The 72,089-nt window shown below is 40.5% G+C and overlaps 1 pseudogene; it reads left to right on the top strand.

Annotated features, from left to right (window-relative positions):
* Positions 1–55,720: 55,720 nt before the first annotated feature.
* LOC119800308 lies at positions 55,721–56,336 on the top strand (annotated as a pseudogene).
* The last annotated feature ends 15,753 nt before the right edge of the window (positions 56,337–72,089 follow it).

Genomic DNA, 72,089 nt, shown 5'->3' with positions numbered 1-72,089 from the left:
ATATGTTTTTTAGTAGTTGCACATAAATAATTTACATAAGTAGTTCATCATCACCAGGCAATTAAAGATCATTAGAATGCATGTAAACATCCAAAGTGTGGTGTGCTCTTACCAGAAACCTCGTTTGTATTTTCTCATCTTTGGGGCTTGAATCTACTTCTTAAATGACATCCTGACTGCCAGTTTTTCCTAATAGTATTGCTAACTTCATGAAGAGTCTTCCTAGAAACAGAATAGACTGTTGTGCATGTTGAAATTTTCTGAAGCCAGCAAACCCCAATGATGCATCACACAAGGGCCTCCATGGGTGTAGAATAAGAGCTTCTGCCCTCACTGTGTAGACTGTTACCTCCATACCCTGTTGTCTTGCATCTCTGCCAAGAGAGGTCAAGATATAGCTAAAGGCTCCATATCATACGTAGTATGATATAGTATCGTGGCTATATGCTAATCTGTCTCCCATGTGCACTGTCAAAAGCTGAGGGTGTCTATTCAAAGTCACAGTGGACAGTGGCTTCGCCTGTCCTTCCAGTCACATGCTCCAAACCCACAGCACTCTAAGCACACGGAGAAGAATATGAGCAGAGCTTCCCCGTGATACGTGGTACATGACAGGGACAGAATGAGTACATTTTAAAGTTCCCTCTATTTTGAAATGGTCTGATGATATGAGAGGTTAGCAGCAGGCGGGGTGGGAGATGAGGTGATGGGATGCAACGTTCTCAGATCTACCAAATGGAGTGAATTGAGGGACATTTGTTTGGCAGTTTCTGAATAAGGGTGGGCTAGGTTCAGAGGAAAAGGAAGCCCCTGAAAAGTACACCTATCTGGGCTAAAAAGCTAATATCTAGGTAAATACTTGCCAAGGTTATTGTCAGTTGGGTTTAACTAGCAAAAGCAGCAGTAAAATGGGGCAACGGAGCAGCCACTGAACAAGAGGCTGTTTGCAGATCTTTCTGACGTTCATAACATTGTACACAAACACGTTCCAGCCTCCCCCTACCTCTTGCCTCTGCAGCAGAAGGGAGGGGTCCTGGTTTGTATCACTTTTGTGGGATTGTGTTCTAACTTAGATGACTGCATCATGCTTAATTTAGTGTTTAGAAATTCTCTGACATGCCTCTGAAGTCAGATCTTGCTGTTAAAGATAATCCAGTTTTATCCTGTATGTGTCTTTCGTGGTGGTCTCCCCTGATGCTTGCTTAGTATGGCTGCTGATGGAGAGACCTTCCATTTTTGGAGAAACCACAGCCACTTTTTAGCTGGGCTCCAAGAGCAGTTTTTCTTTCCATTATCTGAAAACCCAGTCTAGGCTCACAAAAAGTTTTCTTTTTCCTGCTTGTTCTCACTGAGAAGCATTTAATCTATCCACAGAATTGGGAGGAAACAAAATAGGTCCCCATAATATGTCACCAGGAGTCAGTGAAAAAAAAAACCTGTTTTGGACGGTGGGAAGCAGTACTTTACTGAGGATTGAACCCAAGGTCTTACAAATGGCAAGCAAAGGTTCTGCTTTTGAGCTACAGCCTCAACCCTGAAAAAATCCTCTAAAACTCAGATCAGCAGAGACATAAAGGAGAAGTATACTCATGGGTAACTAAAAGTTATAGTAGTTGATCTATCTTCTCATTCTCCAGTGTAAAATTATTATTACCACCTTCAAAGTCCTGCTATAAAAACAAGAAAAGCACATTATAAAAAGCTAAAAATAATACAAATATTAATCTCTGTTCTGAAGAGATCCACCTCTCCCTGCCCCAGAACTAAAATATCCTATCCAACTAACAAAGGCTATGGGATCATAAAATATAAAATAAAATAAAATAAAATAAAAAAGGGCAGAATATACATTCTATGGGACATTCTGAAAAAAATTAGCAACCACTTCTTTTCAGCAAATATATGATGCCATCTGCAAGACAGGAGAGTGGAAAGAACTCTTAGAGGCCACAGGACACGTGAAGCCCAAGAGACTCCAGTCCTAGACCAAGAACTACAGGCAACTAAGGAATGTTGAGTGGGAGAAATAGTCTTCCCAAGGGAAGGTGACATCAATTGGCTATCCTATACGAAATGGTCAGCCCTGAAAACCTGTGTGCAAGTAACATTATACAGACTGAGAGGGCTATCTTTATATATTTAGGAACATATGTGTACATATACATACATGTATGTATGTAGCAACAATTACTGCAAATGAGGCTATGATTTTGAAAGAGAACAAGCAAAAGTATATGGGAGGATTTGGAGGGTGGAAAGGAAGGGAGAAGCAATGTGATTGTATTAATAACCTAAAAAAAAAAAGAAACAATGTAAGGAGACTACATGCCCCTGCACAGTTATTAGGAGTAGATACTCAGACCCTGTCCCACTCTCTGGCCCTTAACCCTGACTTCATCACAGAACTCTGCAATGATGGGACAGTTGCCTCAACATTCTTTAACTACTAACGGTGCCTATGTCTGCTTCTACTGATGCTTTTGATCATTTACTATGGGAAACATGCAGAAACACCTAAAAGAAAGCACTGCTCACGACAGCGGCATCGTTGCCATTGATCTTTGATCTTTGTTTGCTGAGAGTTTAAAGGAAACATTGTCCCACAATAAAGAAAAGTTGAATTTCTAGTCCTTGGTTCATTAAACAACACAGAAGAATAGGCTCTCTTTTTTTTTTCAATAGGGAAGACACAGTCAATCTCTTAGAATCTTACTTCAAACATCGTGTTGGGGATTGAAATGTTTTGAAACAAATTAGAATGTGCTTTTCTATGATTTATGTGTCATTTTGAAGGAGTCCCTGCAGTAGGAGTGAAAAAAAAAAAACATGCTGAGAAAGTCCACTCACGCTTATGGCAGACCCCAGTGGGTGGAACAGCTGAGTCTACCTGACTCCATCCCTGGTCTCTGAGGATGATGAGTTGGCTGTGGGCTTCTGTGTTGGCAATGCTCTCAGATGTTGTAGATGGAGCAGCAGGGTTGCGTCCAGCCACCTGGTTAGCTTTACCCAAAATAATTACACGGAAACTGTATTCATTTAAACACTGCCTGGCCCATTAGTTTTAGCCTCTTATTGTCTAACTTTTCACATCCTTTTTTAACCCATATTTAGTAATCTGTGTAGCACCACGAGGTGGTCGCTTACCAGGAGAGATCTTAACCTGCATCTGTCTTGGAGAGGAGAAGCATGGTGACTGCCTATGGCGACTGCCTGAAGCGTCTGCCTCACTCCCAGCATCCTGTTCTGTCTACTCCACCCACCTATGTTTTGACCTATTGGGCCAAGCAGTTTCTTTATTAATTAACCAATGAAAGTCCTCCATCAAGATGTAAAGACGGTTTCTGCTCAATTGTGCAGTCTGTAGCTTGAGGATCATTTCTCAGAATGTTGTACTGATACAGCAGACACTAGTTGCCCTGCAGTTGTGTACTTTATTTTGTCAGCACAACTCAGATTTTTTTCCAACTGAATGACAAGTCTCACTTTGTAGATCATTAGTGGTAATTCATGACTTGTGTCTCCTGTACATTGTTTTAAAATTATTTCCTATAGAAATATGTGTATTTTTTACTTAAAATTATTTCCTCTTTTTCCCCAGAAAAGTACAAACAAACTTCCCCTGTGCAGGTGTTTGGTTTTCCTCAAAAATATATTAGCCAGTGTTTGTCATAGCCGTATTTGTCATGTGAAAGAGACGGTAATGCCATAGGACTCTTAACTCAGTGACACCTTTTTGTTCATCTTTCTAGATAAGGTACAATATGGGTTTTAAATAAATAGAAGGTTTAATGCACAGAGCATCCTGGTATTCATAGGTTGAGATACTGGCACACAGCATTTGATAAGAAAAGAATTCTTAAGAGGACGTGTGTGTGTATGTGTGTATGTATCTGTGTGTATGTGTGTATATGTGTATGTTTGTGTGTATGTGTGTGTGTGTGTGCGTGTGCGTTGGTGCATCTAATCAAGCACCAGATCCATTCACATTTCCTTGAGATAATGTGCCATATTCCCCCTCGTCTATTCAAGGATCATCTTTTACCCAAAGTGACAGGGATAAGTTGCTTATAATTTTTCTCTGATCCAAGGAGAAGACAGAGAAGCTAGTATTATCCCTATCTTTATCAAAGAAACAGCATCATTTGAGCCTTTGCCAAAATAACTGCATTCATACTAAAGTGAAGAAAGAGCTCTGGGAATATTTTAAGTGTTTTGTGACTATAATGTCGATATATTTAAAACATATTCCATGTTTCTGTCTGATTCACAAATGCCTCCTAGCGACTAAATGTTCTAAGTTCATGTGGGTTTTTTTTTTTTTTTTTTTTTTTTGCTTGTTTGTTTTTTGAGTTTGGCTTCTTCATTCAGTAAGATTTGGATTTGAAAACTGTGCACATGCATACAGAATGTGTAAAGTAAAGATTTTTAAATTTGTTAAGGGAAATCTTAGTGAACATACAAATGATTGCTCTTGTAGAGAAAGATCTCTTCGCTGTTCTTAGACGTATTTTATTCTTCTGAACAAACAGTTTTTGTATAATAACCCACTTGGTCACTATGTCTGAATCAAAACTTCTTCTTCATAGGTATGCAGGCTGCAAATTTATAGTCAATAACAAAAATAAGAAGAAATTATTCTGTGTAATTTCCTTTTTATTAAACTACTGACACTGCTCAGTATCAAATTTTAATTTTTAGGAATTATTAATGAGACTTGTTAGAAGGGAAATCTGAATTATAGATAAGAACGATTGGACTTATATATGTATATACATGTTAATACATGAAAATGTATATGTAGTGTGAAATATGTATGCTGTTATATATATATAACAATACAGAGAGCCACAAGACACTTTTCTAAAGTTGATGATTTGAGATTCAACAATCATACAAGTTCACATTCTCTGAGTTACAAAGAACCATTGTGTTTCGTAGATTTGCGGTGCTACATTTAGAAATTTCAGTTGTATGTTGAGGACATTAAAACAGTTGCTTGCTAGTTTCAAAAATAAACTTTCAACAACGAGGGCCCTAAGAGAGACATACGTGGATCTAATCTACATGGGAAGTAGAAAAAGACAAGATCTCCTGAGTAAATTGGGAGCATGTGGATCTTGGGAGAGGGTTGAAGGGGAGGGGAGAGGCAGGGAGGGGAGCAGAGAAAAATGTAGAGCTTAATAAAATCAATAAAAAAAATAAACTTTCACAAACTGATGTGATTCATCAAAAATATGAACAAAAGAAATAAGTGAGAAAAATTAAAACTTAAGTCTTAATTTGACAGCATGTTTGCTTTGCACTGAAGGGAAGGTACAGCCCTGCTAACCACCTTTGCTTCCCAAACAGGGTGAATTCTTAGTACACTGTTGAGCCACTAGAATGCCTGTGGTTTTCTATTCTGAGAAGATCATCTTTTAAAGATGTGCCTGATGTTAAGGCACACAATCTATTCTCTTCTAGGCCCAGACATAATGTCTGGGGCAGGGTTTAGAGACTTGGTTGACCGAGACTTCTAATCTCTTTCATGGCTAGGAAAATTGTGGATGTTCTGTCTGGTGTTCTATGAGCCATGAGAATTAATAGTTTTATTTTATGTCATTTTAATTTCTGCCTGAGTATTGTCACCTGAGAACAGAGCCCTGTTTCTGTCGTTGCGATTCCTTTTAATGTCTTTCTTCCATTTGCTTAGAATACAATTCCCAGCCCCTTCACTCATTTGAGCATCACAGAGTACATTGTAACCCTTCTGATCCAAGGATTGAGCACTTATTTTGATAGTAAAAGACGGAACATTTTCTCTTGGTAAGAATCCACCCAGGGGTGTAGTAACAGCTATCCGATGAGTCGGGGCAGGCAGAATCCGCGCGACCTTCTACCTTTTTACAAGCACACTCCTGTGGGTAAGGCCTTGCTAAGGGTTAAGAAAACATCCTGGTGTGTCCGCTTGTACCTCACTGGTTTCCTGAGCTAAGATTAGGGATTAGGGTGGGGACATGTTTGAAATCTCTTCCTGAACATCGTGATACTGAGACTCAGAGAAGAATCAAGACCAAAGGTTCCCACAGCACAGCTGCAAAAAATTAAATAATAAACTAACCCTGCACCCCTGACATTTGGCCACTCCCCTTGGGTACTGTACCCTAGATCTGCTGAATTTTGTTTTCTAATCTAAGCTGTAACTGTTTAGAACATGGAGCACATATTTTGTGTTTGCTATCTACATGCACACTTTCTGAACTCTGAACAATGACCACACCCTGGTCCTCAGTGGTCCATCAGGATATGGAGCCTCTCCCTTTCGCTAGATAGCCTCAAGTGTGATTCTTTTTTAATATAAAATGTTTTAGTAAAGATAATAAAGTGATACGTCTGTAGATTTTATCTCAGGGGAATTTTGTCCTAAAACTTCATTTGACCACACTGTTTTAAGGTATCTGTAACAAGAAATTCCGGAAGACCTTAAAGTCAGTGAGCTCGCACACTCAATTCAACAACACAGAGTACGCGCTGTTGATGTAAAGCAGACTAGCAACCACTATGAGTTTTAGGACTTTATTCTAGTCCATCATTGATTTCAATATTTAAAATTGTAACTTATTTCAAATTAAAGTATCCACACCCTTCAGGAAAATAATAGGAACATGTAAATCAGACTGATCTCTCCTAGCTCCTGTGCTGATAGTCATATAGCCTTGAGCTCACTATTCAGTGAGGTCTGGGCTTCTCTGTAGGGTAGGATTACAAAAGAGTTGTGATATGTACAGGGAACAGGAAGGGCACAGAGGAAGCATCCGGCAGATAATAACTGATCTATGTTTAAGCATTAAGCAAAGTCAGATCATTCACAATGAGAGCAGCTGAAGTTCTCTGAACGTTTGGAATAGCAAGAGAAGTCATTCCTTCTTGTATATGTGACTGGTGCTCTAAGGAGAGCTGACTCCAGTGAAAATAAACATGAGCAGCAGTTACAATAGAAATTTCCACTTCATTACTTTGTAATCATTATACTGAAGGGCAGGGTCTTCCCAGACAAAACTGGAAACTGGACAGTTACTATTGTCTCTTTTGTTGTTTAAGTTCTTACTTCATATTCAGGAGCCTTTCAGCACCTGGACCCTGCCATAGGGAACTTCCTTTTCTGTCTGAAACTATCAACTAAGCAGGGAGCTGAGACTTTGAGGTGTTGGATGATCCTGCTCAAAGGCAATCAGCTCTCCAGCTGCGCTGCATTTGAACAGGGTCTTGAATACACAAGAATTTTCAAACCTCATAGTACACTATCTTGTGAGAAAGACTCATCTATAGATGATGTCCCCTTTAGAAACTTGGTTGTTCTTATACCTATTACCTTATGATTCTTAAAATATATTGGTTTAGGCTACTATTTCTTTCTCCCTTAGTCTATGAGTCCTGGTTCTGCATCTGCTTAAGGGACATTTCAGTTGACTCAAAAAGTACTTTTGAGGAATTGCTCATTGGCTGTCTTAGGATCAGTACTTGAAACACATGTAGAACAGGATGTCTCTCTGTGCCTCCCTAGAAGATCTCTGTGGTCCTTTTATGTTGTGGTTTTCCATTGCTATGGTTTGGGTGTAGTTCTAACTACAAAATTCTATGTGTTAAAAACTTGTTCTTAGTGTTAGGGTGCTGGACCTTAAGAGGCAGGACCTAAGGGATGGGAGCTAGTTTATGAGGACTTCACTCCAGTGTTGTAGGATAATCTTTTAGTACACTATAAAGATGTGTCTGTTTTATCTCATCTGCCTAAGACACCGCCTAATTGGTTTAATAAAGAGCTAAACGGCAAGAAAAGATAGGCAGAACTTCTGGGGAGAGAGAGGAACTCAGGAGAAGAACACGACTGGCAGGAGTTTCACCAGCCAGACACGGAGGAAGTCAGACATACTATAAAGAGGAGAGGTAATGAGCCACACGGCAGAAAGTAAATTAATATAAACGGGTTAATTTAAGTTTTAAGAGCTAATAGGGAACAAGCATAAGCTAAGACTAAGCTTTCATAATAAGAAATTTCCCTGTCATTATTTGGGAGTTGGTGATCCAAAGAAAATTCAGCTACACTCCTGCGGGTAGATAAATGCTTTCTAAATAGAGGGGGCTAGATCTCCCAGAACTGGGTTAATTCCCATAAGAATGAGTTGTCTTAAAGTGAGTTCATGTGTCTCATCTTGCCTTCCCATTTGCCTGCTCCTTCTCCACTTAGCTTTCTGCTTCTCATCTTGGGATAAAGCTGAGCCCCTCTCCATAATTCTAATACCATGCTGTTTGTACCTTCACACCACTAGAATCAGGAGCTAAATTAAACTTGTTTCTTGTCATTTCATTAGTTAAGAATCCGTAATCACCTTGCACTGAGGAGACACAGTAAGTAGCTACATGAGAAATGAGACCTTTGGAGCGCCAACATTGTCCACATGATGCATGCCTGCTGGCTTCATTTACTTTCACTTCCAACTTTGAAAATATTAGGTTCTTGGCTTAACCATTTCATAGCCCTATAGGCTTGATCAATTCATTCACCTCATTCTTAACTTAGTCATACCCAATATATACACGCAAACAACAATACTTTCTCTGACTTCTTTGCAGAGTTACTGTAATGATAAACTAAGATAGTACATAGAATTTTGGATTTCATGTAATATTTATATTACAGTGATATGAAAATTCATGTCATCTACCTCATTTTGACTTTGGACAGACAGACTTGAGTTCAAATCTTGAATCCCCCACTTCTCAGTTTGATGAGAAGTTTGATAATCAGATAATTTGATCTCTTTGAAACTTTGTTTACCTCATTGATAAAATCGAGACAGGAAAGTGTGTGTGTGTGTGTGTGTGTGTGTGTGTGTGTGTGTGTGTGTGTATATATATATATATATATATATATATTCTGTCTATATAGAGACTGTGTGGTTTTTAATTTGGAATAACTCTGTCAAGACATGTTGTAGGGAGTGGGGCCCAGACATTTCTATGTTGTGCAATAGTGGATGATGTCAAAGACAAAGCACATTCTTAACACAAATTCCTCTCTTCTCTTATTTTGATAACTTTCTGATAATTTCTCTCCCTACTTTGCCTTAGCTTTCAACTAGTTTTATTCTTCAACTTTGGACACTGAACACTTGGTTCATTCACTTTTCATTTCAATCATGAAAACATTTGCAATGGGGTGGAAGAATATATTCTTCATAAATCCTTGATTAAAGTGGTAATTTGCAATAGTTTTTATATTATCTTATATTATAATATTAATATTTGATATTAAAATAATACATGCAAAGGAAATGAAATTCACGTATCTGTGAGATATAGTTTTCTACCGGAGAGTGTATATTAGAATTATTGAGTGAAAAATGATAAGTACTCTACATCTGGGCACATAAGAAAGACCACAAGACCTTCCCAATACCGCCAGGGAGCGGAGAGTTCTACTTTCTGCACTCTGGAGACAGCAAAAGGGGAGATGAGGGCATGTGATTAACTATAGTCTCAAGGTCCGAGAATGCCAAAAAGGAGGGAGGCAGGTGTGCGGTAAACTCAGGTTTGAGTCTGAAAGTAATGAACCCTGAGGAGGGAGAGATGAGCATCTAAACCAGAAAGAGTTGATTTTTCCTTCCTCCAGCTCCTGTTCCATTTAGGCTTCAGTGGATTGGATGGCAGCCACTTTCACTGAAAAAGATCTTCTACCATACTCAGTTGAGCAACTCAAATGCCCTTCTCTTCAGGACGCACCCAGATACGATGTTTAGCATCTCATAGCTGAGTCAAGTTGACACATAAAATGAACCTTCATTTATATTTATTGTGAATAAATATTAAAAATAAAATAAAATTAATGCAAACCTTATATTGTTTAAATACTGAAGAGGACCCTTCTAAATCAACACGAGCAAATTCCTATGAACTCACGGAGATTGTGGCAGCGTGCACAGGGCCCACATGGATCTGGACCTTGTCCTCTGTGTATCTATTGTGGCTTCCAGTTTAGTGTTTTTATGGGATCTCTGATTTTGTGAGCAAGTAGGTCTCTGATTCTTGTGCCTTCTCTTGTACTGTTTTCCTTCTATTTGTTTGTCTTGTTCAATTCCAATGTGATAGATTTTATTTTATTTTATTAGTATCCTCTGAAAGTCTGTTTGTTTTCTAATGAGAGACAGAGAGGGAATGAACCTGGTTGAAGGGGAGGTGGGGAGGCACTAGAAGGCATAAAGGAAGGGAAAATTGTAATCAGGATATAGTATGTGAGGAAAAATTCCATTTTTAATGAGAGGAAAAAAGGTAAAACAAAAGACAACTGCCCCCTGTGTGTTTTCTGTGCACTTGACCTGGAAGACATTAAGCGGTGTGTGCTATTGTCCCTAAACTAACGTTCAAAATGATTCCTAGACCCCCCACTCCTCCCCAGAAGACAGGAATTAAAGTCTCAGTGATACATCAAGCATATCCAGGAAAGTCTGGGGCATTTTATCAAGGGACAAGATTTGAACACTGACTCTTTTATCCTTTAAAAGTCTTGCTTTATCTCAATTACATGTGAGATATAATGGTGAAGCCGTCCAAATAATATATGGTTTTGTCTCAGATGCCCCATAAAGGCTTTTTTATTTATCTCTATGGAGCCATGCCTAGCTAGGCTCACATCTGCCTAAAATTGTCATAGAGAATCACCCCCAAGTCATTAATTTGGGGATTTTTAAAAATAATTATCTTAAAGGAGAATGGTAAGAAAATAGACTGGACACCACAAGCTGAATAAATCAAGGATGGGCCAGGAAACAGAACTGAGGATATTATGTAGATCCGGCAGAACTGTTTAAGTACAACTATTTATAACTGGAAAAGCCATTCTTGGCCATCCATCAGTAGGAAATGAAGCAGATCTGCCCTGTTGCCTCAAGTTTGCAGACTCTTACTTTAAGCAAGCAAATTGGGCTGATGTTTGATTCCTAATGACTAACAGCCCATGGACCTACTGCTATTTCTTAAGGATCTCTCCTAGGTAGAGCAAGTCTTAAAAGTTAATTCAGTAGATTTCTAAATTATATACAGAACAGTGATAAAGACAATTTTTTATTTTCTAAGAAATAGAACATTTGCTATTCCCCAATTCCCTCAGTCCCATGAAGGAAAATTCTTTGTTTTGAATATGACTTTGATGATGATTGAGACAGAAACCCCCAAGAGGATGCCCCAAGAAACAACACAAGACTTTATTTTTTTAAGTAGCAAGGAACATTTGAGTTCTTTTTCTTTTCTCCTTAAAAAAAAAAGAAACTAAAAACTTCTTGGAGTTTTAAAGCTGAGTTTACGCTAAGTTGCTTGGGACAGTATAAGAAATTAGAGACATGGTGTGTGTGATGGACAGATGGGAAATAGAGTCAAGGAGAAGAGAAGTATGGATTTGAAAGGAGTCTTGATGAACATTCTAGTGGCTTTTCTTATCAAAGGCCAAATAGCTAACAAGAGCAACTTAAAAGAGGAAGCGTTGGTTCCTGCTTATGGTTTAGGTAATATAGTCCATCATAGCGAGCCAAGTGCAGCTACAGAACCCCATCTTGCTGATGGTGTTTGCTAATGGTATGAGGCTGCTTGCTCATCTCTCAGCAGATCAGAGAGTAGACAGACACACTGCAAGGAAGACTGGATGACAATCCTCAAAGTCCATCCTGTGGTCCTGAGATCACCAGCAAGGCTCCATTTCCAAATGGTTACACAACCTCCAAAATCACTATTTGCTGAGGTTGAGTGTCTGAACATTGGGCCTGCGAAGGGTATTAGATATTTGGATTTACACAGCAAGTTTAAGACTAATGTGACCTTAAAGTAAAAATGTGAAATGTACAGGAAAAAAGACTTCTCATTTTATCACAAATTTATTTTCTTGACTAACATTTTCTTGTGCTTGAACTCTTTTGGGATCTATGAAAAGTAAGAGGCGTCTCATTGTGGACATCGGGTAAATTCACGGCACTCACGGAAGACTGGTACCTGTTTGAGCTTCATGTAGTTTAGCTCGTTACTGAGACCAAAGGTGGGATCCAGGCAGGACTTGATATGATCAAAAGCTTCCTTTCTTTTCGGCTAGCAGTGTGAGCTGGTGAAACTAGTGGACTACAATCAATGTTAATAGTCATACTTCTGAAATGAATAAAATTCCCTGACTTTCTTCAGAAATAAGTGAAATAAATTCTAATAAACATTTAGAATAGAATCTGAAGTCTGCTCTGGGGCATGTATGCCTGCAAGTCCAATTATTATTGTTCCTATTAACAAGATGCACATGGAGGTACATTAGCCGGTTAGGACCTCAGAAACCAAGACAAGCACTTCCTCTGGGGACAAAGCCATTGGAGGAGAACAAAGTCTGGGGTGTGGAAGAGAAGTACCCAACAATCCTACACACAGTGTTTCGAAGGACAGGTCTCTTCCAGGCCAGCACAAGCTGCTTACTGAGGTCTAAGCATGTTCTATGTTTAGACTTGTCTGATCATTCTAGGTGTGCTGACAACTGCTTCTTTATGAGACACCTTATACAAGATGGTTCTTGGGAGGTAGGGTGTTCTGATCATTAAAGAATAGCTACCTACCATCTGCTATTGTCCCACAAGAGCTAGCAGTACCCCTTCCCCAGTTATCATGAAACCCCAAATGTTTCGTTTTTAACCTTACCAAATGGTTCCAGTCAGTATACAAAAGCATTATTAGTTGAGTACTATTGGTCTGTTTCTTGAAACCAAAGAAAATGATGGTTTCAAGTTTAGAAGTAACCTGCTTAGTGGGAAAGAATCATGTCATAAAGCTAAGCTAACAGCTACTGTTCCAAGTAAAAGATGCAGAAGTTTAGCTTGAATAGAATGTTCTTCTGGCCTGGAATTTTCCAAGAGTGCTGAGAAACTTTTGCATGCATTTTACTCCCTGTTATTTATTGTCTGCACTGTGGAATTTTTTTTCTTACAAGTCTATGTGCACTTGGTTTGCCCCAAGGAAAAGGAAGACACAGAACCCTCATCTATCTCTGCTACTGGGCGTTATTACTTGGGAAACGTCAAGGCAAATGTCATCTAAATAGATAAAATACTCCAGAAGCGGCAGCTCTCACCATTAGGAGGGAGGCAGAAAGAGCGAAGGTTTAAGCTTTAAGAGATAGAGCTAATAAAAAGCTGTCATTTTCTGAGAAGAGGAGACAAAGGACCTTCTCAAACACACATAACTTGGCATTGAGGATGAATGAAACGTCAGAGTCGTACTTTGTTATCTGTTTGTATCAGGGGTTGTTGGGTTTGTATCACACTGTAAAGGTTGTAGTTCTGGTGAGATTAGTGTACATATTCAGATACTGAGCAATAACGTTTATCTATCAGAGGAATGTAATCTTTATTAGATGAGAAAAGCAAAGCCAACTCACTCAGCATTGCTCCAGGGGATATTTTTTGGTTAATCTCCTTCCAGCTTCCCCAGTTATATGGTTTTCAATAAATCCCAGCTGGAGTGAGCTTGAACTGCCCGAGAGGAACACGTTCTCTTTTCACTAGATTTCAATTGTAGTGAATAGCCCTGTGACCCCACACTCCTAGATGTGGGTTTCCACCTGGCCAGGCTTTGTGCCAGTCCCTAACACCTCAATAAATGTTTATCATAGTTCATTTTACTTTATGGACAAGAGTGGTTCCTGGCACTCCTAAAAAATTATTTTTCTAATTAAGCTAAGTTCAAACACTAAGTTTTCCAGATACTAAGCATTATAAAATTTTAAGGAAAGATCTCTCATGCTACGATTTTCAAGATTCTCAGTGAGTAATTCAGAGTACACATTTGCTTAAAGTGTTTAAGAGATCATGGGAGAGCCACTCAAAATTTAATACATCTGGGACATGACTTTTGTTACTTACTAAATGTAGCGCCCGCACTATGGGCTGCTGGTACGGGAGCTGGGAACTAGGCTGGAGATTTAAAAACATACACACACAGATATAGACACGGACATGGGTCATCCTTGAAACAAGAATGCCAACTTTATTTTGCTCCAGGAAAGCTTAGATAGGGATCCTTAACTGATAGCCATGCCCCAGCTGTAAAAGCCACCAGATCCACTCCGCTACTATCAGGAACTCATGAGAGTCTCATGCTCAGAGCAGCTGCAGACACAGGAAAACAAGTTTTTTCACTCCAGCAGGCAAAGGGTCTGAGGCTGGCAAAGAAAGTCAAAGGGCCTGGGGCCTTCAGCCTCCAACAACTAAATATTCTATCAATCTATTTCTTTCCTTGTTTTTACTCATTCATTTATATTTTTAGAGCCATATTCCTTAATCTCAGTAGCAAGACAATCTGAGCATTTTGGCAAATGGATGGTACATGGGGTACTTACCTGGCGGTTATTATGTGTTTTTTGGTCTTTGCTTCAGTCATTAGCCACGCAGCAGTCATACAATCGTGAAAATTTTAAGAAATATGAGTATTGATTGGGTTTTTTTGTAATTTTCCTTTTTCATTTCTGCATGTAGTAGTTGGAATGTAATTGGGCCCCATAAGCTCATAGACAGAGACACTTTTAGGAGGTGTGTCTTTGTTGGAGTAGGTACGGCCTTGTTGAAGGAGGTGTGTCACTGTGCAGGATGGGCTTTGGGGTCTCATATATGCTTTAGCCCAGTGCCTCAGTTCACTTCCTGTGGCCTTCTGCTCAAGATGTAGCCACCATCACATCTGCCTGCATACTGTCATGCTCCCCACCATGGTGATAACTGACTGGACCTGAGAACTGTAAGCTGTCACCTCAATCAAATGTTTTCCTTTATAATAGTTGCCATGGTCATGGTGTCTTTTCCTAGCAATAGAAACCCTAAGATACTGCATTTTTTCAGATGATTATATTATCAATGCATCCCGGTCTGTTTCCACAATATTGGTAACCTGTAAATTATACATGAAGGAAAACATTATCTTTGAATTACAATTCAAAACAATTTGTATACATGCTGGAAAACAATCACATGATCTACAGTCCTGTCTCTCACTACTTTGAAGATTTCAATAGATATGTCAGTCGAAGTTTGCAATTTATTAAATTGTAATTGTGTACATTCTGGGAGTGCAAAGTCAAATGAATTCAGCAAGGGAAAAAAATAAATAAAGAAAGGAAGAGAAAGAAAGGAGAAAGACCAGTTACTTGCCACTGACAGAGGATTAGAGGATACAAATATTTTTCCCCAAGCAATGACCTCCTCAAACAATGGAAATGTGTGTGTATGAATGGGTTGTTAATTAGCTTTATATTTCATGCAAGAAAGCACTTTGGGGTAAGGCATGCACTCCAGAGTATGCTTAGCTTACGATGATAGTTCCAGAAGCAAAGGTGGCTCAAAGTTGTGGAAGTTGAAACAGCATGCAGGAACACTACACAGCATGCTTCATTTTCACCATAAAGTTTTAACAAAAAATGAGACATTATGAAAATATGTTAGCATAGGTGTTTGCCCCTAGATTTGTTTACTTGCTTAGTTGTTAAGAAAATTAACTGAATGGATTAGCTGTTCTTTTAGCCACAGTGACAAGTCATTACCTTCCACAGAGAGTCCATGAATCACATCTCGAATCAAGATGTGTAACATTACAGACCCTTCATTTTAGCTGAATAAATCATGGTCACAGCATTTGGTCTGAATTTAATTTGATTCAGATATTCACTGAGGCAAGTTGATGAGGGATTCCCCTCTGTATGTTATGAATACCATTGGTTAATAAAGAAGCTGCTTTGGGCCTATTGCAGCACAGAATAAGGCAAGGTGGGAATTTCAAGCAGATAGAGGAGGAGAGAGTAGGAGGAGTCAGGGAGAAGCCATGTAGCCTCCACAGGAGACAGAGAGCAAACTATGGATGGAACCTTACTAGTAGGTCACAACTACATGATGATACAGATTAATAAAAATAATAAAATAATATATAATAAATAAATATATAATAAATAAAATAATAAAAAAGTTTAATATAAGATGTAAGAACTAGCTAAAAATACGCTTAAGCTATTGGCCAAACATTATTGCAATTACTATAGTTTCTGTGTGATTATTTTGGGTCTGGGTGGCTGGTAAGTGAACAAACAGCCTCTGCCTCCAGCAAGTACTGATTCTTTCTGTAGCTAGCAAGGCAGTGAGCATCCATAGGGAAGAGATGGGAGTTAGACAGGGTCTGTAAGGACAGGCGGTAGTGTTGAGCATTGCTTCTGAAAATGTAAAACAGTTGTGAAATAGAGAAATGGAGACTGCTATTAAAATATGTTTTTAAACTTTGTCTATTTTCAAGTAATTATTGCTGTTTGTATCTTCATGGGTTTCTGTGCACTGAGGACTAGGCAGGTGATAATGTCTGAAGAGGGACATATCTATCCTGCGCAAGGTGAAAGATGTCAGCTCACTTGTGTTTAAGGCGTTGTAAGTCATTCTGTCCATGAAAGTCACAAAATCAGATAAAATCTGGAAGTGGAAGAAACTTTACTAATTGCATAATCATTATTAATTTTGCCATTAATATTAATATTTATTTCAATTCCACCTTACCAAATATCTCATTTCATTTAATATGTGAGAAATAATGAGTCTTCAAGATGAAATAATATTAAAGTTAATTGAAGCTGGTGACTAAACTGAGACTTTGTGAGGATATGACATTAATTCTTCCTCAGCTTTTTTAAAGATGTTATCAGAAAAGTATGCATACTTTATTTCTATATTTACTTAGATTTTAAATACCAAATACCTTTGAGTTTTAGAATTTTCTGTATTAGAGATTCATTGCATTATAATCAATACATTAATTCAATCTTCTGGTTGACAAACTTATCAATGTTTGATACTTTGATTTTAGCTGAAAAACATTTTCGAAAAATTATTGGAAATTAAATAATAGATAATAGTAGCTTTCTTGTAACCCTTACTTTATTGTTCAGTTATCTCTATCCATATATATGGGATATATATTTCATAATATGTATTCCATAATATATAACTACAGTCTGCTCTGTCTGAATAATGTTATTCATATGTATATGTTTTCAGGGATGATCATTTGGTATTGGATAATCAGTTAGTGTGTTTTTCCCTGGAGAAAAATATTTTCCATGTTCTCAGCATTCCTTAGTTACTGTAGTTACTTAGTTACTTTCTAGGGTTGAGGCTCTGTAAGATTTCACCCTTCTTTGTTAGCGTGTTATTTGGTGGTATTTGTGTTCAGAGCCTGTTTAGGCAGCCATGTTGGTGATACTTCATGAGTGTATTTTCTCTGATGTTTCTAGGAGACACAATCTCACAGAAGACTCCTTGATCTTCTGGATCTTACAATCTTCTGTTCCCTTGTCCATAATGATCTCTGAGCCTTAGTACAGGAGTTGTATCATTTAGGACTGGGCTTCACTACTTCATTTTGATTAGTTATGCTTTTTGGTAATGCTCTTCATATTTGACATTGTCTTAACAACTGTTAAAGGATTGGAAAATAGACCCCAAGTTCAAACATTAAATAAGTTTAAAAGGAGTCACATGAGCTTATTCAAATATCATATATACTAGCAATTTGGTAGCCATACTTTGAATACTTAGCTATGTGCCATCATTGTGCCAAATACATGAATTATTTTATTTAGTATGTATTTTAAGATTTATTTATTTGTGTGTGTATGATGTGTGCATGGATTACATATGTGCAGATGTCTGCAGATGCCATCACATTGCTTGGATCTTGAGTTACAGGCAGTTGAAAGCTGACTGAGGTGGCTTCTGGGAACTAAACTCACATCCTCTGGGAGAGCAACAGCTCTCTTATCCACTAAGGCTCCTCCCCAGCCCATCTCATTTAATGTTTTATTTAATATATTAGAGATACGTTACCACTCGATTTTAAAAATTATTTTATGTGTACGTTTAGCTGTTTTCCATGCATGTGCCTACATACCACATATGTGCTTGGCGCCCTAAGAGGACAGAAGAGGGTGTCAGATGCTCTTGAGCTGGAGTTGCAGATGGTTGCAGGTTGCTATATAGATGCTACCAGACAAACCCAGGGCCTTTGGAGGAGCAACAGTGCTCTTCGTCGCTGAGCCGTTTCTCCAGCTGTTGGGGTTTAGTGGTGAAGAGTACGTTGGTAGATCCTGGCCAAAGAATGCTGCATTCACACCATGCAACAGATCTCATATGAGAGATTTATTGGAGGGGGGCAAAAGGCTGCCTTTGAGCAGGGACTAGACAGAGACAGAGACAGGATGACAAAGAGTGGGCTGTGATGGTGGGCACTTTATAATGTATACATGGTCCATTTGGTGATGACGTGGCTGTTGGCACGGAATCACTGTGAAACACCCTACTCTTCCTGGAGTTGGCCAGCATCCCAGCTTTATTGGGTCCCCAAATATGTTGTTGCCCTCAGACAATAGGAAGCTGTCCGCAGAGCATGACACCTCAATTCTGACTCACTGGCCACCCTTTCAGTTCCTCACCTTTTATAATAAGAGGGAGAAATGCTACGAAAGGTCCACATTTCAGAACAGGTGCCCCACCCAGGATAGAACAGTGAAAAGAATTCCGTGCCACATTGACCAGAATACCTCTGGAACAATCTTTCAAAGCAATCATGTTAGTATGTATCCATTACAAATGGTTGCAAAAAAAAAAAAAAAAAACCAAAACAAAATACCATCATGGAGCAAACAAAGAACCATTTGTGAAAGGAGAGGCAGTGACTATGTGCCGCGCACCGCGCCTCCGTGTCTGCATTCGGTGCACTGGTACCCAGTTACCGAGCTTCGGGCAAGGGGGCTGGAGATTAAAATACACAGACACACACAGACCGAGAGACAGCGACACGGGTCATCCTTGAATTCCCCAAGAATGCCCCCTTTATTGTGTTCAGGGGCAGATTATATAGAGATAACCACGCCCCAGCCAAACCCACCAGAAACCACTCTCCTGCCATCAGGAACTCCTGAAGGTGTCATGCTCAGAACAGCTGTAGGCACTCAGATCAGGGGATTACAAGAAATTCAAGATCTGAATTATCCTTGAGAAAAGAACAAATGGTGGTACATTTAGAACCCTGAACAGAGAAGTTAAAGGGTACATAGACAGCTGGAGACTCATTCCAAAGCTGAGAAAGGGAAGATCTCTATGTGTCTTTCTAAGCTATGAACCTACTCAGTCTGCTGACTCAAAACAGCTTGACCACAGATGTTGAAGAGAAAACTAAACAGCAGATTTAGAAAACATGCTGCAACTATAGCCCTGTCTCGTCTCTCCTAGTTGCTATGCCATTCTTTCTCTTCTTCTTCCTCCTCTTGCTCTTCATCCTCTTCTTTTCCTTGATCTCCTTTTCAACTTTTTCTTTAAATGAAATGCATTTTAAATGAAATGGAATGCAAAATGAAGCTGCAATAGAAAACAGCTTCTGCAAAAAGCTTGAGGGAAACTTCATTGTCTTTCCTTGTTTCTTGGTCACAAAGTTGTTCATATACTGGTGTATCAAGTCCACTGCTGTTTATGAGAACGACGACGACTCTGTGGTATTTTGAATAAGCGATTGTTTTCCAGTTCAATTTGATTTTTTTCTCACTTTGGGGAGCACCCATCTTTGGAAAAAAGTATCAAAAAGGGGTTTGTCTTTTGACTTTTTGACTCTTCTTTGTCCATGGCCAGCCAGAATCATCCTCCTCCTGCCAGACACTGGGACCTGAATGTATAATTACAGCCATTGTCTGAAGAGTAATTACAGCCTAATTTGACTTGTGCACCAAGATGACAAAAGCCCTGGCTGTTGGGCAGGGTCAGAGATCAGCCATTGCCCCATGCACTGCAAGCAGCAGCCTCATCAAAATTCTGTGGAGGCTTTCTCAGCTTTGGGGCGAGTCTCCAGCTGTCTGTGTGTCTTGTCATGTGACTTTGGATGAAAATGTGGAGTGTTTTCAAGATACAAGATACCAGAATGCAATGTGGCTTCTTATTTTCTTATCAAATATATAGGATTCATTCTAAAGCGAATTGAGTTCTTTCTTATGCATATATATATATATATATATTCACACATTTATGTGTGTATATAAATATGTACACACACACACACACACACACACACACACACACACACACACACACATATATATATATATATGTTTTTGGCTTTTCAAGACAGTGTTTCTCTGTGCAACAACGCTGGCTTTTCTGGAATTTACTTTGTAGATCAGATGGTCTCAAACTCACCAAGTTCCGTCTGCCTCTGTTTCTTGAGTGTTGTGATTAAAGGTGTGAGCCACCAAGTAAGCTTTAAAATAAATTTTAATGGAAGATGTATATAAGTCAGCATCAAAACATTAAGCTAGTTTTCTTATGTATACAGGATTTTAAATAAGAATGAGAATATTAACATCTGCACGGTGCTGAAGAATAGAAACTGCTTGGTATTAAATAGAATAACTCTCATATGAAGAAATAAGCTGTCTTCACAGTTAGAAAATCCTTGCAGATTATATACTTTGTTAAATCACTAAGTAAAAATTATTTTTGGGCATTAACCTACTCCTAAAAGTAGTAAAAAAGGATGTTTCTTAAATAATTTGTCATGAGTTATCTAATCTAGATTTATGTTTCTGGTAGAATATAAAAGTTCAGGGAGAGTTATTCATTGTTATTTAAATGTTCCCACTCTCATTTTCCAAATATAAATTATTTATTGTAAGTTATCTCTAAAATGTTGGCAGATATAGTAATCCAATATATGTTAATTTGAATGAGTAAAAATACTAAAATGAGTAATAGAACAGTTTGTCAGGTTTGCAGAGACTACTAACCTAAGGAAGAGTGCTAATATCCTAATGCAGACTCTCTGTGTGATTTCTTTGGGACCTAAATGGCTGCGGGAACTGAGCAGGACAGAAACCCCAACAAGCAGGCCCTCATGTTACAGAGACAGACTGAGTAAAACAGAGAGACAGAGAGATAATAAAAATATTGTTCTAGGGCCTCTGGTAACCTACTTCCTCCAACTATGCCTTACCCCTTAAAATATGGTCAGCTCCCAATAATGCTATCAAACTGTCATGCCATCATTGGAGTAACCCATTGATGAATTCAGATTGTTGTGATCCATTGATAACCTCTGAATTTTGCTGCATTTGCAACTGAGCCTTGAACCTTTTGTGGGAAAACTTCATATCCTAATAATACTAATATCGTTAATAAATATAAAATAACAACAATAATAGTGACAATAATAATAATACTCTGAAGAAGTTGGTCATGTTCCACTGTGGTCACGTCCCACTTGCCAGCATCCTGTCAGGTTTACAGGTCGTCAGATCTTATTCAGCTGCTGTGTCCTTCTAGCCAGCTTCTCTCCAGGAGAGAGTAGTCACATCAAACTGAAGTCATGTTAGGGCTCATTCCCTTTAGCTTTTTTCTACCCAGCACAGAACCTCTCTTTTTAATCCCAAATGAACTAGAGACCCCTGACCTATGAGGCCACTCGCTTTCTGCATCCCAGTGATGGCTCCAAACATCTCTCCGTGACGCTCACTCACCTGGAGAGCTTTGGGTCCCTCAAACAAGCTGCGGTTCCAGGTCAGTTGTCTCAGAAGTCACTTCTGCCTGAAAACTTTTCCTCTTGTCTCTCCATCTCATTCTGATTTCATGATTTTTCTTTTCTTGGCACTGCCAAACAAAAGAAGCCATTCTGCCCTTGTGTGTGATCATTTCTTTGCTATTGTTTTTCTCCACTGACATTTAGGTAGCCAGATTGTTAATATGCTAGTTTTCACTTACCAAAATGTAAGACGGGAGAGGGTTCTTATTTCTCACAAGGTTTTATCCATTGTCCCTGGAACTCTTACTTGGACTGGAGAGATGGCTCAGTGGCTAAGAGCTGCTGTTCCAGAAGACCCAGGTTCAATTCCCAGCACCCATATGGCAGCTAACAACTATCTGTAACTTCTGTTCCAGGGGACCCAAAACTCTCACACAGACATACATGCAGGCAAAACACCAATGTACATAAGATAAATATAATAAATCAAAAAACTATTATTCAAGAAATACTAAAAAATTATTGGCTTAGATTAATGAATTCATTTACTAAAGGCCTAAGCTTCTGCTCTTGTCCTACACTGTGAGAACTCTGCTTCAGCAAGTCTGTGACTAGAAAAACATCATGAAGACTCCATCTCTCCTCTGTATGCACATGACATACCCCTATAGGCCAGCTCACCCTTTGTCAAATGAGCATCCTTCCAGGATGAGGCATCAAATGACATTTTAATCCCTTGTCTAAGAAATAGGGTCTATGCAATCTGTCTACACTGGTTCGTTCATTCATTCCAACCTGCAAAATGTTCCTGTTGCTCCTTAAGATACCTAAGATGGGGGAAAAAGAATATAAATGATTCCTATGTTTCTGCTTAAAGAAACTATGTTGATGTTATCACCAGTTCCTGAGAGCAGGTTTAGGATGTGTGAAATATGAAGAGTGAAAGATTATATGTGCATATATATTATATATATTATACATATCTAAGTGATTGTTTTTAAGAGGGCAATATAGTATTTAAAAACAGAGAGAGAATCATGGGATATATGTCTAGTGCACAATAGTACTTGACTGGGGTTCTGATTGGGACCACTAGAAGTTTATAGAAGAAGAGAAAATCTAGTTTTACAAACTCACATAGAATTCTGACCAATTAATCTTCAAGACTGAGCAGAAAGGTCAGCCTATCTAAGGATTTTCTATATCCACAAGTACAAATTAGAGAGGAAGATGTTAATTGAAAAGCAAAGAAGAAACACTTTCTGCATTAAACCACAGAAGGAAGAGAAGGCTGTAACACAGATAATTATAAGCAGAACAGCAAAATGACTCTCTTGTTTATGAGCGACATAACCCCCCAGAAACTTCTGTAGTGGGAAGAAGCAAGAACCCATCTCTACTTCCAGTGACTCCCACCATCTTTGACAGACGACTTTACTGTTTGTGATTAAATTATGTTGCAGAGCAGAAGAATTTTGCAGACAGAAGCACATTATGAAACTATTGACCCTAAAACAAGAAGGTTACAAATGGGCCCAACCTAGTCACATGTGCACTCTCAAGGCAGAGTTCTATTTTGGTGGCAGAAGAGGAAGTCAGAAGCCATCTAAGAGTCAAGAGGACTTGATGCGGCATTGCAGATTTGCAGATGGTGGGGGCCTCGTGGCAAGAAAGACGAGCTAGTCAGGAAATGCTGACACCAGTCCTCTAAACACAGAGAAGCTGCAACATCGCATGTGTATGATAGCGTGCCCTCCTACAAAGCCTTCAGAGAACAGGGTGCCCTGCCTGATGCCCGAATTTTGTGAATGTCTAAGCTAAAAGCTCAGCCACGCCTCCACGGACCTCTGACCTGCGGGCTTATGAAACGCAGTGTGCGCAATCTTCTAAGCCAGGGTAATACAAAAGAAGGCACGAGTGCTCATTTGTTTTTAGGAGAATGCATGGACCACAGGAAACAATAAAGGAGGGATGAAAGTTCTTTTTGCCCAGCAGGCATCTGCAGAGGAGGACACAGATCTATAGCCAGGGCTGCATTAAATGCTGGCGACCTCCAGCGCCATTGTGAAATTCCAAACCCATTAAGAACTGTTTATTACTAATTTTTTAAACATAATTTGGGAGATTAAATATTGTTGTCAAAGGGGTTTAAAAACCAGAAAATGTCAAGTGTGTAGCTGAGTGGGTTCAAAATTTTCAAAAATGAGTACTCATGATTGGGTTTTACACTCACTCACTTTACCTACAGGTTTATTTCCTGACTCATTTGGACCTCTGGAAGACATCTGTTTAATATGTTTTGATTTTGGTTTATCTAGGGTGATCTGGCTGATTTTTTTTCTTGCATTCCCCTTCACCCTTTTTTGCTCCTTCTTCAGTCTTAAATGGCAAGGCACTGTTCTAAGTCCTGGTATCCTCAGTATGAACAAATTGTATCAGATCCAGAGAGTAAAACAGACAAGTCAGGGCTCAGGGGGTAAGGACTGTGCAGCATGTGAGAGAGAATAAGAAAGAGTAAGCAGACACCTATGAGGTAAAAAGAAGCTAACTCCCACTGCGGAGGTCCAAAAGGTTCCTGAGAAGATTGTCACTCTGAAGTCCTACAGTCTGAACTATCCAGATACAGGTCAGTGAGCATTTCCCCAGGGAAGGTGAAGCAGGGACTGTAGGACATCAACGTTCAGATGTAAACCAAAGCCAGCCACATAGCTTTCTCGGTCGGGTAGACAATTTAGGATTTATCCGAAAGAAGTGGGAGGCCAATGGGTGATTTTAAACAGGATACAGATATGATTGTGGTATGATGACAGCTCTTCCACTAGAACAGAAGAGGGACAGAGGGGCCGTCTGACTACCAAATGAATTCAGTGACCTCAGAGAGAAAAGCTGGGAGTTGATGTTGGCTTGGTCCTTTCTATTCACATTCTCTAACACCTGGTGGGTTTCTGTATAAGTCTCGTGACCAGGCAGGCATTCTCATACTAGCCCTCATTTGATCTCAAGCTGAGGAGCTCAGTCCTATGTTTGATGCACATGCAAAGAAAAGTCACCAAAGTCTTACAAAGGATGCTATCTAGTTTCCCTTTAACTGGAGGAACCAGACAGCAACACGAATATGTATTTCAAGTAATTTGTTGTTGTGGGTGGTAGTTCAAATTCTTGTTGTGTGCAGGAATTTAGAAGTCACTCATACTTTGGGATAACGAACTTGAGGTGTCTACCTGATGGAGGTTTTACATATTTTTGTCCCTATCCCTTTCAACTAAGCTCTGTACTCTGCAAATCTCCATGGAAGAGCAAGTGCACTTAACCATAAAGAAAGTAAGGGAAACAGAACTATCAGTCATTGTTAAATGCTCTATAAATGGAGCCAGAGGACGGGTTTAGATCTCTGTGTAACAAGAAGAGAGGAAAAAGGTCATGACGTATCATGTGGTATAGCATTTCCCCTGAAGCATTCGTTGGCTAAGACTTGTTCACAGTGTACAAGCTTTTGTCTGGTGAGAGGCACAATCGGTAGACTGTTCCTCAATGTGAGGCTGCAGACGGTCCCTACACTGCACTGTATTAAAAAAAAGAAAAATGTATTGCAAGCAGATTTGGGGGAAATTAAGTTTTGCCATTCATGAAAACAAGTAACTAATATTAACAACTGTTTAACTTATGAAATATTAATTAGGTGACTTATAAATTATGCATGTGGGAAAAAAGAACTTGTCAATGGCTTGCTTGAGGACTCAGAAAGCACTGAAGTTGGTAACAAAAGGAATTCTGTGCGGCAGGTCATGTTGGGGTGGGTTTTTGTGCCCGATAACGGTGAATACAGAATTGTTTGTATGTAATTCCCCAGGCGTGAGGGAACCAGTCATTTCTATAGACCGTTTATCTCACATGCTTGTCTGCTATTTAGAAGCATAGAAGTCAGTAGGAAAAAAAATCAGTGGAAAATTAGGGAACTGAAAAGATGGTAGATCTCTGATATCCAAATACTGAGTGAACGTGCCGAGAAATGGTACAGGCTCCTCGGGAGCCATTCAGGATCTCACGAGAAAAGAGTAAGCACAGTAGCCTTGAGTGTCTAACCTGTGCCTGTGATGTAAGAAATGAACATTAGACTCAGTCCTAAGAAAATGTTAGATTTCTTACTTTTAAAGTCCTAGAGGGTAGTAAAAAAATTTCTTACCATGTATTACTTTTAAAAATAGACTTAATTTGTGCCCTTTTTTCTGGTTTATTTTATGCTTTTCATACTGTCCAATGCAGGCGGTGGCAGGATTCATGAATGGTTGCGCACTTCAGCACAATGCCGTAAAATGGTCAATCTCACTGCAAAAGACACATTGCAAATATGACTATCAATTCATATCTTCTAAAAAACATATAAATCCTGTGTGAAAAAATTTTTAAAATACAGTTTAAGCTCAAAATATATAAGTATATTATATTAGTTTAAGTTATAAATGAAAAGCAAAATGATTCAATAAATAGCCATTCTTAGTTATGATATATTTATCTTTTGTTCTAATATGAATATGGTTGGAAGCCTGGGTATAATTAAGTCATATTCTCCAATTTGTATGCCATGGATGACTAAACAGGATATGAAATAAAACAAATTTCTAATTCTATTCAATTTTCTATTGCCTTCTACCCTCCTTTTATTTACTTAGCCTCTTAAGAAAAGACCCTAAGAGAGGCATTCATGGATCTACATAAGAAGGTGAAAAAGACAAGATCTCTTGAGTAAACTGGGAGGGTAGGGGTCACAGGAGAAGGTAGAAGGGGAGAGAGGAAGACAGGAGGGGAGTAGAGAAAATAAAAACAATGTTTTAAAAGAGAAAAGATACAATGTTTTCTGTGTCTACTGAAGATACGTTGAGGGGCTGAGAATATGGCACAATTGGCCAAGTAGTGCTTAGACAGGGGTGAGGACAGAAGTTCAATCCCCAGCACTCACATAAAAGCCAGGCATGATGGTTCACACCAGGAATCTCAGGGCTGAGGGATCCCATACAGGAGGAGCCTGGGGACTTGCTGAGCCACCAATCTAGCTGAATCAACAAGATCCAGGTTCACTGACCTAACTGTTTAAAATATAAGGCAGAGCAAGATTTAAGAAGACCCTGGACATTCACACACACACACACACACACACACACACACACACACACACACACACACGAGAGAGAGAGAGAGAGAGAGAGAGAGAGAGAGAGAGAGAGAGAGAGAGAGAAACATACCTGTATAAACACACATGCACCAATAAGTTGTAGTGTCTCATTAAAATGAAAGAAAATGATGTATGTGGCTAAGTATCACAGAGTCTTCTAAGGTGGAAGTATATATACATCGGAAGAATAGTGTAAAATCCAAAAAATCCTGTTACCCCTAGGCAGCCTAGTGTGGTTGCTTTCATTACAGGGAAGACAGGACAGTGCCCTTATTGAAGTATGGATTCACTGCAATGTGATTCTGGTCTTCATGGGCATACTGAGATTTGTTTTAAACTTAGTATCACACAGAAGAAAAATGCATGAAAGTTAGCTGCAGCTTTGCAGTCAATTCTAAGGTCCTCTTTTAATTCAAAGACACCCAAATCATAAGTTAAAACTGAATGACGGAAATGCTACTATTTTCTATGCATTTGCAGCATCAAATCTATAGAGACAAGTGTACCTGGAGACAAATGTCCGGACTGTCATAAAACAGAAGTGTAATTATGTTCATTTGCGTGTTCATATTATTCCCAACAAATTACATTGGCAAGGTGACAATCCATCAAGCCACGGCTCCAATTTTATATTCATAATAATGTGCTCCTGTAAACTGCTCTAATAAGGTTTTAACTAAGTTTTCCCCCTGACCTCACCGAGTTGAAATATGGCAGGCTGTGTGTGCGTTGCAGCGTCCCCAATTAACTTCTGAACTTGGTGCTGCTTGGGCACAACGGGGCAAGCGAAGGGTGGAGGGCAGATTTAATTTTGCATTTCCTGACAGCTGCTGGTTTGTATCTCAACTTGAACAGTACTTAAACACGTTATTTTTGGTCGGTGACTTTCTTTCCAGCATGCTGGGCAAATGTAATTAGCTGGGCTCAGTTTTGTTCTCAGTTGTCCTCTACAGTCTTGTATGGGAACTCCTGAGTTTCCACAGGAAGCACCTGTAAGACAGCTGTATACCAAACCTTCCCACAGAATTAATAGATAACATTGTTCCCCAGCCTCATGGATTCTTCACCCAGTAGAAGGGCTCAGATCTATCTGAAGATTGTGTTTTTAATTATTATCGAAAATCCCAACTCTTGATTTACAAGTGAACTTGTTTGGGGGGGCCTGTTAGCCACATCCAGGATCAGCTACCTCTCTCCTATGTTCCATCATTCGATATTAGGCAGTTTAAAATCCACAGTTTAACAAATGTCAGCTCTGAGTGTAAGATTCCACTCTCTAGAGAGAGTAAAAGGAACATGAGAATCTAGGAAAGTACAGTAGCCAGGGACTTACTGTGTGTCTTCAGTGTAAAAACAGCAAATACAGTCTTGATCATGTGAAATCATCTTAAGTAAAGAGAGTTAGTTGCTACTTAGAGGCAAACAGCAGAAGAATACATAGGCCTTTGGCTCTGGGAATAATTAACTATTAGAACTTTTTGATTTTGCTTAGCAAAACACTGGGTTTTGTATACAATAAACTTCAAGAAAAACGTAGACTGAAAAACAAACGAACAGAAAACTCCACACTGGATTTCATAACTGATCTTCTGGTGAAGCTGGAAAATTCCAGTAACAAAAGTAAGTCTTGTAACTGCGCAGTGGTGGCACGTGCCTTTTAATCTCAGCACTCGGGAGGCAGAGGCAGGTGGATCTCTGTGAGTTCGAGGCCAGCCTGATCTACAAGAGCTAGTTTCTGAACAGGCTCCAAAGCTACAGAGAAACCCTGTCTCCCACCCCCCCACACACACACCAAAAAAAAAAAAAAAATAAGTCTTGTAACAAAAGTGAATATTCACACTGAACTTGAGCCTGCAGGTGTCTAGGTATAAAGACTGCAGTTTCAATAGCTTAATGACTTGCAGGTGAAGCAAGCAAGGCAGGACAGAAGAGAAATTTCTTTCTTTATACAACTGGAGCTTTTAAAACGTTGCATCTTTGGTGAAAGTGTGGAACCAAGAGGCTTATCCTCATTGAGAAATGACAAGGGTGTTTACCAGTCTCAGTTACCATTCAGCACAGGAAAAGGATCCCCCACCCAAGAACATGTAATTATCAAATTTCCCTCAGAGTTTGAACTTACTACAACCTAGAGGGTCAGGTAATAATGAGCTAAGAACATCAAGTCATCAGGGTCTTCCGGGGCTTCTGAGTGTAGCAGAACCAGATTCGGATAAAGTAAAGGCAGCTGGGCTTTGACAGAATGACAAGACTAAGCTGAAGTTCATGTTCATACAAAGATTTTCACGTGAATATTTGCTGCAGCAATATATATATATATATATATATATATATATATATTTTTGCCAAATGCCAGAACTCAGAATTATTTATCCATTTTACAAATGATTGAAACACACAAAGAATGAAGCCAATGTCAAGAAGATTCAACAATAACTACTAACAATAACTACTAAAGGAGAATTAGTGCTTTGGCAATGTTACATAATTGATATTGGCTATTGACAACAAAATTTGGTTTTGTGAGTTTGGAAAAATAAATTTTGAAATATGCAAATATAATAAAAGGGAAGACATAAAAAAGAAATATTTGAGAAATTAACCAAATAGATAGCCCAGAATACTGGTTATTGAAATGACTAACTTGTGAGAACATTAGACATAAGTATGCGATTTCCACTTACAGCTTAAATGCAGTTGAGTTGTGTAGGCTGGTTTTGAACTCCCTCTGTAGCACAGACTAGCCAACAGAATTTAGTGAATCTGTATCTCTCTGATAGGTACTTGGGTTGAAACCATAAAAGCCATTTAACTTGGCTTATAAGGTTCCAAATTGGCTTCCTCACTCAGGAATATGAATTTGAGTCTCTTCCAGGGTTGCTGGTAATTTGACAGTTTGCTTCTTTTTATCCCTGACTGGGCCACCCATTGCAGTTAAATAAGCATTTGTTTTTTGACCCACTGAGTAAATAAATACAGAGAACTAGAAAGGAGAGTTTCCAGTGCAGAAGTTCTGGAGATCCGCAGGAGCCCTGAACCACCCACATATTCAACAGTTAACATGTGTGGGTGGCACATGGGGCTGGGTTCCACAAGAACACAGATCTATCAGAAGCAACAGTGCCTTCTCTTCTGAGATGGCTGGTTGAGTGCTCATTCCCATCACCCACTAATCTGGGAAATTTTACCATCCTCGTGCTGTTGGAGCACAGAGAGAAAGGCCTCTCCGCTTGGCTAGTTACAGACTGAGCACTGCTCCTGCCCTACACAGGTAGTCTTTAAAGCTTGTCTAATATCCCATTGTAGTCAAAGAATTATTGGAACTTGGTACCAGAGAAACTGAGTATTTTTCAAGAAGGGCAATATTGCACTGAGGAAAAGAAAGATGCAGTGGCAAGGGTATCAAGCTTGTTAGTGAATCTTGGAACAGAGATGTCAAGGAACTGAGAGGCAAGAATGTTCTAGATAGTTCATGTAGACAACAAAATTACTAAGAATGGTGGCAGTCAAGGAGGAATTGAGTGAACAACCTTGATATACTCAAAGTAACCTTAAACATAGGACAAGAGGATCCCATTATTTAAAGAAATGTAAAATAAAGCCATACTGACAAGTCTAACAAGATCAAAACTCAAAAATGAAACTTCATGCAAAGTGAGGGCTAACAAACACGTCTTCGATGGCGTTACCAGCCTGAAGAACTTGTCAGCACAAGGTCCACAGACAAGGATGACCAAAGGATAACATCTCCACTTGAAAGGATTACTGGTGGCAAGCCTTGAAGCGATGTAGTTTTCCCTCAATGCAGAAAGATGAAGGAAACATTCAGGAGAAAGGGCGAGCATGTTTCAAGTGGCACCAGGCTGTGGGTTTCAAGAGATGTCGATAAAATTGTTTATCAAGAAATCCTGTTTGCTAGAGGAGCTATGAATAGATTTTGTTTTGCAAACTGTGTACTAAGCAGATGTTTATGTGTAGATAGTATCTGTGATTGCATCCCATTTTAACGAAAGCATTTTCTCCGGAGAGATACTTCATAAATACCAAAGATCTCTTTTATGGATACTAATACCTTTAACCTGGCAAACTTGACTCTGTTTAAGAGCCATACACGAGCAGCTAGCTAGGGAACAGAAGCTTTGTTATAAGCACAACATACTTAGCTTATCTCACCGACAGAGATCACCACTAACTATGAATAGCAAGGATGCCGATTTCCATTGTCTTCTGCTTGACAGACGAGTAAGGCCCCTGATGCTGAGATGTCTCAATACATAGAATAAAAATGCTCCACATGCTTGACTAACAGCTTTAATTCCTCCCCAGCGAAGCTCAGCTCCCCATCACCTCCTTTTGCACAACACAATGCGCATTGCAGGTGCAAAGGAAATGGAGGGGTGGAGTTAGGATCCAGTCTCCTTTGCCAAGACACTGCTTCCTTTGACGTTTCCTGAGATTTAAGGGGGGAAGAAGAAAGAGGTCAGCGCCAGGAGCTAGTTTCCATAACAACAGCCTCTCACTCAAACAGGTGGCCTGAAGGGAGAAAAGCTGAAGCTCAGCTGAAGCCACAGAATGGCAAACCCACTCTCAGGCAAGTCAGAAAAAGTAACGAGTGTCAATATTATCATTCTACCCAACTGAATTTACAGAGTGAGGGTTTTCTAGTCTTGAATCACAATTTTTGCCTTATACACCTTGAAAACACCTCTCTAAAAATCCTTGCACTATATACCCTAGGAAAAAAGTTCACTCTACTCTCGAGCTCTCTATTACTCTTCCTTTGTCCAGGTAAAAGACCTAAACCTTTCACCAATCTTACTGCCAAACCTTTAAGGTGACTAAATAAAACCAGCATATGAAATTTAAAGGTTTATTATTGCAAACATATGTTCTTCCATGAAAGTTTACAGGAGTTAGGATCTCAGAATGCATCCTTCTCTTCTGGAGATAGTTTCTGAATTTTACTGCTTTGCAGAGAGAACAGAACTTTGAAGCCTGATAATCAGGAGATGCCATAATTTTTGTGCTTTTAGAATAACTTTGTAGACTAGAAGTTGATAGTTTCCACCAAACCTAAACAGCGTTTTCTATGTAGCTTTGGCTGTCTTGGAACTCACTCTGTGAACTGGGCTGACCAGAAAATCAGAGATCCGCCTATCTCTGCCTCTGCTGGGATTGAAGGCGGGTGCCACCACTGCCAGGCTAGAAGTTGATACTATTCTACAATGATACATGTCAAATTTGTTCCTTCAGTTCTAAAGATCAACTAAGAAAGGAAAGGAAAGTACTATTCAGTACTTTTCTGTCATTCAACCAATATGATTTATTCTTGGTTCCCAATAAATTACAACTCTTGAATGAGTGATAGTGTTTAAAACCTGTATGTTACACAAAGTACCTATCAAGGCCTTTAAAATAAATATGTATGTAACTAATTTGTCATTTATACCATCACAGCTGCATATTAATATGGAGGCTCAAAGCGTCATTGAAAATCTTCCAAGGTTAAATCTTATCCTGTTAGCCATACTGATTATGGTAGCAAGTGTTCTGTCCAAATTAATACAAGCTTGTATAACATCAAAGTAATATAAAATGTGATATTGTTCATTATTTTTTCTCTTCATTGGTATGTGCTCCATTCAAGGGATAACATTTGATGGGTTTAACAGGATGATTTCCTTAACCCCCAAATTTCTTGGGATTATTAGGAAAAATACACTTGGTTAGTTGTTGAGAATGCTGCATTTGTGTTGCAAAAGGGGTTTTCTTTATTTTTATAGTAAATAAATATGGTTACTTTTGGTCCAAAACACTGTGTGGCTGGGAGCATTAAAATCTGTGATGATCCATCTTCCTTCTGATAACTCATCATGTGACCGCTAAATACTTGCTTCCTATACGTCAGTCGGTTCCCGTCTCACGCAGGGATGAAGAACCTCTTCTCACAGTGGTCATCGGGCCTTGCCTGCCCAAAGTCCATTCCAGTGCCTCTGGTTCCTACCACCTTCACAATCTCCTCTTTACCCAGTCACCCCACTCATCCTCTCAGGAGCTGCTGATTGCTTGGCTTTCCTTAAACAGGCAGAACAGCCAAGACCTTTGAAGTTAGTTGCTTGCCTTGTTTTGGGGAATGCTTTTCCTTCAGCTAGCCATGGCTGGCTCTTTCACTTTCTTCAAGCCTTTGTTTCAGAGAAGCCCCCAAAACCACTCTGGTACACAGTTTGTCTCAAAACCTTTTTTCTCCTCTTCCTTTTTATTGCATCCATTTACACCATTTACTGCGTGTGAATCTGTACGTTTTTTTTCTCTCTCACAGTACTAACATGCAATTCTCGTTAAGTCAATTTTCTGTCTAAATCCACTTCTGCCCCCAAACTGCTCAGAGTACTTGAATATTCTTTTTCTGTTACTGTGCCCCGGACACACGGAAGGAATATTTGGAGTTATAAATAATCTATGAAGGCATAATTACAAATACCCAAGGTTAAGTCAGTAAGGCGTAGGTTTGGCTTTGCTTAGTCTTTAATATGCCGTTTGCCTTTTTGAAAGCAATATGATGAATTTTTGAAAAATAAAAATCAGAATAAGCACATAATTACTAAATAAAACATGAAGATATTTATGCCATCATTAAGGAACTTCTCCTCATAAGTAACCCAGACTCAGTAGACAAATATATCATGTTCTTTCTCATATATAGGTGCTAGCTTTGAGTCTTTAAATGATTGTTTTTAAATTGAAATGCCCATAGAAGTCAGGAACTAGTTAAGGAACATGGGTTATGTGGAACTTAAGAAAAAAGAGTAGGAGTTAGTGGAGCAAGAAGGGTTGAGAATTGGGAGGGAAGAGTATGGGGGGGGAGGTGTATAAGGAGATATAACTAACACCAAAGACCTCAGAAAAAGCCTTATGCTGTTTGGGGGGGGGGATGTCTCTACAGGTATCACAGCTGGCAGGGAAACAAACCTTGAAGAGGTGGAAGGAAAACACAGTACAGCTGGATTTGAGCCGTCAGGCTGGATCAACATTTCTAGAGAGTCTGAGCCCATGGTTTAACTTTCTTTCACATTTAAACACAGAAAAACTTTTCTGCAGTGGGGGAACATCTCCATGTGAAAATTCCCTTAACAAGGATTTGGAGATGGCTACATCAAAATTCCCTTGAAAATATCCCACCATAGTAAAGTACCTGAGACCTTTATCCTAAGCATGAGTTCTGTTGACTGGCAAACCGTGTTCAGGGTAAAGACCTGGAGAGGAAGAATTCATAATAACCCTGGAGAGGATGTATTCTATTGATGGCGGATTGAGACCTCTTTCATAAGGATGACTTCTGTTCACTAAGAGACAAAGAAAGCCCAGGATTGGTACCTAAACAGTGCTCAGGATATTTTGGAACTTCAGGTGAAAGCTGGTTCCTAGTAGAAAAGCAAAGGACCACCAGGGTGGCTTTCCAGCATTCCAGGTGACCGGGCATCATTTTTCTTTCCTTTGGAAAAAGTATGTCTGTATGTTTAACAAGCCTGGCTCCTCCAATGATTTCTTTAGGCTGTGCTGCCTACATTATGGAAACCCAGTTTTGTAGAAGTTTCCTAAAATACACACACAGACACAATGTTGTTGCCTTATAATAGAGGAACAATATCCCTCAGAGATACCAATAGTCTCTTAAATAAAATGTCCAGTTTCAGGAATGGGTTACCTCTTTTATATTGTTTGTAAGTGGGATCCAACAGATCCCCAAACATCACAGGCCATATGACCCTCCAGAACTCCACAGTAACATGCTTGCTGAAGATATCACATGTGTGACAGAACATGTAGAAACCAGGCTGGTACTGACCTGGAAGCCTCGTCCCTGTCCGTTATCTTTCTCAATGGTGATGGTTCTCTGCATGCCGGTAATCAACAGTCTTCCCCACGTCTGAGCCCTGTGAGCCATAGGAATGAGCAGACTCACGAGTAAGCCATGTCCACTGGTACAGTTGATATACAAGAGTTTTCCTTTTGCCCTTGATGGCCCGCAGTTCCACCCCAGTGCATCCAGACACCACTGTGTCTACTTTATGCACTTGACATTTGATGGTTATAGTCTGACTCACCTTTCTTCAGATCTAAACTTTTACTTGATCGCGTGATGTTCTTCTGTGGTTGCCTCTGTTTTCTTTTTCTGAAGTGTTAGTTGCTGTGTGGTAAAGTCTCTCAAGATATTTTCTATCTCTATTAATGTCTTTATGGTTTTGCATTTTTAATCTCTTTACCTCTCTGCGATGTTTTCCCAGAGTGCAACCATATTTCCTTCTTGCTCACCAACTGTCTCTCTATTCCTGGAACCAATCCCGAAAGTTTCTGCCTTTGTTTTCATTTCAATTACTTTATTATTTGTAGTAGTTTATTTTTTATTTTTTTCTGTTCTCTTTGCCATTATCTTATTTATTCTCCTGTATCTCCAATGGTTTGTATCATATATTTTGTCAGTGACCCTTAATACATGTACTTGAAATCGACATTCATATTTCTCTATTATCTTTCATTTTATCTATACTAAGTTTATAATAAGGCAATTGTTTCTAAATTACCCCAGCTTATTATTTTCCCCTTCCAAACCATCCCATATACAATTTAATGCATTTCCTCTATTTATAACACAAAATAAAAAGGTCTGTGGTGTACATTGCATTCAATCAAAATACTTATGTCAAGCTTAATACTGACATATTTAATTTTATATGTTGAAAATATAGGCTTAATGCTTCCCTGCTTTCTAAGCACCAAATGTTCTTTGTATAATATTCCGGGAGACCAGAATATGCTTTAAGACATTATTACAAAAGATTAGCAATCTTTCAGAAAATGGATACTTTTCTTTCTTCAAATAGTCACATGACTGATAGCTTATCACTGTCTATTGTCTTTTACAAATGAGCACGTCAGAAAAGGAATTATAGATGTGAAGGAACCAGAGATAACCCTGGAACCATTTCCCATGCCCCACCCCTGGATAATATTCAGAATGTAGTTAGGAAGAAAAATACGTCATGACAATTGTGAATACTATCATCGTGGTTAGTCCTAGAATTCCTGAGATTTTAAATATTGTAAGATTTACTGGGCTTTATCTGGAATACATTTGGAGTGTGTGCAGCATGGAAGGTTTTCGTTACCCTTCTCACACTATGGAAATTGCAAGCCTGAAGACACTCATTTTCGAAATCTCAGGGAGCATGGGTGAAGAGCCTTCTGACAGGGCCCACAAAGTAGAATGTAGTAAGAGGCCTCTTGTTTGTTCCCGGCTGCTCAGCCCCAAAATAATCACACAGAAGCCATATTATTTGCAAAATTGTTTGGCCAATAGCGTAAGCAGATTTCTGGTTAACTCTTATCTTAAATTAACCCATCTCCATTAATCTGTGTATGACCACGAGGCTGTGGCTTACCAGGTAAAGTTCTGCCGTCTGTCTCCAGGGGGGCTACATGGCTTCTCACTGATTCTGCCTCCTTTCCTGCTGTCAGATGCCGACTTCTCCCACCAAAGCAGCTTCACATACACTGTCCTGAAGTGTCTTCTGTTTTCCTGAAGCTGACAGCTTATGTCTCACTCAGCATGTGAATCAACTTTTTCTCTAAACAAAGTTTCAAGTTGTTAAACAGATTTTTTTTTTTTAACCAACAAAACCATGGGAAAGAAATGGTTCATGGGATAAAATAGGAGAGAGACAAAATTCTCTACAACTGAGACTTGATCAAATTAGGAAATTTTCATTGCATTCAGTGAGCTCAAACTTGAAGTGTTCTTAGGAAAAAGCAAAGAGAACAGTCTCCAAATGTCCCAAGTTCTGGGCATGCAATGCTTACCAGGAAGACAGTTATGGAATTCATATTAAAGGAACCAGAAAAGAGGGAGCTTAGGATGCTAGGTATCCTAAATACAAGAGCTGCTTCACAGTTTTTCCGGGATAGAGGGTTACTCAAAGCTGTTTGTAAAATTAGCATAAGAAATACTGGATTTCATGACGGCACCCTCAAACATCCATGTCTCGTTGCTCCTCCCTCACTCTGCATCCCATCTTCCTGGGCCTTCACTGTGCCCTCCACTCTCAGCAGCTTTCGTCATCTTTCACGTCGCATGTGCTCTATTACCCTCTCTCCTTCCTCAAAACAGACCCCCACTCCTGTATTTCACTTAATATGAAATAATTTCCAGATCCGTCAGTTTCCCTATAAATTTCGTAAGTTCTTTTTCTTTATCTCTGGACACAATTTGTTTGCATGTCCTGCAGTTTTTCACTCTTCCTTTCCTGTTGTGAGCATTTACAAAAGCTTCATGCCCTTGCGCTTGCAACTCCATCAGTGATACACACAGCTGCACAAGAGCCTCTATAGGAGAACAGAGACTCCTTCGGTAATACGCTCAGGGGTACTATAGCTGGGTTTTATGATAATTATATTTTTAATTTTTTTTGAGCAGCATCTAGACTGATTTCAACACTGACTGAATCCGTTCACACTGCCTTTCAGCAATGAATAGTAATTTTCTGTTTTGTTTTTGTTTTTCCCTCCACTTTCTCACCAGCATTTGTTGTTATTTGTTTACTTGATAATAGGCATTTCCACGGGGACTAGATAAAATCTCAAAACAGCTTTAATTTTCAAAACTACTTCTGCATGGCATATAATAAATAAGTGCAACGATTTCCAAGGTAAAACGGTATGGGAAGCAAGGCAGTTAAAGATTATAAGCAAACTATTTCCCTTCTCTCATCCTCTACCTGGTTCCACCAAGGGTTACCGTCTAAGCACTACCTATACAGAAACAAAAGACTGTACACTTCTTGTTTGTATGGGCTTCTACTGTCTTAAGGAATGGGTGGTACAAGAATGCTAGGCCCTAGATGGAGATGTTTAAAGGTTCAAAAGCCGTTTAGGATAAAGATTCCAAAGTTGGGCCATCTAACACATGTTCTTGAGAAAGCAAAAGCAGAATTGGTCCAGCCAGAGTGTGTGGGAGCCACCACCAGTGGCTGCTGAGTGCAGGAAGGAAGGTGACCTATCCTTATATGACTGTAATTGCTAGAATTGACTTGGAAAGCAGGGGTCCATTTTTACAAGTATTCACATGTACCAACTGCAGTCAAAATGTGGAAGGAAAAGTAGATAAATGATTTATTTTGGGAGATAAAAAGATGAATAGGCTGATGAAATGTTCCCCTGACTGAGATAGTTTTAAGATAAATTTAACGGCTCAAAAATATTTTGATAGATGTAATCCTTAGATAAGTGGAACAAGTTTCTAGTGAATGCAGATTTAAAATATTATCTGCACTCTGGGCTACTTGGATGGAATCTTTGTCCTAAACGAACAACTACTTAGAAGGCACTCAAACAAAACATCCACAAATGTTCACTGGTATCTGCAATCAATGGATAATTGTGAAATTATTTCTGTGTTTTTGTCTATCTTCTTTTTATAACAAAATGCTAGTGATTGAGTAACTCCCAAGGAATAAGACTTCATCTGGCTTGTGGTTTTAAGGACTGAGAAGAACGGAGGCAGCATCTGCCAGATATCTGGCTAGGGCCTTTTGACTGGATGCTAGCCCAACAGGGACATCACATGGTGAGATAGAATACACACGTATCCTTTCAGACTGATTCTTTTTCATGGGAAGCTACCAGTCCACCATTAAGCTAAGGCTCAATAATTTTATCTCATCCCAGTTACTTCTCAAAGAATGCACTACAGAATGTCCTCCATTTACCAATTTGGAATTCAGTTTCTAAAACAAGAAACTGATGGGACTCACAGAAATCATATTGACCAAAAATAAGTATTATAATTGTTATAAAATTATTATTTTTAGACTCAATTAATTAGAAAGTTGATGATCTTATTTAAATAGTCAAGGATGGGAGACTGTCAAAGCAGAGTATTAAAGCCTTTCAGATAAGTGCATTTCACTATTTATAACTTGCCATGTTTAATTAATTAGTAATCTTTTGAAGGACCTACCCTGCCTAAGGCACCAAAGTCAGGGAGCACAGGAAAAAATGGACCGCATCTCCAGAGCACTGCTTGCATGGCACTGAGACTTCCTGTGTTTATTTTACTTGAAGCAAAGCTGAAAATGAATTTGCAGGGTGGGGATATAGCTCAGTGACAGAGCCATGGCCTAATGTGTAAAGCCCTGTGTTCCTACCCCAGAACACACACACACACACACACACACACACACACAGAGAGAGAGAGAGAGAGAGAGAGAGAGAGAGACAGAGACAGAGACAGAGACAGAGACAGAGACAGAGAGAAGAAAAAGACAGTATTACACTATGTACTTGCCCTATCTAGTCTACTGAACATTGTAGCTGAGCTACAAGCACACTGTAGAGGACAGATTCCTCCAATAATTGTGTAACTTAAGGGAAGTTGAGGTTCCCTACCCTACCAAGCATCATAGCACACATTATCAATCTGAGAAAAGTTCAGATTTTAAAATCTTCTGGAAGAGAAGTTAGGACTAAACATGTAATTTCATTTATAACTACTGAGAACACAGAAGAATAATAGTTGAGATGAGCAATAACTAAAGTCATTGTTTATGAATTTATCCTCTGATCAGGTAGAAACAGTTCTGAAAACAAACCAAAGCAAAGTACAAACATATTTATATTCAGAGAAAGGATTAAAAGTAGTTTCCCCTACACCACGTTCTCATTTTAGAAAACTCCCATGTCATACAAATTTTGTAAAATAGTAGCCAAGCATGGCAGCATATGGCTGGCAAATGTTGAAGAAATAATTTTGGATGATTGAATAAATGAATGTCATCTCAAGGAGAGTAGTTGATGTATCTGAGAGTAATTGATGTATCTTTTCTATTAGACAGCAACTTCTTTGGTCTTTTAGCATGTCAACACCACTGACTAACCCGGGGTTTTGTAGGCTTGTTTGTAGGCTTTGTTTGGCCTCACCGGCATAAGGTGTTTGACAAAACACTCAGGACTAATGAGTTCATTATACCCCAGACATGGGAAGATTGGTACATGCCCAGTACATGGTCCTGCGGCAGCAGTGTTTACTGCAGACAGTAACAAACATGGCAAGTAACGTGGCATCCTGACATTGTTACTACTATCCCCTGAAAAGGCTGGCTGAGCATCAGCCTCAAGGCCAATTCCCACAGATACACTGCCAAATTATTTAAATAAACCCAAGCAAGTTTATAATTCTTGTTGTGACTGAAAAATCTTTCTGTTTCTTGGCAGTCTTTGCCAACACTTTGGGGCATTTGAGGAGGGACTGTCACTTCTATGCCCCAAACTTACCTTTACTGAAATAGAATTTATTTAGTAGGCAATAAGTACACCCATTGCTATTAACATATTCAAAAGACTGTAAAGACATTGCTGCAGTTTGAAAACATGTTGTTGGGTGAGAATTTCCTGAGATTGAAACATTCCATTCTGCAGGGAAACTCTTTCAGTCGTGGAGGGAGGGGGCAACTCCAACAGTTTCTGGAGTTCCCTGAAACTAACCAGATTCACTAGACGCCTCTCTTCCAAACTAGGTAAAGCTGCTGAAAGTCAGTCTCAGAGAAGCCAAGCTACAAAGAAGACTCTCAGACCAGACCAGCTGCATGAAAGAAGGCAGCTGAGCAGCTAAGAAGAGGTTTAGACCAACTGAGCCACTTGAGAGGGACATTCTCCAACCTGTTGAGTGGCCTGCAGTGAGCTACAGGTTCCCAGCTTTTGTGAGCTGCCATTTATCCTGGGGTAGGCTTTGGTGATGCATTTGTCTGTAAGGCATGTCCGTGCCTATAAATAACCCTGTTCCTGGAAATAACCCCAGTAAAACTCACTGGTTCACCAAGTTAGACTTTGGTACTATCCATAGTTTGGTTTTTCATGGGGGGAGGGGAGGATAGACAACTGTGTAGCAGCTTCCCAGTAAACATTTTGTCATACAACACATGTGTATGACCACCTCCACCCTGCCAAAACGAAACAAAACAAAAACTTGTATAATATAGCCATTACTCCTGCTATTTATTCATCTTCCTTCCTTCCTTCATTCCTTTCTTTTCTTCTTTTTTCTTCCTTCCCTCCCTTCCTTCCTCCCTCCTCCCTCCCTTCTTTCTTTCTTTCTTTCTTTCTTTCTTTCTTCCTTCCTTCCTTCCTTCCTTCCTTCCTTCCTTCCTCTCTCTCTCTCTCTCTCTCTCTCTCTCTCTCTCTCTCTCTTTCTTTCTTTCTTAGTTTTCCTCCCTTCTGTCCTCCCCTCCCTCTTTTCCTTTCTTCCTCTCCCTTTTTGTCTGTCTTTCTCCATCTCTCTTCCCTTTCAGTGTAGGCCTATAAAGTGTTCACAAGAGGCCTAATTTGTGGTTGAGATGCCTGTGTTCCCTTATGAGTTGCATAGAAATTTTCTGAGGTGCAAAGCTGCTCCTTAACATGGGGGTCCCTGGTTTTTCACAGGCAGCAAGACACCGTGGGACTTCTGGGGCGAAATCCCTAGGAGCTGTGTGTCGACCTGCTGTAGGAGGCCGGTGGCCTGGAGAGTGGCTCCCAGAAGGTCCAGGTAGATCCAGGAAGAGTGGAGACCCTGGAAGCCTCATGCTTTTTGTGGTGTGGGCATAGAAAACCCTAAGCAGGGAAACCTGTCTCTTACTTGCTGCAGGAAACTGTGCAAGCTGGCACCTGAAGCAAAATTCCTGAGAGCTGTGATCTTGTCTGGTACATCACCTGGTAGCCAGTGCCTTTAGCCCTTACTGTTTTACAGATGGAGAAAATAACTACTTCAAGAATTCTGTGGATGAGCAAATAAACTAAATTGAAAAGGATAATTAGTCAAATTTCTGAACATGTTAACCCCAAGAACAATTAGCACTATTTTAATAATTCCAGGCTGTTTCACTCTTCATGAAAAAAAATAAATGTGATTCTGTGGACCAAGTATCAAATTCAGAGGGAAATAATTAAAACTCAGAAGCACAGCTGTCTGATGCCCCCTGTATCTATCTATCTATCTATCTATCTATCTATCTATCTATCTATCTATCTATCTATCTATTATCTATCTATCTATCTATCTATCTATCTATCTATCTATCTATCTATCTCAGATGGAAAATCCTAGAAAGGGTTACGCTATTATTAGCAGCTTGAAGAATCATGAAAACATAAATTGTAATACCTTTGCATGTAGAACAATTATGATTCCACTAAGCTTACATCTCAGAATACTGTAAAGGTTAAGTAAACTTCCCAAGTTAAGTTTCAACAACATAGAATTTTGCCCATAGGAGACAATCAATGATTGTTTGCTTTCTTTCAGTGTTTCTAAAGAGAGTCATGGAGACATTGCCTGAGAAATATTTCTTTATTAGTCTAAGGATGTTCTAAAACAAGGCACTGTGGCTAAACCTTTTAGCATTCTGCAGTGAACCTAAATCGAGGTTTGAGTCACTCTGATGAAGAAGGAGTGGGTACAAAATTCTGTCCCTCTTGAATCTGAATGAAAAATTCCACAGCGATATTGCTTTGAAAATATAACATAGCTTATGGTCCTTTCTCATTTACATATGTTGGGCCAAAATTATCTCAGGGCCTGTACCTGGAGGACTATACGACAGAAAAAAGCCTAGCTCAAGTTTGAGTGATGAAGAGACAGAAAAAATTAGGTAGATGCCGCTATAGGCAGAGGGTGGGTTTGGCTGTCTCTCATTGGCTGGAGGTACCCCCACATCACACCATGTCACTTCAGCTGTATAAGCTGATGCTCACAGTAATGAACTGAGTTCCTGCTTGACTCGACTCCTTGTCGAGTATGATTGTCCTGCTTCGTGTGGCTTCAGGAATGGATAACCCACTCACCTTTCCCTGGGGATTAAGAAGGCTCAAGAAGCCAGCAACATATAGTGTAAATTTACCATGATTCAGTTATATTGTTTTTAAATTTTAAGATTGCAATTTAGTTACAATATTTCTCCCTTCTTCCCTTTCTTCCCCCAAGTCCTCCCTTAAATCTCTCCCAAGTCTTTTTCCAAATTCATGTCCTATTTCTTCATGACTTTTTTATTGTATTCATACATGTATATACAGATATATTCCTGTCCATATAAAGTGACTTGTATATATGTCCTCAGGGCTGATGGTTTGATACTGTACAACCAATTATTGTGTTCTTACCTGAGGAAGGCCACCTCTCCCATGCCCAGCTTTTGTCAGTTGTCTATGTAGATGTTCTTAAAGTCCCTTGGCTTTAGGCTATTTGCATGGCTGTTCATCTGTTTGGTCACTATCCAACTAGCCAAAAACTAGAACATGCTAAGGGGTGACCTAATGTGAAGAAGACACAGCACTTCTTGCCATCCTACTGTTTTTACCAGTATTCTTCCAGGGATAGAACCCTAGGGACCAGATAATTTCCTCTGCTCCATACATTGTTTGTGTCCTCTGCGTTACTTCTGCATTTCCAACCCTTCTGCAATAGTGTAAGCTCTACCACAGCACTCACAGAAACTGCACTTATTTGTTTGTTTAATGCCTTATTCAAAGAGCGTTTGGATTGGTGACTCTGCTATCTGTATCTGTAGTTGTATCTACTGTTTGGGTTTTCAGAGCTAAGCTTTCTGTTCTCCTGCAATGACTCTTCTGGGTGTTCCTCCTCTTTTATAATCAAACTCAGCTAACACCGTCCCTGTCTATATCACCTCTGGATCAGAAGTGTGGGAGACATCCCAGAATCCCCTTTCTCCTGTCTGCAGTGTAACCGTCCCTGGGTCCCTGGGCTTGGTTTAGAAGCCCATTGCTGTATCTACTTGTTTCACTGTCTTCACAATGGCTGTAAGTCCTGCTCAGCTAATCCTATCAGTCTTCTGCGTGTCCACTCTAAGGGACTGTTTATTTTTCAGTAACTGTTTGAAATAGTGCTTATCAAACAATTTAGCCTTTTATAACACCATTTGAAACTGGATCAACAGAAACACACATCACTGGTGCAGTTTTTGTCTCTAGCTCCTAATCAACCAGTTTTCCTGAGTGAAACACTTTTATGTTATTTTCTAAAATTTCCTTCAAGAGCATGACATGGGGTAGAATGCATAGGTTTCCCTTTAAAATACAAATGGTTCTAGAGTTAATATCTAGGTGCAATTGTAGGGTTGCTTTCTTCTCCTAAGTTTCCTAGATACTATTTCATCTTAGAGTGATGTAAAATTGGGGATGAAACCCACATGAAAGGCAGCATGACCACATCATAAATAGAACTTTGACCCAAAAAAACTAGACCACAACCATGCCAGGAAGCTGAACAGCAGCCTCTGGGGCAGCTAGCCTCCTTCAGGTCTTGCTCAATAGCCATCAGCTTCCTTAATTTTTGCCTGTGCTTTTAACTCAAGATAAAGTGCAGAAACCAAATGTGATCTTCAAACTAATTATAGGGGTGTTCTGCTTCTAATTGGCCCATGTCTACATTACCCTTCCCAAAACCTTGCAGTCAGGGCACGTATCCAAAGGCCTCCTTTTTTATCACTGTAGTTTTTTTAATTCCCTGAGTCACTGAGAAAAGCCATTGACAGAGGCTGATCACCGTACTGTAGCCAGCTCCTGACTAATAAGCTCTTTTTTTTCACTGAGTAGTCTTCAGTTATTTTCATACCTGAATGATAGAGAATCTCAACAATACTCAACCTGTGTACATAACTCTAGTTTCAGTTATAAAATACTCAGCTTCAACAAGAAGATAAAGGATTTATGTGAGACATTATCTTCTGTTTGGAGCCTGGCAGGCCTGGCTGAGGTCACAAGGCTGGTACCCCAAAGGTCTAGCTACTTCCTAGGAGATTTGGGAGGCCCTAGAGTCCCTTGTGTAAATTTCCTCTACCCTAGCCCTTCCCTAATGAACTGAGGGAACACCCATCCTAAGATAAGCCAAGTAAATAGTCCATTGTTTGCTCCAAATGTAAAGTGTCTTGAGAGCTTTCATATGGCCTCTTATCTCTTTAATATTTCTGAGATGGGTCGTAGGCTTCAAGGGAGGGAAAATAAACACTAGGCCTTGTGCTAGCCATGGAGTTCGATGCTGAGAAGCAGGACAGGCTTTATTGGATGGGGGTGGTAAAATACCCAGAGGCTAAGTGGCAGCCTGAAAGCTTTCAAAGACTGTGAAAATGTTCCCAGATTTCTGGCCCCAGTGCTGCTTTTGGGATAAGCAAATTAAAAGAAAATGTTCTGTTTCTGAATAGAGAAGAAGAAGAAAGGGTTGTAACAGAGATGGCAACTCTGTGTAATAACAACATGACTAGTGATTACACAAAGAGCGCTTGCCATCTCTGCAAGGCCTCCCACCTTCTGCTAGGGCCAGATAGCATTCGGACAGTTCACGTTGGCAGTATTTCCTCAGGAAACCAGGGTGGGGTAAATGGTAAAAGCCAGCCTCAGAGGCCAGTGGCAACAGATCACACCTTGCTAAAATGCTCTGTTTGCTCTCCATGGATGAAGTGGGAAGTTTGTTAGGACATTTTGGAACTCTTGGGGTATGGCTTTCATGGACTTCTGTAATGCTTCAGGTCTTTGTGCTTTTACCGGGGTCCCTTTGTCATCTAACTAGGTTTTAATGTTAACATTAGAGACACTGTGTCAACAAACATTATTTTAATGCTGTTTAATCATTTGAATTGGATAAATGCCATCGTTCTTAAGCTATTAGCTATCAAATTTGCCTAATAGATACTGAAAATGGGCACTAGGGCATTTTTACCATGCTTAGCGAGAGATAATATTTTAATACTGATTGACAAGGATGATGACCCCGCCACCGTATGATTGAGGGAAAGGGTTCATAGTAAATATGAGGGAGAGAACAGCCGGAGGCCTCCAGAAGGATTCAGACTGAACATGGCCAGCTGACTGACTAGAGCTATTGGAGCAGGGGGGAGGGGGAGGGGAAGAGGAAGAGAAGAGGGGCGAATGAACCAAGAAAGGAGTCATGGGCCAAGTGTCTGAGAGTGGGCAGGCGACCAACAGAATGTGTAGCTAAAATGGCTGAGTTATACAGAGATCGAAGTCTGGAGGAAGAGAAGAGAAGCCAAGCCTGGAATTGGAGAGGTTTAGGGTAGGGTGTGGGGTAAGAAGTGCTGGGAGGAGCCCTAAGTACTGGTGAGACTTGTCCCAGGTTTCTTTGAGATCTAACATTCCAACCTTTGGTTGATGCTAAGGGGTAACATAACGTCTTCTTAACTACTTCTGCTGAAATTAGGGCTTGGTTGTGGGAAAGCAGGAAGGCTGGAATAATGGTCAAAAGATGGGAAGGGAAAGAAGTACAGCCTTGGGAAGGTCATTTTCTCTTACTGCCCATTTCTCTGAGACCACCTGTGGGGAGTAAAGTGTAGGCCACTTCGGAGTAGCTGAGGATACAGCTTTCAAAGAACACCTGGGGCGGGCATGTTGGAGGCTATTTGTAGTCTTCAGCTGATTGCAAACCTTCTGGGACATAAGATAAAATTAAGGATCACAGAGGGAAATAGTTATCCTGTACACTTGAAACTTCCAAGCCCATGGGTGCTGGTAGTTGCAGGAGAAGAATAGTTCCAAGACCAAGGGAAGGGGGAGAGATCCTACCCTCAGGAATAGGCAGGTGGGGAACTTAGGCTGTTGATTGACAGGAGTACTTATCTTGAGTCCATTTGACCTGTGACAGGTATATCTAACTCTCATGACTCTCTGAAGCTTACAAGAATATTTAAGTTTATATAAAGAGAAGAAAGTTATATTAGTATCACCCCTCTGTAAACTGTACTGAAATCCACATTGTAGAAAAAACAGTAGACTCACGCCTTTGAGTCCATAGCAAAAGTTTAGGGACTCAAAGATAAGATTCTGGGTTAAAGGCATCAACACTTTTCCTATCTATCCAGAGAACTGTTCATATAGATTGGATAGAAATGATTTTAGCACGAATGAGAAGCGCTTCTAAGTCCATACTTAGAAGACAACCAAAGAAAATTTAAAAACGTGAGCTTATATCTACTGATAGTACCGTGCACAAGAACAGACCACAAGATAAACAATGAAACCCACTTTAGGAGTTTTTATTAATAAAGACAAAGGGAAAAAGGAGTGCACAGGCCTGCTAAAGGGAACGTGGTGAAAAAGAGAGTGTGGAATGGGCATATCTGCTTTTTAAAGGTAGTTCAGCACATGCGTATAGGGGCTTATGTAGCCGTGCCATTCTCTGAACAGATTATGTGATCACGTTGATCATGTCTGTAGCTTACATAAGGCGTAAGGCCCTAGGGTGACTAGGCAGTTTGCCTAAATGCTGATGGCACATACGTGGTCACAGGACCCTGGAAATGCTAGCTAGAATCTAGGATGATTAAGCATTTTGCCTGAATGCTGACAGCTGTGGGCCCCTGAATGCGATGGAAATGACCTTTTACCCTTTTGTTTATCATAAAAAGTAAGGGGTTAAGGGTAACAGGTGGACGGGAATGGGGGAGTCTCTCACAACTGCTTCAAGCTGACTTGGTGGGAGTCGTTCATCTCTGGGGGCTTGTCTTGAGGTGGCTGTGTCTTCCCATTGTCTGAGCTCTGTGAAATCATCTGGCTGACAGCTTGGACCTAGCAAGATGCTGGTGAGGCAGAAGATGAAGTTTAGAAATTTTTCCTTAGGGGCTGGAGAGATGGCTCAGAGGTTAAGAGCATTGCCTGCTCTTCCAAAGGTCCTGAGTTCAATTCCCAGCAATCACATGGTGGCTGACAACCATCTGTGGTGGGGTATGGTGCCCTCTTCTGGCCTGCAGGCATAAACACAGACAGAATATTGTATATATGATAAATAAATAAATATTAAAAAAGGAAATTTTTCCTTAGGTACTAATAATTGAGGGAGGAGGGTCCCAAGATGGAGAGGGGTTCCCCAAGTGTCCCAAGAGGAGGGAAGGGGGTCCGAAGACCAGGAGAAAGTTGAATGGTACTTGAGTGAATCTGATCTGTTCAGGTGGGTCCAACTCAGCTCCCTGGAGCTTGTAAGAATTTTTAAGTTTATAAAAGAGATAAGTTTTTAGACATATTAAGAAACGACCAAAGGGACTTTAAAATCCTGAGTGGTGGAGTATATAGTGTAATACTCTGCTAGAGTTGGGTAAATAGCTTAATAGAAATGTATTGGTTATTCAAGTTATAGGTAGTCACATAGCAAGTGAGAGAAAAATAACCAATTAAACTTTTTAATTCTCACCTGAAACAAACTTTAAGGTACCTGTACCTTTTTCGTCACCATGGTATCATCTTACTGTCCAGGAGACACTGGTGGCTGCTGGATCAGGGTAGTCAATAATAAACCTGTTATTTTAAAATTTGTTTTGTGAGTCTCCCTTTGAGTCTGTGAATGTCTCTGGAGTGTTCCTTACCACCCGGCATCTCTGGTAGTCTTTGTGCCTCCAGCTCTGCAGTTAATGGTGGCCCCTGTAACAACATATGAGTAGTTAGTTAGGAATTTGAATATGTCATTGGAGACACAGAAGGAAGATTAATGGAGCAGAGTTTGTTTGGTGGAGATAGGAGAGCGAGGAGAAGGATCAGGAGGGGAAACACACAGGGTTCCCGATCCAGTAGAGCTGAGTACGGTTGTGGAGTGAGACTCCATCCCTCTGGAATTGGAGACAAAGCAGTTGATCTCTGTGTCCTCTGGATCTTAAGGGAACAGGGCCCTGTTTGAGTCGCTGAGTATGAAGAGAGATTTTTCTGAAATGGGGGAGTAAAGGGTTTGAGGTGAGACAGGTGAATCCAGTGAGGGAGGCCCTCAAGCTGAGCAGCTGTGGGGTTACAAGAATTTACTTAAAGGGGCCCTGCCATTTAGGGGTAAGGAGTGTTGGTCTGGAAGAGACAGAAGAACCTGATCCCTGATGCTGATTGGAGAGGAGAGGGGTTTGCACATTGTCCAAGTAGAGAGTGCTCAGTAAAGTTCCACAAGAGGAAATAGGTGATACAGCAATGGTGTGAGGAGACGATCGGGGAGACAGATCATTATCAGGGAGACAGTTCAGATGACAGACCGTGGGATAGAACCTGCTGCCCATACATGAGTTCTAAGGGCAAGATGGAAAGGGGTCATTTGGAGAGAGCCCGGAGCCAGAAAAGAGCCAGTGGCAATGGTTATACCCAGTCAAGGTGGCTTTTCCTGTGACAATTTAACAAGAGCATTTTTTTAAGGAGTGGTCAATTCGTTCTATCTTTCCTGAGCTCTGGGATGGAATATGAAAATATGGGGATGTTGAGAGCTTTAGATAAGGTTTGGGAAACTTGGGGGGGGGGGATTCAGGGCCATTGTCAGACTGGAGAGAGGCAGGAATCTCCAATCAGGAAATAATCTCCCTGATAAGGAGGTCAGAAACTGTCTGGGACCTCTTGTTAGAGGTCAGAATCTCTTCTACCCATCCTGAGAGCGTATCTACTAAGACCAGGAGATAGTTAACCAATCTGACTGTGGGTAAGTGAGTAAAATCAAGTTGCCAGTTAGTCCCCAGAAGGGGGCCCCTGGCCTGGTAGGTAGGAAAAGGGGGCTACAATATTTAAAATTGGGATCTGACTTTTGACAGATTTTACAAGAAGCAGTGATAGATTTTAAGAACTGTAAGCCCTCAGGAGTGGGCTGGCGGTGAGCCTTGACAAAATGAGACAGAGCCTGACTATTAGGATGAAATAGCTAGTGTAAATAGGAGAGAATTTGTTGAGTGTTGGGGAGGGGTGACTGTGAGGGTATGGGTTATAGTGTGTGGATTCCCTGAGGTGAGTGAGGTGAGTCTGGGTATTGGAGGGTGCTGTGCTAGCTGCCTGGTTAGCTCAGTTATATCCCTCAGAGATGATGGAGCTGTCGGTCAGTTGAGACCTCCAGTGAGTAATTCCTATAGTTTTGGGTAGATGGGAGGCTTTTAGCATGGCCATAGTTTGGCCTGAGTTAGTTATGGATCCTCCTTTTGTTTTAAGAGCCCACACTCTTTCCAGATGGCAAATGGAACAAGAGGATATGAAAGGTATATTTGGAGTCTGTGTAAACATTTAGGGATTGTTTCTATACTAATTGGAAGGCACAGGTGAGAGCTATTACTTCAGCCTGCTGGTCATTAGTATGGGCGGGGAGTTTGCATGCTTCAACCCCAGTGTCTAGCACTATGCCCACTTTACAGGCCCCCTCATGTAAAAAGGAGCTGCTATCTGTGTACCAGGTATAGGTGGCCGGAGGCAATATGCCCTCCTGTATGTGTGAGGGTGGGGCAGTAGTTCCTCTAGGGTTTCAATGCAGGAATAAGATGGGGAATATTCAGTATTAGGTTGAGGGAGAAGATTTGAGATGTTGAGGGGTGGGCAAGATTAGAAAGTCAGTGTGGCATCTCCCACTAGTGCCACTTGGAAAGAAAGAACTCAGGAAGAAGGTAGAGCTTGTAAGCCTTAATAAATTAAGAGATGGGACAGGTTGTGGTGGGAGAAAACAGTGGTAGGTGACCCAAAGGTTAGTTCCTTTGATTCATGGATAAGGAGTCTGGCAGCTGTTAAAGTACAGATGCAGGGCTCCCATCCCTGAATGGTAAGGTCTAGTTTCTTTGACAGGTATACTACAGGTACAAAGGAAGGTCTCAAGAGATGACCTAGGAACCCAAAGACATAGCCCTCTTTTCTGTTATGTAGAGGGAGAAAGGACCAGTTAGGTCTGGGAGATGAAGATCTGGAGCCTATTGGGGCCTCTGGAAGGGCTTAGTAATGAGATGGAGGAGGGGCTTGTGTGGAGAGTCTGCTTTGTATAAGGGACAAGCAAGGAGAGAAAAAGATAGGATTCAGGATTGCAAGAAGCCAGCTATTCCTAGAAATGATAAAAATCCCCTCCTTGGTAGAGGGGACTGCAAGAAACTGGATTAGGTGCTTCCTATTTAAGTTAATGGCTTTGTGGGTTGGGGTAATTGCTAGACACAAGTAGGTAACCTGAGGGGTGGACACTTGAACCTAGGAAGGTGAGATTCTATATACTGGCTAGGTAAGAAATTTAGGAGAGCAGGTGTTAGTTTGACTAATTTGTAATGACAGGCTGCAAAGTAGAACATCATCTACACACTGTTAGAGTTTAGAGTTGGGGAGAGATGAGGAGAATAGGTCAGAAGCTAGGGCCGGGCCAAATAGGTGTGGACTGTCCCTGAACGTGACAGTTAAAAAAGGTGTGAAATTAAAAAAAAGGTGATGTTGTAAAGCCCGTGAAGAATACTCACAGCCAAGATGGTGCTGAAGGGGAGCAAGGTGGGAGGAGATCTGACTGATTTATGAGAATATGATTGGAGTTAGAGATGGGGTAAGAGGACATAAGGCGCCTGATGCCCGCGTGATCCCAGTTAGGGGCTATAGAAGCCGTGGTTCATGCAGATGTGACTGCTGATGTGATTGGCTAATTTCCCTCCCACTTGTAGGATTCATGGGGTTTTGCTTTATAAGTTGCATGTTGTAAGAAAATAAACGAGTTCCAGCTTGACTCGATGCCCCACTGCGACTGATTGTCTCCGGGACTGGGTGGCGAGGAGCACACATCCCCTCCTCAGCCAGGGCCAGTCGCGCGTGGCTGGCTCAATTCTCTAGCCGGGTCTGCAGCGGGACTCTGTAGCTTTATACAGCAGTCTTAGATGATTTCTTAAGAGGAGATCATGGTAAATATATAAGAGACTTTGGGGAGTGTCATGCAGAGAAAGTTTAGATATAAGTGATGTTTAGGATCATTTGTTTTTGCAGTGGCAGAAGTTGTTACTATATCAGAGAATTTGAAGATCTAGTGTGTCAGTCTTTGGCCATCGATTGAGCTGTACTGATCAAGCCATCTGAGTAAGATAGATAATGAAGCTTTAATAAAATCTCTGAGGAAGAAAAGAGAAAGGGTCATATAAGGCCCAGCATCATATAAGGAAGTTAGAGGGCCAGGAAGGCATAAGAAAAAGAGAGAGCAAACAGCTACAAGGTGGAAGTGAGGAAGAGGATCCCAGTACAGATTTAGGAGGATAAGGAAGGTGCAGGACTTCCATGAGGGAGCTGTGATACAGGCATCACTATAGTCATTGAGGGTCCCCTGTCAGAAATGTAAAAATCGAGGTACATTTCTAATTGTACATCATTTAGTAAATTTGAGGGTGAAGGCAAGAGCAAAGATAAGAATGAATGATGGAGAAGCTGAGGGAAATGAGACCTGCAGGTGCCAATTCACCTTTGTGAGTTGCTGCTCTGCGTCAGTCACCTGCTGAGAACTCTATTGCTCAAAGACTATAAAAGTCACAAACGGAATCGCTGCACTCCCCCATCTCAGTGTTCTGTGATCCTAAAAAATGTTCCCCGAACTAAAGTTCATTAACACACATTTTAGGATTTTAATAATCTGTGATACATAGCCATTCTTTTATGATTTTGATGGATGCCATCCAATAAAATAATGCTCATGGCTGTATATCAAACCATACCACCATCTGTCAGGGACTGTTCTGGGGACTAGATTTTATGATAAGCATTTGTCTTATGAGGTGCTTAGAAAACAAATGGAATCTCTACAAAGATCTGTCATATTATTTAATAATAAATGGAATTTTTTCTTTGTTAGTACACAGAACAACTACCTAAGAGAGTGAGTGCAGTTTTAAAAAATGAATTGAAAACTTATTGATTTGAAGGGAATTTTGCTCAGTGGGTACTAAAGTTCGTTGTGAAAGTAGGAAAACTTGAATTGAGACCCCCCCAGTACCAAGTAAAAGTCAAGGCATAGAGAAGGCAGAGACAGGAGCATTACTGTGACTTGTCAGCCAGCTTGTCTACTGAAGATTGTGAAGATGGAAGGTTAGCAAGACCCTTGATCTCAAAGAAATAAGATGGAGAGTGGTACACAGGACATACTGTGTCCTCCTCTGGCCTCTGTGTGTGTACAGATGCACATATACATGGCCACACACATGCATTAAAAACACATACATACTCACATAATAATTCCTTCAACTACTTGAAAAATTTTAATAACCACGAGCAAGAAATAGCCACCCAAACTGGTCAAGTTATATTGTGTTTCTAATTATGCTGTTGTAATTAAAATTAAGAATACATTTGAAGACATAAAGCATTATGTATAATTTAAACCCTAGTAATTTAGAAAGCAAAAGGAGTACCTTATTTATGTATTGCAAGAGTTGCAAGAGGAGCTGATTAATTGAAATGACATCAGATGATTGCATCATTTTAGAGCTGATTTTTTATCCAATTCATAAATTAGGTGAATTATGGAGAAGATAAATAGATGCAACATAGAAGAGGAAGGACATATGTTCTTGGTCAATAAGTTTATCTACACAATAAAACTTCAGATAGTTAGTTATAAATTCAGAGTTCATCAGTTTTGCATTCTACCTTGTGAACAGAAGATTTCAGAGCACATTGAAAGATGTTCATCTGCTTTCTAATTTTAATGTTCCGCTTAATCAGAGGCTATATTGTGGTTGAAAAGCAAAAGGAATAAAGAATTAGATGATATGTTCATTTCTTCACATAAAGGACTATTATACAAAGGGATGCCATACTGTAATATATCATAGAAGTTAGAAACTGAAAGACACATTAGGTCATCTGGTTGCTGTCTGTATTAAGGACATCATTGTTTGGTACAATGTACTCTTCAGTGTTTTATAATGGCAAACATTCTAAATGGCTACGTCAAAGAAGAAATATCTTGTAATCCTAGAATTATGAAATAAATCAAAGTGACGGCAGATTAGATTACTTCTCAAAGCTCCATCTATACCCTAGTATTCTATTAAGGAATGAAGAAGTCACTGAGAAAAGCAACTTCCAGAATAAGGACTATAAACCTCTGTTAGGGCAGAAAAGGGTACTGGAGAAAGCAATGTCTAAATGACCTGGAGCCAGAACAAAGTCAGACATGTATTCAATATGTGAAGGATTTCTCCTAACTACACTGTAGCTGTTTATAGATGACTGAAAGAAGAATGATTTCTTCTCTGAATTCCGAACCTTTGTAGTTTTCTGTAACGATCTTCTTTTGTAAACAGATGTTTCTTTGATGAGTGAGAACTACATTTATCTGTGGGCAGCAGAATAGATGTTTATAACGCAGTCAGAAGAAGAGAGGTAAGAGCCAGATGACCAGGAGAAGCTGTTGTGAAATCGTGTCTCCTAAAATTGAAAGGGGAGCTTCACCCGTGATCCCTCAACTATATGGTAGCCCCAAAAAAGTACAACGTCAGTAGACATGATAACATGGAAAGCGAGGATCTCATAGGGCCCCATCCCTAAACAGAGAACGACACGCAACTAAGGAATGCTGAGAGCAGGAGAAATAGTCTTCCCTGAAATAAGTCCCATAGCTAGTTATTCTATACCAATTGGTCAGCCCTGAAATTACATACATAGAAGTAATACTAAATGGATTGAGATATACATACCAGTAATAACTATAAAAAATAAACCATAATTTCAAAGAGAGATGGCATGTATGTGAGGGGTTGGAGTGAGAAAAGGAAGAAAAGATGTCATTATATTTTGATTTTTAAAAGAATAATAAAATAATTGTTAACATTAAGAAAGGGCAGATGTGACACTGAGCTCTGACATGATTACTGGGGTATCGCATGTGACCTGCAGAGACTGAGGAGGTGTGTACACGGTTCTCCTTTGGTTTCTCTATTCATCAGTAGCTTGTTCAGTATTGTGCTTGAGCTCCATATATTTGTGAATCTTCCAAAATTACTCTTGGGATTTACGATTTCGGACCATCGTGATGAAAGAAAATAATTGATATGATTTGAGTCATTTGATGTCTGTTAAAACTGGTTTTGCAGTCTTGCATATGATCTTTCTTGGAAACTGTTCCATGAATATTTGTGAAAGACACATATTCTGCTGCTTTTAGTTGGAATGTTCTATAAATGCCCCTTAGGTCCTTTTGGTCTGAAATACAGTTAAAGTGCCATATTTCATTTCTGTGTTTTTATTCTTGGCAGTTCTCACAGAACGATGCTGTAGTCCTTAAATGTCTTTTTTTTTTTTTTTTTTTTTTTTTTTTTTTTTTTTTTTTTTTTTTTTTTTTGTCTCGGCTAAGAGTGAAAGAGGCAGAAAGGTTTTTCTTCTCTTCTGTGTAATACCAAACAGTGGCTGGAGTATCTCAGGCATGCAGCAAATAAACTCATTCATGAACAAAGAACTGGTAGTAAAATACCATCTCAAGGTCACAAAATTTGATCAATAATTTTGAAAACTAGAATCTAGGATTTTCTATTATGCTGAAGATGTCACAATACTTCTGGTGTAATTCTCAAAATCTCTATGTTAATGAAAGAAAGGGAATAGTTTGTTGAAGAGGATTTCACAACCAGTGAGTCTTGAGATTTGAAATCGATAGCTGACATCTCAGGGAGCTGCCCATTTGTATTATCTATGCCTTGGATGTTTTTTGCAGGAGGCTGAATATGTGTATAGAATATAAACATTGCTGGCATCTAAATAATTCTAGCACATACCATTTTGGATACAAAACTGTGAGAACGAAATTCACTGATGTTGAGATAACCTTTATAAAGTTACAAGAATGTAGCCCTACTAGACAAAGTCTCCTGGATTTCACTCTTAATGAGTAGGAAAGGACCTCAGCTTATAAATCTGGACTGAGAGCCCACTATAGAGGGGCTCCTGGGTGCACCCGGCCTGACACCTGCCGGTCTCTGTGTTCCTCCAGCCTCGGGCTCCTGGATTCCGATCAAAACAGAAGGGAACAATCCAGTGCCAGAAATCAACCCATAGCTGACTCCTTTTGTACTCCTTTAAGCAGGGGAATTGGCTCTGTAGGGATTGAGAATGCCTGGATCTCTGCCTCAGCCAGTAGCTGAACTGCTCTCACCTGCTTTCACTCTCTGCGCACCAGGAATCTGAGGTCCAGGAGGATCAGCAGCAAACATGTCTAAAGAGCCACCCCCTCCTTATCCTGGAGACCCTACAGCACCACTATTGGGGGGGGGGGAAGTCAAGCCACACCTACCCCGGGCCTCACCCACCCCCAGCAGTGATGCAGCCACCACCAGGCATGGCTCTGCCCTGGGCTGCCGTTGCTCTTCCACCGGTCATCCAGTGACTCAGCCTGGTTTTGTGCCCCCTCACATGAATTCAGAGAGCACCTACGTGCCTGTGGGTTTCTACCCTCCTCCAGGCCCTCACCCACCTGTGGGCTGTTATTTACCAAGACCCTACCCAGCAGGGCCCTATTGTGGCCCTGGGGGCCGCACGGTCACAGTCTTGGTTTTATCAGGAGCAGCCACCAAGGTGGCAGTGCTACAGGGAGAGATCTTTGAGGGTGCACCTGTACAGTGTGCCCCACTGCCAGCAGGCAGTCATCACCAACATCTCCTACGAGATTGGCTTAGTGAATTGCATGCTGGGCTTCCTCTGCTGCATATGACCCCCGGGCTGCCGCTTGATCCCCTGCCTCATCAATGACGTCAAGGATGTGACGCACACGTGTCCCAGCTGCAAAGCCTATAGCTATACATACAAGCGCTTGTGCTATTCGAGCTAGACTCAGACTCCCTCACCTATCCCTCTGGCCCCATGTGCTTCGCTCCCCTTGCTCAGTGGTCACCGTCCCTCAGCCCCCACTTAGGGTTGGAAGTTTTGCATTGATCCCTGGAATCCTGTCCTCACCTTGCCCTTCCCTGAGCAACCGACTCGTCTAACAAAAATTCCGTTGGATATAAGACCAGGGGCCAGTGCGTGGCATTGGGGGGGGGGGCACGGATCTAGTGTGTTGCTTGGGCATTTGCAATCCAGAAGATAAGCTGTAGAGGGTCTCTAACTGGGGTCCTCATTCCTCCTTTCTGTATAAGGTCCAGGCTTGGTCCTTGCTCCTTCTGGTGAAAAAAAAAAAAAAAGACTGAACTATAGCAGACTTTCACTGGTACCAGACTTAGTTACTGGCATTACAGATGTAATTTATCACTCATCTATAAAATAACTCAAACAATTCCCTACTACTTAACTCTTTCAATCAAAACATATTCAATCAAAAGAGTTGGTGTTTTGCCCACACAAGAAATTGTAGCAGGCTAATCAACAGCTGACAACCCTCATCGAAATTACTTAGTCCCTGAAATCAGTTCATTGTCACTACCCATGCAGAGTCCTGGACATCAGCACCTTCTCTTAACTGTCACAGTAGATTGGAATGTATCATCCGATAACGTAAACCAGACTGTCTCCGTAGATTAAAAAGTATCATCTGATAACGTAAACCCAACGGAACCTGGACACTTCTCCCCCTGCCGGCAAGCTTCTTATGGTGGCTGTGTTGCTTCTGGGGGAAACACCTTCTCACCCTTTGTGAAGGTTTAAGTCCAGCCTCCATGCCTGGACTTCATGAAGGCTATAGCCATGGAGTCTGGACTGGGGAGCTGAGAGCTCACATCTTGAAACTTAAACAGGAAATAGAGACCTAAGGGGAAATAGCACGTGGTTTTTAGAACCTCAGTGACTGCCACCGAGGCACATGTAGTCCGTCAAGGCCATACCTCAAAAGCACCCCAAAACTGCCTACTGTGGACAGACTGTTCAAATGCCCAAGGCTTTCAGGGAAAATCTCATTCAAACCATCACATTAACTAAACCAGCTTTAAAAGACGGGAAATTTCCAAGCGGTTTTGGGCTATTGTCAACATCCACTTTAGACACACGAGAATTAATGTGTTGCCAAAGAATTCTGGAAAGATTCTTTAAAAGGACTGCATTAGATTTTTATTACAACAATGAAATATTTGACACGGACAACTAGGGAAGAGGAAAGGTTTGACTCAGTGTTGGGGATTCAAGCAAGGGCACCTGCAGTTTTCAGTTACGTCCCATCATGGTGTGTAGCTGGCAGCACAGGCAGGAACACGTATGTGTTATATACTGAACCAGGAGCAGCCAGAGAAGGGAGGCTGGGGACTCATGAGCCTTCCCAACGATGCGCCTACAACAACTTATCTTCCACGAGACTCCAGCTATTTGAAAAAAATGTTTCTTTGACAATGCCCTACATCTATATCTTGAATTTGGGGCATCTTAGAACTTTATTACGCTCTACTACTGCCCTGTTTGGAATAAAATGCTGCTTCCCAACAAAGCTTTTGTTCACTTTTATGTCCTTCCTCCCATACATTGAGTTCAATCATGGTTGCTTCCATATGCATACGTAGGTGGTTATTTATTGGACGAGGGACAGCAGAAGAGTGGTTGCCCCGCAGAAGAAAATCAGTCCTCCTCCCCTGGCACCCATTAGCTTCCCTCAGCCCCTCACTGAGAAGTGAAGCCGTCCAAGTCCCCCCACCCCCACCCCTCACATGATGTAGTTGTGACAGCCCAAGCTGGAGCCTGCAGCCAGAGAAGCAGTTGGTTCTGTGGTCAATGGTTTTGTCGTATCTGGAAGACATTTTCACAGCACTCTGCCCCAAAACTCTGATCTCTCATTCTTTCTGCTCCCCTAGGCTCCACCTCTTAGAGGTCCTCATCACTTCCAGTACCACCACATAGAGAACCAAGTCTTTAGTCATATTGAGCCATTAGGAGCACAAATCATAGTGAGTTTAGGGAAAAATTCATTTTAACCTTCTTATATTTTTCACTCTGTTATTTGGATTGAAAGTTGGCTGGAATTCCATCATCTGTCCTGGACCAAGTGTCTACTTTGAGTATAGCGGCAGTACACCAAAAATGGTGAGCAGAAGCACAGAGGAGTTTGCATGTTTTGTGACATCATGGGACTACCACACCAACTTTGGACTTTCTAACAAGGGCTTATCATATGTCAGAAAATAATTTCATGAGTTTTTGAGCCACTGTTATTGTAGGGTCACTGTTATGAGATCTGTTAAAAACAAAAACAATTCATGTTGAGGAAGGAGGTAAATATGGTACAAAATACTTGGTTTACTATAACTGACTGTCTAAGGCCTATAGTAGCCTTATGCATGGCTAATACAGTCTCTGTTCACAACTATAGAAAATAAACCACTTACGGCATATTTTAGCATTTGCTTAGTTCACATGGCTACTTACATGAGGAGTCCTAGTTAAAACTGAAATCTGTAAACATTTTATTCTTTCCTCTCCTTACTGCATTTTCTATCTATGAAAATTTGTTTTTATTACTACATTTCTTGTCTTCATCAAAACCTGCCTCTGATATTTCTGATCTTGGCCCATAGGATTTGGGAGATAATATGCATCAATTTATGTAAAATTTTTCAAAAACAGCTTGTACATATAACATTTGTACGGTATACTTTAAAATGTTTACATTTATTAATAAATCTTTTTTAATAGGTTCTAATGATCTTGGTGGCAGGAAACATATCCATGTCATTTCTGTGTTTAAAAACATTTGAAGCAATGTGCTTTTGGCTTGTGAACGGCATGTGGCTTCTTCTAACTGTTCTGTAAGTGTTAGTCAACTTGCTTGGAAAGCAGTTCTGTCAGACAGGCTTTGCTTGGTGCTCTGTTTAAATTTTATTTTTTGCTCATTTGGGTGTATTTTATAATTTTCATGCCAGATGGCTAGTTAAATCTGAAGAATGTAATTTGCCTGAGTGAAACAGAGGTCAATTATCAGCCATTCTCTAAGCTTAAGTCATTAATTAATAGAATTTAGCCACAAAATCCTTAATTTGAAAATCATATTAAGATGTAAAATCTTTTACGTCTAATCTTAACCGTCTTGAAATACTTAGATTGAACTCAATTTTAATTTTATCATTTACTAATGAGGAATAAGAAACATTCTGTTATGTATATTTAATTATAAAGTACAAGAAAACTTTGTTTTGTCCATGCAAAACCATTTTAAAACTGACAAACTCATCCTTTATACTCAAAGTTCAATTGTTGGTGCCAAACTGCGTCAAACCAGTTCTCTCTTCAGAAGCATGTTTCATAAGTGTGTCTATCATAAATCATGAATGTTTATTTTTCTCTTAGACATATTTCAAGAGGACAATTTTGGGTCAGATGTCAAATATTTGTATCTATAAAAAAGACAACTTTAAAGTCAAATACAGTTCAATGTCCCTTTGGGATCTCACATTTAGAGACAAATCCTCGAACGTTAGCCTCTGTTATTTGTTAGAGTAGCATGTGGACTTTGAAGGAGCAGACATCTTTTTTAGCAAAGGAAGTTTCAACGCAGAGAGCATGAACTTGAATTCAAACCAATTAGAGCAAATTGCATTTGCTTGGAAAGAATACAAAGTATTCCGAGAAAGTAGACAAATAAAAATATGACTTTATCTCTTCCCATACAACTAGTGGAGTTTTTCCTTGTAGCTATTTGAGAGTCAACAACAGTTTTGTGTGCAGCAGTAGCAGAACTGGGCAATCCCTGTGTTTCATTGAACTTACATGTGACTCATTCACAAAATATTGTTTGCATATACCCTTACATAAAGAATTGTCTATGGCAGATTTTCATAAACAAATTACCTCATGGTTGGTAAAATATTTTGGAAAACAATGATTTGGTGGGTTACATTCTGCTCTCCACAAGACCATCTTTCTTAGAAATCATATTGTTTAGGGAGGTAAGGAGAAAAAGCTTCCAAAGAACGGAGATGCCTCAAACAATTAGCAATGGCCAGGGACTACAGATGTAGTCACTGTAGAGGACAGAGCACTGGCTGGTGTCCCAGCTACTGACTGTAAATTCAGAGTACCACCCTTTGTGTCTCACGGATGAGCTTTAAGATGGCTTCTCGAGCAAATTATTCTTGGGACAGGGAAAAGAGCAGAAAAAGAAACTCAAGAGAAGTAGAGAAAGACTCACCTTGACACCTTAAATGTATCTTTTCACTTCAGATTTTCAATCCAAGTCTTTTCTATCTATCTTTCTGTCACCTACATTTTCACTCACAAGCGTATAGTTTCTTGCCTCCTTAAAACACGAGTTGAAATTATGGTAGCCTACAATAACTCTATAATACTTTGTCCTTCTAAATGTTTCAGTCAGTGGATGTTTCTCTTCATAGTGGGAAGTGGTTGTCTGCTTCTTTGCAAACCTGGAATCTTTTAGATTAGAGTCACAGTAGATTTCACTTTGTGGGGTTCTGGATGTTCATCTCTGTGCACAAACGAGCACATGTGTGCTCGCTGATATTTCCTTGACCTCTAATCTGTGAGTCACATGAGAAGGGTCTAATCTTTCAGTGGTGCCTTTGAAGCTTTGTCCGGCATTGCCTCTTCTCTATAGGTTGATTGACCCATTACCAAACCAGTATCACCTGAGTGTCCCTGTCCCCACCCCACCCCCCAATGAGGAACTTTTAACTCTGGGTTCCGGAAACAGAAACTATTTCTAGTCTGAGTGAGACTAGAACACTCCCTGTCCCTTTCCTGTGCTTCTTTCCTCATTGTGGATACTCTTCACACACTTCATCAGTAGGAGCATGGAGGACCTTTCTGTGGGTTGCTACCCTTTCTGTTATTCTCTGCTCCTCAGATCTAGGAGCTCCCGCTTGGTTTCTCCAGTCCCTCAATTATTAACCTCTACTGAGTAAGAGCACAGAGTGCCAGCTCTACTCTCTTTCTTTGCCTGAAGGCATCAAAACATTTCCAAGATGGAGTGGATGGAATTGGAGGGCTCTTTTGACTGCCTCTGCCGTTTTTAGTGCCCAGTGTAATAGGCTACCTATGGCTCACCATTTGAAAGCTCTTTTTTCATATTGATTCCCTTATTTTAGTTATTTAAGAAAATACAAGTATAAGTTGGACCCTTTATCACCATTTGGCTGGAATGGAACCTTACCTTTTGTTTATGTTGAAAATATCTCTTTTTTATCTGGACTTTTTATAATTTCATAGCTTTGTTTAATAGATTTGTAACAATCATTTCTTAGTAAGTTTACTTTTATTTTTATTTTCTTTTAAAATTCATTTTACACACCAACCACAGTTCCCCCTCCCTCCTCTCCTCATGCTTCTTTCCCCCTGCCCCCCACAATCCACTCCTCAGAGAGAGTAAGACCTCCCATAGGGAGTCAACTAAGCCTGGTATATCTAGTTGAGGCAGGGCCAAGTCCCTCCCCACTGCCTTAAGAATTAGTAATGTATCCCACCATAAGGAGTGGGCTCCAAAACATCAGCTCCTGCACATGAGATAAATTCTGGCCCCATTCCAGAGTTCCCTCAAATAGAAAAAGCCACACAACTGTCACCCACATTCAGAGCGCCTAGTTCTGTCCCATGAAGACTCCTCAGCTGTCAGTCCAGACCATGAGCTCCCACTAGCTCGGGCCAGCTTTTCTGTGGTTTTCCCCATCATGGTCCCCAGTCCCTCCCACCCCCTCACCCGTACCCTTGATCATATAATCCCTCTTCTCTCTTCACCTGGAGTCCAGGAGCTCGGCCCAGTGTTTGGCTGTGGATCACTACATCTGCTTCTGTCAGTTACTGGATGAAAGTTCCACCATGACAATTGGGGAAGTCACCAGTCTGGTTACAGGAGAAGGCCAGTTCAGGCTCCATCTCCACTATTGTTAGGAGTCTTAGCCAGGGTCATCATCGTGGATTACTGAGAATTTCCCTAGCACCAGATCTTTATCTAACCCTATAATGAAACCCCTCTATCAAGATGTCGTTTTCATTGCTCTCCCTCTCTATCCCTCCTCTAACTTAACCATCCTGTTCCCTCATGTTATCATCCCCCATCCCCTCTCCTATCATGCCCCCATTTACTGAGGAGATCTTATCTATTTCCCTTTCCTAGGGTGATCCATGGATGTCCCTGTACTGTTGTTCACATAGAATTAATTTAAACGCTTACTGTATACTTGATACCATTCTTAGAACTCAGTGTAACAGACAGAAGAGGTAGATTCTGTCTTAGATAAGATTTCTATTGCTGTGAAGAGACACTATAAGCATGGAAACTCCTAAGGAAAACATTTAATTGGAGTATCTCACTTACAGTTTCAGAGATTAAGTCCATTATCACCATGGCAGGAAGCATGGCAGCATGCAGGCAGACATGGTACTGGCTATATCTTGATATGCAGGCCACAGAAAATTGACTGAGGCCCTGGACAGTACCTTGAGCATTAGAAACCCCAAAGCCTGTCCCCACAATGACACACTTCCTCCAACATGACCATATCCCCTTCAACAAAGCCGTACCTCCTAATAGTGCCTTTCCCTATGAGATTATGGGGGCCAACTGCATTCAAACTGTAACATTTACCATGTTCTTGAACTAACAATTATTCCTCAAATTAAGTTTTTGGGGCTTAGAGATGGCTAGGTGGGCAAAGCCTTTGTTGCACTAGCACAGGGAAATGAACTAGGGTCCCTAGAGCTCAGAAAAGAAGCTGGTGTGGCAGTTTAAGTTTGTAGCTCTAGTCCTGGAATTGGGGAAGTACAGAGAGAGATGAATCCCAGGGGCTCACTGACCAGCCAGTCTAACTTACACAATGAAGTCCTAGTTTCTGTCTGAGATTCTGTCTCAAAAAAATAATAGAGAGTGATGTAGTGATAGAGGATGGTATCAGGTCTTGGTTCTGCCCTTGACACAGAAGCACATACATGACTATACCTACATACACCTGTCTTTCACTCAGTCATACAAAAAAATAAAAGCAAATACATTTGCTGTTTCGTATACTTGGGAATGTTATGTTGGATAATTTTATGTCAACTTCACATAAGCTAAAGTCACTTGAGAAGAAAGAACCTCAATTTAAACAATGCCTCCATAAGCTCAGGTTGTAGGCAAACCTGTGATTTATGGAGAAGCGCCCAGCCCATTATGGTGACACCCCTGAGATGGCAGTCCTGGATTCTCTAAGAAAGCAGGCTGAGCAAACCATGAGGAGCAAGCCAGTGAGTAGTGCTCCTCCATGTCCTCTGCATCAGTTCCTGTCTCCAGGTTCTTTTTCTGCTTGAGTTCCTGCCCTCATTACCTGGGATGATGAACTATTATACGGAACTGTGATTGACATAAGTGACATAAACCTTTTGAAACCTCAAAGCCTGCTCCTAGTGACACACCTCCTCCAACATGGACACACCCCCTGGTCTTTCCCCCAAACAGTTCTATCAATTAAGAACCACGCATTCAAATATATGCACCAACGAGGGGGTCATTCTTATTCAACACACCATACCAAGGTTTCTTTGTGTCTCATACATTCCAGACTTGGAAGTGAACAAGACAGTTCCCAAAAGCATGATTCCTTCTAAACTGTCTTTCAGTGACATGGTATAGAAATGGGGAAAAGACGGGTGGTTTCAAATGACTACAGAGAACACAAGGAAGGAGAAAGCATGACTAGAAACATATGATTATATGTCTTTCAATGAAGATATTTAGAAAAGATCAGCATTTGCATTAGTAGTCGAGGAGAGAAAAGTTGCTATTGCTACTTTAGATGGCCATCAGCTAGTTCAGTTATAGCACCAAAGAACAAAAAATATAGAGGAAGGCAGGTCTCTCTCTCTCTCTCTCCTCTCTCTCTCTCTCTCTCTCTCTCTCTCTCTCTCTCTGTGTGTGTGTGTGTGTGTGTGTGTGTGTGTGTGTGATTCTCCTCTTTGGCTGTAGTATTCATCTTCTCTCACTCTACATCATCACAAAATATGGTTCTCTGGTCTCAGTTTTCAGACCCTACACCATTGGTACCTTAGCCCTCTGATTTTAGCCTCAGACTCAGTCACTAATTATGCCTAGACTCTCATAGTCTCATATATACATGTGATTATGTACTGATATTAGAATTTATAAGAGAGACACACATCTCTACATGGATCTAATCTACATGGAAAGTAGAAAAAGACAATCTCTCCTGAGTAAATTGGGAGCATGGGGACTATGAGAAAGGATAGAAAGGGAGGGGAGAGGAACAGAGAAAAATGTATAGCTCAATAAAATCAACAAAAAAAAATTAAAAATAAATGTAATTAAAAGTTGATAGGCAGAAGTTGGCATTTTGCATTGTTTATCTTATGAACTGTTTGAACCTCTAACACCTCATGTCTATCTGCATATTTGAAGTGTGTGAGAGAGAAACAGAGATATAGATGTCTTAACAACTAGATAGACAATATTACTGCTGTGTGACAAAACTTTTCCTGGGGGGACACAACACATGTGTCTACTCTAGCCAGGCAGAGCATGGCAAGCATGCCTTTGGCAGCCTTGCCCTTCCTCCTCTTGCTTACTAAACTACACTCCTAAAGCTAGCCTTCTAGGTCTATTCCCTTAGTTGGTCGTTTCCTCCTCCTGAGGCTGACTATTATGGCCTGGTTACCAAAGTATTGAATTCCAACCATCAAAAGCCCCCTTTAGTTCACCTAATTAACATGCCCAACCAAAATTAAACAGCTCATCCTAACACAGGGCTTCCCCCTTTACCTTAATGAACTGTCATTCGCTTGTGGGTCCTGTCTGTTTGTATCCTCTCTATCCAGACACACAGAATCATATCCCCACTCCACCCCCAAATATTCCTGTACCCACTCCCTTGTTTCCTTCCCCTTCTCCTGTGTCCTCTATCTCCTGTCTTTGTCTCTTATTCCATGCCCTTTGTCCCACTGGGACAAATATACCTCCTTTGTGCTGATGAGAACTTGGGCCTGAGCCAATACCAATCCCTTCAGAATCCACAACAGACCAAAATACAGACAACACCACAGTCCAGTCTACTGAACCAATTATTTTTATTAAGGTTACTTACAGGAATATGGGTGAGTGGTTTCTTAGAGGAGCAGACATAACTCAAAGACAGCTGCATCACGGAGGCCCAACCCAGCATGAATGACAGCTCACGAAGCTGGGGACCTGCAGTGCACTGCACAGCCTGCAGGCAATCAACAGACTGGAGAAGGTCCATAGCATGTGCCTCCATTGGTGTAAACCTCTTCAGGCAGCTTGGCTGGTGCCTTAATTAGTGTTTCTATTGCTGTGAAGAGACCATATGACCTCAGCAACACTTTAAAGGAAAGCATTTAATTGGGGTTGGCTTACAGTTCAGAGGTTTAGCCCATTATCATCATGAAGGGTGGCATGCAGCCAGACATGATGTTGGACACAGGAAGTGAACTGTCTCACTGGGCCTGGCTTTAACATCTATGAGACCTCAAAGCCAGCCTCCACAGTGACACACTTCCTCCAATAAGGCTACACCTCCTAGTAGCACCACTCTGGATAGGCCAGGCATGCAAACACATGTGTCTATGAGGGCCATATGTATTTAAGCCATCACAGCTGGTTTCTGTTGAATCTTGTAATCTGCTGGGTCTCAGAGTCTTCTTTGCAAGTTTAGCTCTTTGACTTTGGGCAAGAGAGGTCAGTTTCAGGGACTTCCTGAAGCTATTTTGCATTGTTAACCTTCATCCTTAAGGAGATTCTCGGCAGGACAGAATGTTTGAGTCTCAGAGGAAACTGTTACCTGTAGGAGCCAGCTAAATATGGACAGATCACCCAAAGGAAGTTCTTTACTTCCAACCATTATCACCTGCCAGAGTAGGACTCAGCTGTTGATAAGTTTAATAGAGGCCTCAGTCTCAGTAGTTTACCCTGAAGCAATACCTGGTTGCAGGAAGGACCATAAACTAAGATTACCTGAGCACCACCCAAGAACAGACCATCCAAAGGAAATGCCTAACATTCCAACTGTTGTAGATAGGATCACCTGCCAGCACACTCACCAGGACACCCCTAGACAAATGTCAGCCAATCACGAAGTCTATGAACCTCAGAAACCCCTCACTCCCACCATTGCTACTCTAAAAACACTACTCTAACAGAGCTCGGGGCTCTCCATTTATTCCAATACGTTGGACATGCGGAGAGACTGAGTTTGCAAACTTGCATAAAATAGAGGCTCTTTGCTTTTACATACGGGACTCAATCTCCCTGTTGGCTTTCGGGGGACTTAGTAGATTTGGGCATAACATTACAGAATCGCCAACATCTCTCGTGTATTCTACTTTAAGGCTAATGAAATATCATATAGAATCTTAGGGACATTTCAAATTGAAATCTCAGTTATTAACGCTTCACTACCATAATCACCTTCTTGACACCATCTATAAAGGAAGTGCAATAGCCTGTTAAAATAAGGATTATTTGACATCTTTGCCTGTATACATGTTCAGTTGCATTTGACATCTGTGTCTGTAAACATGTTCAGTGTGCTTATAAAATTTCTTAGCACTGTAGCACAGAGTAGATTAAATTCCATAAAATGTAAATTTGAAATTAATGAACAAAATCTATTCTTTCTGAATCAGCGTATCCTTACGTAAGAGAAGTTACTAGGTAGGAAAAGGCAGGAGTTCCCAAAGGATCATTCTCCTCTCTTTTCTCGAATCCTTGCTTTGTTCATTCAACCAGTTAGGGTTTATTCGAGGCAATGGGTTATAAACATGCATCAGTTCATACACATGACAGTCTTAAGAGAGTCATGGAAGCATCTGCTCATCTTGTGACCCCACTAAAGTGCTCTTCAAAAGCCACTTTAGAGAGCTTTTCCTGTCTTCGATTGGAATTTGGGGATAACAAAAGATCTGCCAGGCACATCCTCCAAATGATAAAATTAAGTCCTGCTGTGAGAAATAAGGCCCTTGCACTAATCAGAAGTGGGAATTTCCTTCAGAGAGAGGAACCTTTGGGCTCTAGTCTAGCCTCGCAGTAGAATTTGGGAAACAAGCCCTGAAAGTCAAGAATGGGGACCTTTTAATTTTGTGAAGTGTTGGGGGATATGGAAGTGGTGCTAGAACTGCTACCTGAATTACTCTGCCACTAGGCTTGGGTAAGCCATGCATGAGGACCTCAGGATTGCTGAGATGCTGTTACCATGACGGCACACTGGTCAATACAGGCTGCTTCCATCACTGGTGGTTTATAGGAGATGACCTAGTACTAGCAGCCAAGTGGCAGATGTTGAGCAATAGCTCCCTGCCCCTCCTCTTCCAAATTCCCTTTAGAGCATCCCCACCCAAGTCCCTGCAGATGTGAGTGTGGGGGGATGACCCTGCAGATGGCTGCCTCAGGGAAAATTTGTAAACTCAAGAGTTCTTCTCTGACTCTTCCTTACTTCTCCCTAGAGGGTCAAGGTGCTGAGGGAGAAGGGAAGTGTCCTGATAATAAGAGCAAAACAAGAAGCAAGTCATGAGTTAGTCAGTTCTTGAGTGACTGCCACATCACACGCTCTCCTTCATTACAGTAAGACTGTCACTATGACACATCGATTTCTGGCATGTGGTACCCGAGCTGTGTAGCAACTCAAAAAAAGCAGGACTGTGATCAAGAGAGTTTATGACTCAGCAATAAAAAACATTTAAGACATTGTATATATGTTAGTGTGTGTGTGTGTTTGTGTGTATCTGTGTGTGTAACCAGAGGAAAAAAATTCTTCTTTGTATCCTCATTTGAATGTACCATCTTTCAATAATTCTTTAAACTTCCATCTCAGATTTTGTCTGAGAGACGTACAGCCATGCTTCAAAATGTGGTGTATAAGCACATGGCCCTTGATGTTGCTTACAAAAGGACTCCTTGGAAATGGCATAAGAATCATAAGTGCCCTGTTTATTGAAAGAATTATAAAGTATTTGCTATATAAATGATTCTTAAAAGCAGTTTAGATTAAAAGACAAGAAAAAATATACATAAAGTCAGCAAAACAACAACAATCACATGGACGTAGAATAGTATACTTCTTGAAATATAACAATGTGTAAAATTTTTCTCTATATCATGGAAAATTGTACTCAATTGTGTGGTTACTAATTCTTATAGAATTATAGATGTTTATTTCTCATAAGTGATGTGTGTGGTGCAGGAATATGCACTATTAATGCTATGTTGACAAAGTTATATTAGAATATAGATTTCAGGTGCAGCAGCCGATCAGAACTGGAACACAGAACTTCAGGCACCCAGTAGATAACAAGGGGGAAGAAATACCATATAAATAAATAATAGGATAAAATTTATTCAACAACCAAACAAAAAAAAAAATGTCTCACAGTCACTTGTCACTGGGCTCAGTATATTCTGGTAGAGTCAAGACCACGTCTGGCCCACTGTGGACTGTTGTGTTTCTTGTTGTTCTTATCTGCCGGTCGCATCCGTTGGAAAGAACACTTGGCATCCACATTTTCAGAGTTCTCAGGAAGATCTGTTCCCACCATCTCCAGCTTAGATACAGCAAGTAAACTGAAGTTGCATGGAGGACAAAGTTATCCCAGAAGAACGGAAGAGGAATCAGTCCTGTAGGGGAAAAAAAACCACATGAACAGACCCAATGGAATGGAACCGAAAACCTCTAGAGAGGCTTGAGATTTTTCCAGAGCTTCCTGATGAGTTTTTGGAAAAATTCAAAACTTTCAAGAAAAATCTCAAACGGTACAGCAGAGCTCTCACGGCCTTAGCTGCTGTCTTTGAGATAAAGAAAAAAAGAGAAACAGAAAACAAAGGTCAACAATGACACACATGTAGGTGTTATATTTAGGGCTGAACTCTCTACTGTGACCTTTTCTCTATACGTTGACCAATTGCACACCTCTGTATTAACTACCATCCACTACAAAAAAGTCTCCCTTGGTGAGGGTGAGAGACACAACAATCTACAGATACTGGGATAAGCATTTAGAAGGTAGTTTGTTGCTGTGTTTATTTGGCAAAATAACACAAGGCCCTTCCCTAGGGGCCATGACACTTGCCCCCACCACAGTCATGGGTTCTTAGCCAGATTTACGGCGCCAGACATGCATTCTGTCCTGTGAAGAAAGCCATAAGTCCAATCAGAAAGGTCTTGATTACTCCACAGCATTCATGACTCTATCGCCTTGGTAGACATATCGTTTCAGGTCTGTCATGGGAGCCTGCGTTGTCCATTGTGGGATTACAAACACTACCCGTGAGCATATAGGCAGCACTAAGAGCCAGTCAGTTCTTAAAAACACAGACAAAGGCAAAGACACACATTCGGGAGGGATATATAATGAGAGAGTGCTGGGAGAAGTTGGAAAGGAGCCAGGATAATAAATCTGATCAAAATACATTTGATACGTGCATAGAAATTCTAAGTGAAGAAGTTGAAAATAATATATTTAAGAAAGACATGAAAAAAAGAGGATGAAATCTCTCACTTCAGCCAAGGTGTCCAGGCTGCTGAGACAGGTTTAAACTAAGTAGGATTGCTGTAAAATGAGCATATAGCCGGGAGGAGATAGTGCACACCTTTAATTGCAGCACTTGGGAGGCAGACGCAGGTGATTCTCTGTGGGCTGGAGGCCTTGTCTATAAAGTGAGTTCCAGGACACACACACACACACACACACACACACACGCACACACACACACAAGTTCTGTGTTCCAGTTCTGATTTTTTTTATTTTTTATTAGTTCTTTGAGAATTTATTTTGGTCATATCCAGCCCCTCTCTCATTACTTACTCCCAGTTCCCAAGTCTCAGGGCTTGCCTGCGTGGCAAACTTTTTGTTCTCTCTCTCTCTCCTCTCCTCTCGTCTCTCTCTCTCCTCTCTCTCCTCTCTCTCTCTCCTCTCTCTCATCTCTCTCTCTCTTCTCTCATGCTCTCGTCTCTCTCTACTCTCTCTCTCTCCTCCTCCTCCTCCTCCTCCTCCTCCCCTCCTCCTCCTCCTCCTCCTCCTCTTCAAATGTAGTTGATTCTTCCCATATAATCCTGGACTGTGGCCTGTCACTGGAGTGTGGTCAAGCTACCCGGAGACACACCCCTAAAGGAAATGGATTCTCCTCCCAGGTGGGCTTTTGTACCCACCTCTCCTTTCCATGTGGGATTTTGTCTGGTTTGACCTTGTGCAGGTCTGATGCGTGGTGTCTCCACTACTTAGAATTCATTCGTACAACTGTCCTGTTGTGCCCAGAATACCATTTCCTTGAAGATACCCAGTACCTCTGGGTACCTCCTATAATCTTTCTATCCGACTTCCTCAATGGTCCATGAGCCTTGGGAAGAGGTGGTGTGATGTCCATATTCCACTTAGGGATGAGCATTCCAGAGTCTCCTATTCTCTGTTCCACGTCCTTGCTGATCTCTGTGTTAACTGCCATTGTACTGCAAAAAAGAAACTTTTCTGGTGATGGTTGAGGTATGCATTAACCTATGGATGGAGTAATAAATCACTAGGAGTCTTTTTAATACCGCGTGCATTTTGCAGGCTAGCAGTAGTCGCTTCTCCCCTAAGACCTGTATAGCCACAGACACTTAGCTTTATTGTCCATGTCAGGTGTGGCTTTCAATTTATAGAGTGGGTCTTAAATCCAATCATAAAATGCTTAATCCTGTGATGTTGGTGCCACCAGTGCACGTTGTCTTACCAGGGCAAGCACTATTTATAGCTTGCAGGTTTCGCAACAGGCTAAGAATTCTTACATTTTTTTTTCCTCTTGTAGAGTATACAGGATCTACCAGAACGTGTGAAATCCAGACAGTAGGGATGAAGCATCCAGGCTAGGCTTGGAATATAATCCTACGTCACATTCTGGAGGAAAACCAAGAACATTGTAAATAACTTGTGATCTCGGGCTGTCGATCGACTTCACTGGCCAAAAATTCCAAAATAGGTAACCGATTCCTAGCTCTGGTATTTTTATTTATTAACTTATGATGTCTAACATGGACATTGCTGCCCTGATATGGGATAACTATATTTATACTTTAAGTGTGTATGTATATATTTTAAGAAAATTCTAAAGCAGTAGGTGTCCAAATGACCTTTCCAAAATGTCCTTAGGATGAGGTTTCCCTCTCATAGTCCCTGCTATTCACCTCAACTGTTTGGGCCACTCTATCCTATGTCCTCGCCACTTAAATGTCACCCATGGGCTATTAAAAATAGCTTATCAATGAATTCTAATAAGATAAAATTAAATCTAATATTCAAAATTTTAATCCAATAAAAATTTAATATTTTAAAAATAGGTGGAAGTGGAGTCTGTCACCAAAGACGTGGCAATAATAAATAAAACATGAAATAAAGATTAATTGTGAAAAATATGTTAATGCAATAGAGTGTGAGTTTGGGGAATTTTGAAACAATGAAAATAGGAAAAACTGCAGCTGGCAAAAAAAAAAATCTTGAAGAAGAGGAGGTTAAGGTAATGGGAAGACCCTACAGAACGCAGCGGGGAGCTCAGGTTTGAGTGCTCACCACTTCTGTGTGACTCTTTGATCTGCTATGTGCCAGCTGTAAATCATCGGCAAGCCAAAGTTTCTGCACCTCAACCCCATTTTGTTGGTGATTCTGGGGGAGACATGTCTCAGACAGT

Source organism: Arvicola amphibius, chromosome 13 (genome assembly GCF_903992535.2).
Source record: "Arvicola amphibius chromosome 13, mArvAmp1.2, whole genome shotgun sequence".
NCBI lineage: Eukaryota > Metazoa > Chordata > Mammalia > Rodentia > Cricetidae > Arvicola > Arvicola amphibius.
Note: the sequence above shows the minus strand (reverse complement) of the source record. Positions and strands in the feature narration are given on the sequence as shown.